At 51.9% G+C, this 66,658-nt stretch overlaps 17 protein-coding genes and 1 non-coding gene across 18 annotated transcripts in view; 16 read left to right on the plus strand and 2 right to left on the minus strand.

Moving 5' to 3' along the window:
• Positions 1 to 211: 211 nt before the first annotated feature.
• On the plus strand, positions 212 to 2,654 carry BX661DRAFT_172792 (uncharacterized protein; the record flags this gene model as incomplete). Its single annotated transcript, XM_051533801.1, has 4 exons — positions 212 to 244; positions 373 to 1,130; positions 1,450 to 2,013; positions 2,042 to 2,654. The coding sequence occupies 4 exons, from the start codon at positions 212 to 214 to the stop codon at positions 2,652 to 2,654; spliced, it is 1,968 nt and encodes a 655-aa protein (XP_051389674.1).
• Positions 2,655 to 4,433: 1,779 nt separating this feature from the next.
• On the plus strand, positions 4,434 to 4,914 carry BX661DRAFT_226204 (uncharacterized protein; the record flags this gene model as incomplete). The annotated part of the gene is made up of 1 exon (XM_051538963.1): positions 4,434 to 4,914. The coding sequence occupies exon 1, from the start codon at positions 4,606 to 4,608 to the stop codon at positions 4,912 to 4,914; it is 309 nt and encodes a 102-aa protein (XP_051389675.1). The 5' UTR covers positions 4,434 to 4,605.
• A 558-nt stretch (positions 4,915 to 5,472) lies between these two features.
• BX661DRAFT_186671 (WD40-repeat-containing domain protein) lies at positions 5,473 to 7,075 on the plus strand. The gene has a single exon (XM_051537072.1). The coding sequence runs from the start codon at positions 5,524 to 5,526 to the stop codon at positions 7,015 to 7,017; it is 1,494 nt and encodes a 497-aa protein (XP_051389676.1). The 5' UTR covers positions 5,473 to 5,523; the 3' UTR covers positions 7,018 to 7,075.
• Positions 7,076 to 7,151: 76 nt separating this feature from the next.
• BX661DRAFT_172794 (regulator of chromosome condensation 1/beta-lactamase-inhibitor protein II) lies at positions 7,152 to 8,969 on the minus strand (the record flags this gene model as incomplete). The annotated part of the gene is made up of 1 exon (XM_051533802.1): positions 7,152 to 8,969. The coding sequence occupies one exon, from the start codon at positions 8,967 to 8,969 to the stop codon at positions 7,152 to 7,154; it is 1,818 nt and encodes a 605-aa protein (XP_051389677.1).
• Positions 8,970 to 11,489: 2,520 nt separating this feature from the next.
• On the plus strand, positions 11,490 to 14,731 carry BX661DRAFT_186673 (CPSF A subunit region-domain-containing protein). The gene has a single exon (XM_051537073.1). It carries the CDS (start codon positions 11,631 to 11,633, stop codon positions 14,454 to 14,456), a length of 2,826 nt encoding a protein of 941 aa, XP_051389678.1. The 5' UTR covers positions 11,490 to 11,630; the 3' UTR covers positions 14,457 to 14,731.
• A 180-nt stretch (positions 14,732 to 14,911) lies between these two features.
• On the plus strand, positions 14,912 to 16,165 carry BX661DRAFT_194458 (phosphatidyl serine synthase-domain-containing protein; the record flags this gene model as incomplete). The annotated part of the gene is made up of 2 exons (XM_051537882.1): positions 14,912 to 16,029; positions 16,087 to 16,165. The coding sequence occupies 2 exons, from the start codon at positions 14,912 to 14,914 to the stop codon at positions 16,163 to 16,165; spliced, it is 1,197 nt and encodes a 398-aa protein (XP_051389679.1).
• A 289-nt stretch (positions 16,166 to 16,454) lies between these two features.
• Positions 16,455 to 18,520, plus strand: BX661DRAFT_186678 (uncharacterized protein). Its single transcript, XM_051537074.1, is given in 8 exon segments — positions 16,455 to 16,532; positions 16,593 to 16,700; positions 16,724 to 16,975; positions 17,063 to 17,159; positions 17,192 to 17,361; positions 17,373 to 17,558; positions 17,627 to 17,804; positions 17,855 to 18,520. 8 exon segments carry the CDS (start codon positions 16,461 to 16,463, stop codon positions 18,220 to 18,222), a joined length of 1,431 nt encoding a protein of 476 aa, XP_051389680.1. The 5' UTR covers positions 16,455 to 16,460; the 3' UTR covers positions 18,223 to 18,520.
• A 4,958-nt stretch (positions 18,521 to 23,478) lies between these two features.
• BX661DRAFT_186681 (uncharacterized protein) lies at positions 23,479 to 24,691 on the plus strand. The gene is made up of 4 exons (XM_051537075.1): positions 23,479 to 23,732; positions 23,907 to 24,050; positions 24,098 to 24,348; positions 24,398 to 24,691. The coding sequence occupies exons 1-4, from the start codon at positions 23,571 to 23,573 to the stop codon at positions 24,618 to 24,620; spliced, it is 780 nt and encodes a 259-aa protein (XP_051389681.1). The 5' UTR covers positions 23,479 to 23,570; the 3' UTR covers positions 24,621 to 24,691.
• Positions 24,692 to 28,544: 3,853 nt separating this feature from the next.
• On the plus strand, positions 28,545 to 29,769 carry BX661DRAFT_56121 (uncharacterized protein). Its single transcript, XM_051539268.1, has one exon. The coding sequence runs from the start codon at positions 28,686 to 28,688 to the stop codon at positions 29,499 to 29,501; it is 816 nt and encodes a 271-aa protein (XP_051389682.1). The 5' UTR covers positions 28,545 to 28,685; the 3' UTR covers positions 29,502 to 29,769.
• Positions 29,770 to 30,050: 281 nt separating this feature from the next.
• BX661DRAFT_172802 (uncharacterized protein) lies at positions 30,051 to 31,384 on the plus strand (the record flags this gene model as incomplete). Its single annotated transcript, XM_051533803.1, is given in 4 exon segments — positions 30,051 to 30,356; positions 30,443 to 30,667; positions 30,678 to 31,144; positions 31,162 to 31,384. The coding sequence occupies 4 exon segments, from the start codon at positions 30,051 to 30,053 to the stop codon at positions 31,382 to 31,384; spliced, it is 1,221 nt and encodes a 406-aa protein (XP_051389683.1).
• Positions 31,385 to 31,639: 255 nt separating this feature from the next.
• BX661DRAFT_186685 (AP-2 complex subunit sigma) lies at positions 31,640 to 32,389 on the plus strand. Its single transcript, XM_051537076.1, has one exon. It carries the CDS (start codon positions 31,854 to 31,856, stop codon positions 32,283 to 32,285), a length of 432 nt encoding a protein of 143 aa, XP_051389684.1. The 5' UTR covers positions 31,640 to 31,853; the 3' UTR covers positions 32,286 to 32,389.
• An 8,843-nt stretch (positions 32,390 to 41,232) lies between these two features.
• On the minus strand, positions 41,233 to 43,926 carry BX661DRAFT_200159 (uncharacterized protein; the record flags this gene model as incomplete). Its single annotated transcript, XM_051538381.1, has 6 exons — positions 41,233 to 41,778; positions 41,820 to 41,897; positions 41,951 to 42,971; positions 43,092 to 43,477; positions 43,504 to 43,734; positions 43,843 to 43,926. 6 exons carry the CDS (start codon positions 43,924 to 43,926, stop codon positions 41,233 to 41,235), a joined length of 2,346 nt encoding a protein of 781 aa, XP_051389685.1.
• A 2,505-nt stretch (positions 43,927 to 46,431) lies between these two features.
• Positions 46,432 to 46,503, plus strand: BX661DRAFT_t97. Its single transcript has one exon. It is a non-coding gene; the product is annotated as a tRNA-Glu (tRNA).
• Positions 46,504 to 58,963: 12,460 nt separating this feature from the next.
• BX661DRAFT_186692 (uncharacterized protein) lies at positions 58,964 to 59,228 on the plus strand (the record flags this gene model as incomplete). Its single annotated transcript, XM_051537077.1, has 1 exon — positions 58,964 to 59,228. A coding segment is annotated over exon 1 (208 nt), but the record flags the coding sequence as incomplete, so codon positions are not given.
• Positions 59,229 to 61,171: 1,943 nt separating this feature from the next.
• On the plus strand, positions 61,172 to 62,216 carry BX661DRAFT_186694 (uncharacterized protein). The gene has a single exon (XM_051537078.1). The coding sequence runs from the start codon at positions 61,481 to 61,483 to the stop codon at positions 62,075 to 62,077; it is 597 nt and encodes a 198-aa protein (XP_051389687.1). The 5' UTR covers positions 61,172 to 61,480; the 3' UTR covers positions 62,078 to 62,216.
• A 131-nt stretch (positions 62,217 to 62,347) lies between these two features.
• Positions 62,348 to 63,366, plus strand: BX661DRAFT_186695 (uncharacterized protein). The gene has a single exon (XM_051537079.1). It carries the CDS (start codon positions 62,646 to 62,648, stop codon positions 63,294 to 63,296), a length of 651 nt encoding a protein of 216 aa, XP_051389688.1. The 5' UTR covers positions 62,348 to 62,645; the 3' UTR covers positions 63,297 to 63,366.
• A 2-nt stretch (positions 63,367 to 63,368) lies between these two features.
• On the plus strand, positions 63,369 to 66,041 carry BX661DRAFT_56245 (WH1 domain-containing protein). Its single transcript, XM_051539269.1, has 2 exons — positions 63,369 to 63,579; positions 63,806 to 66,041. The coding sequence occupies exons 1-2, from the start codon at positions 63,508 to 63,510 to the stop codon at positions 65,615 to 65,617; spliced, it is 1,884 nt and encodes a 627-aa protein (XP_051389689.1). The 5' UTR covers positions 63,369 to 63,507; the 3' UTR covers positions 65,618 to 66,041.
• An 83-nt stretch (positions 66,042 to 66,124) lies between these two features.
• BX661DRAFT_172807 (t-SNARE) overlaps positions 66,125 to 66,658 on the plus strand; it is a gene marked incomplete at both ends in the record, with an annotated part of 1,737 nt that continues 1,203 nt past the window's right edge. The window contains 3 exons of the mRNA XM_051533804.1: positions 66,125 to 66,265; positions 66,418 to 66,523; positions 66,625 to 66,658. The exon at positions 66,625 to 66,658 is cut by the window's right edge and continues 215 nt beyond it. Coding sequence (XP_051389690.1) covers positions 66,125 to 66,265; positions 66,418 to 66,523; positions 66,625 to 66,658 — 281 coding nt within the window. The remainder of the gene's footprint in view (positions 66,266 to 66,417; positions 66,524 to 66,624) is intronic.

The following is a 66,658-nucleotide window of genomic DNA, read 5'->3' on the forward strand; positions in this document are numbered from 1 at the left end:
TATATCATTATAGTTTATCTACACGTTCATAGAATGCTCCTATATTCCAACAGCACTCTATCGCTAAAAAATTTCCATATTTCCGATTTTCTATCTTTGCTTCTACTTTTGACAGTTGCTTTTTCATTTTCCACAGTTTGTTCTCTTTTTCTTTTTCTTTCTCTCCTTTTATTTTATTTACTTTTCAATTTCTCTCTCTACTCTCCCAACAATGTCTGAGTTAACTCCACCGGCCGAAACAGGGGTAAGTAGAAGCAGCCAATGTTTTATTTTAACCTTAATTCACTTTGCAGTTGTTCATTTGAAATTTATTAAGAATATTATAACGCTGATTACAAATGACAAATTGGCTATTTTATTATATTATATTAGAAGAGCAAAACGGACGGCACTTTCCAAACGTCCACTGAAAGTCAAACCAAGGCGGACCTGCCGCCAGGGGAATGGGAGACCGACGACGTACGTGATAAGCGCCGTCAACGGCTGCTGAAATGCCTCGGCGATAACATATTGCACAACTATCCGTTTGCTAAGTTTGTCAAATCACTAGGTGTGAAAGAGCAGTATAATCGGTTTATCAAGGATTGGCCTGATCTCTTCCTCAGAATAGCCAGGGGGTCGCCAGTGGCTAATAGCAGAGGCATCATAGCCAATACACGCCGCTTGAATGCCAGACTCAGTAATTTGCCCATTACTGACGTCTTCATATCTCATCCAAAGTTGATGGGGCTGACTAGGGAAGCTCGTTTGGTCAAATATTTTACCCTTCTCTTCAACAAGATGGTCAATGTGGTTCGTGTTGCAAATGAAGATATTCCAGCAGGCAGAACTCCAATCCCAAGCTGCAGGGTTAGCCTGAAGGACCATCAGAGTGATGTTATACAAGCCACTCCACATAAGCCAGCTATTGCATTTTACCACAACTACACAACACGGGACATTCATTCCGTCCATGCTATACTCGAGGCCAAGGCGGATCCAAACCCCAGCAGAACCCCAGAGGATATTCATGGCCAGCTTGCAGATTATGGCCATTTGCTTAATTATAGGCAGCCAACGCGCACATTTGCACCTGTCTTCTACCTCCATGGACACCTCCTGACGCTCCATGCATATTATCGTGACAAACTGTACGTCGTTGAGTTTGGTGATATATGCTTTGATACTGATTATTGGACACCTGACGGAGCTGAACGAATTCAGGTGTTACGTTAGAAATATATATTCGAACAAAATGAACTAAAAGAAAGCTAAGGGATGAACAGCCTCCACTGTTCATATTCATTAGTATTTATGTGTCCATATGAATTCCCGCATGTCCAAGTAGGGAATTAACTAGCGATTGATTAATGAATCAATCGCCAGAGACAAGCCGCAATTTCTTGTATCACATCAGGAGTGCCTCATGCAGTTATAGTTTCTGCTAACTCTTGAGTCGAAATTTTTCAGGCATTTCTGTAACGTCTCAGAGGAATCTGACTTTTTCATTTTTTCAAAGAAAGTCGATGTGGAGAGCAAGGGCGATTCGAAGATTGAGGTCTTATTCTCGGTTTCCAAGGATGTCAAGGATGGTGAGGATGTTGCTTCTTCATTTCGATTTGAGGAGACAATAGCACGTTATTCATACATGGTTGGGCGCCATGTTCATTTACTCAAGAGGACTTACAAAGACCATGCTGCTGTGCTGAAGCTTTCCTGGACCCCAGTCAATCGTTTGCCTGAGGGCGCTGCATACGCCATCCTCAACAAGAGACCAGTTGAATGTATTCCAGAGGTCTTTTTGAAGGGTCTGCTCATCAGCAACCTTAATGGATACCAACTGGAGTTTGTGCTCATGGAGTACTGTGGCCAGTCAATGGCCAAGTATCTTAAAGACAAGGCCAACGATCAAAAAGATGAGCTGGTTCCTGGCTTTGTCAAGCAGCTGACCCTGTGCCTTGCCCAGCCAAATGAAATTGGTCTCCTGCACAGGGACATCTCGGCAAGAAATGTGTGCATCAAAAACGACAAGGTGTATGTCATTGACTGGGGCTGTGCCAAGATTATTGGCTGGGGATGCTGCCAGGGACACTGACCCAACTCAGCTCAAACACATTGAGATTGCCGAGCAGTGGGAGTTCAATGCAACAACAGTGGGACGGGTGGAGGTGGCCAAAGACCCATTTATAGGGACGCTACTTTTCATGGGAATTGCCATTCTCAGCAGAAACCCCATCCAGGGAATCCTTGATGACTTGGAGAGTATTTTCTATGTCATTATGGATGCAGCGCGCCCAGCTTATACTGAGAGGGATGACGTTCAGGGGTTCAAGTTCCTGGACTCTTCATCCCTTGCCATTATAAGGTGGGGTTTGATCCAAGAGGATGCTGTCTTGCTGGAGGAGTTTGGTGTTAAAAATATTAGCCCTAGGCTCATAAAGCTCATTCGTGTGATGCGCCAGTTCCTGTTTGAATCAGAAAACAAGATTATGACCCACCAGCTCTGGTCGAGCAATAAATTTGTTCGATGGGCCAACTGGGATGCTGCTCCTGAGTTTATGCACCCCAAGGCGATTGAGCTCCTTAAAGATGATATTGGACAACTTAAGCGGCCAGCTGGGGACGAGGACAAGGACAATGCTGAGCCATCACTCAGCAAAAAGCCTATAATTTAGTTTTTTGTTTGATATTAATAATACTTTTGTGATCCTGAAAAGCTAACTGCAAATGATAAAATATTTACATCTTATTCATATTTTGTTATGTTTAATAAAGCATTTAACTCTTGTCTTCCCCTTTTCTTTATCAACCCACCAATCACCTGTTATAATAAGAGGGGGTGTGAGGAGCACTAGTTGTCTAGTGTTAAAAGTTAGGGGTGATTTTATAAAATGTTTTATTACTGATATTTCTAAAGTACTACTAGGGCCGGCCTCATCATATATATGTGCCTTGTCGCCTTTGTTGTGCACATTGTCAATTGTGCGCTCCGTTGGTGAGAACTGGATTTTTTGCGAGCAGACCGGTATCTTGGCAAGTCAATGTTGTGGTTTTCATGCGTGTACGCTCATGCGTGTGCATTGCAAAATGGGGAGCATGTTTGGGCATCAATGCAATGCCTCCCTAATTTACGTCTGCATTATCCAATTAGCGTCCTATCAATCGGCACGCAGGTGGAAACCTGTTTCGCAATTCTCGACCTCAACATCCACTTCCATACCTTCAGTCTGCACAACATTCTAATTTGTCAAATAATTGCAAATTATATATTTTATATTCTAATTTTGCAATCTATTTTTACCAATTCACCATTCATCTTTCTCTTTTAACACATGCCCAATAATGTCTTCCGCTGGCATTTAAGATAGCTAGTACTCCCTTGCAATTGCTGTTGGCACAGTACCCGGCACATATGGGGTACTTTCACATTTTTTGGACGAATTGCAGTATAAGTTAGATTTAGGTTACACACAGACAAAGGCAGCAATGGCGACATCCCTGGTACATTCGGACCAATAATTTCAAAAGGGAGTGCAGACAGTGAGGAAGCAGAGTTGGACATCCAGACACTCAAAATAGCCAATTTATTGGAGGACATTTGGTGCTGCTAACGAGTGTATTTCATAGGTATACTAAATTTATATTTTTAAAAGCCCGGAAAAGAGAAGAGCGAGAACTAATAAATGTTGTTGTTTTGCTCTTTTTATGGCTGTGTGTTACGTTATAAATATATATATATATTGAATAAAAATGAACTAAAGGAAAGCTAAGGGATGAACAGCCTCCACTGTTCATATTCATTGGTATTTTGTGTGCGTATGAATTTCTGTATATCCAAGTAGGGAATTAACTAGCGATTGATTCATTAATCAATCGCTGGAGACAAGCCGCAATTTATTGTATCACAACTAGTTTCCATCTGGATGGCAGATGTGCACTGGAATGTTTACCTAATCTGGTAATGACATGGGCATCGATATAATTGGTGATTTTGAGCTGGTTGCAAACTGCTCTGAGCCACGCAGTACTGCCATTGACTGCAAGTTCGCTGAGATGTCAAAACCTATGCCTGTTTTAGATTTGTTGATATTACATTTCAGGATCAAGTCATCATCTGCTGCTTCAATTGTTGATAATGCTGCTGCCACAGATGGGTCATTGTACATGCTGTACTACCTATTGTTCAGCATGTTTCTCAACAGTGAACCAGTATAGAACTCAAGATGGAAGTTTGAGTCTGTTGTGATCATGACTTATATTTGGGAGAATGCTGGTGGCAAGCACACCTTTCATGTACATTGTGATACAAGAAATTGTGGCTTGTCTCCGGTGATTGATTAATGAATCAATCGCTAGTTAATTCCCTACTTGGATATACAGAAATTCATACGCACACAAAATACCAATGAATATGAACAGTGGAGGCTGTTCATCCCTTAGCTTTCTTTTAGTTCATTTTGTTCAAATATATATTTTTAACATAACATGTATCTGCTCACCAGCTGGCTAATGCAGGTTAGGTGATCCTCAGATCAGTGTAGGTTTCCCCCAAAGAGTGGTGAGGGCATTGGAGATGACCTCCAAAGTGTCTCCTATGGCAGCATGTGGATATGCAGGTGACATGGTATGATGACAATGACTGCGACATCACTGGCCCTGGGCAAGTACAGCAACCAGTATGGCGAGAGGTGGGAGGCTGGGGATGTTATTGGCACAGGTATTGACTCAGACTATGGCAGTGTTGAGTTTTATCACAATAGCCAGTCAATGGATAAAAAGTATAAAAGGTGCATGAGTGAGGTTGATACTGTGGACAAATGCAGAAGGTGGCACCCTGCAGTCTCATTCACATTGGAACAAGAACTGGCGTTTTTGGGGACTGACATCAAAGATAAAATGCTGCTGTTGGCCACAGTTTTGCATTTGCTGTTCTGAGCGGGAAATGTTTGTTTATTGAGTCAACATGCCCACTGCAATCTTGTGTGTGACATCAATTATTATAATGTCACGTGACAATTGCACTTGTGAAATTGTAATTGTTTACGATCGCGATTTCTATTTTCACTGTCGATAATTTTGAATAGATAAGCGGAGCTCTTTAAGCTCCCTTATGGTGGATTTTATGAAATATATATTTAGCACGAATAAATTTTATTACACTGTCTATCACTAGAGACATTATAAGCAATGTTCAAACGCTTGCCAAAGATCATGTTGTATAGGAAGTGAACATGTGCAAAATGTGAGCTAAGTTTGTCCGACTAAATTTTTTGTTGAAAGCCTGCTGGGAAAAACAAATTTTATAAAGAAAACCAGGCATAAAAGATGCGAGTAAATTGACATGTTTGTTGGGATTGGAGTCATCAATTTAAAATATTCAAATAATAAAAAATCATTTTATAAACCCATATGTGGGTAATATTTTCCATATTGTACAAGTATTTTATTTTATACAAAGTCTTTGAGCGGCGTTACGCATATTAATGCCAATTTACAAAAGCTCGCTTTCACATATACTTACTTTCTAATTTTATCCTAATTAAAATGGACAATCTCGTCGACTCGGCAGTCAAAAGCACAAATTGTCTGTTTCCTGGAGAGTCGGCAGGAATTGTGGCTCTCGATGCAAACGCAGATAACTTAAAGGGCCAGCGGACTGGTATTGCGACAAAATACCGAGATGAGTACCTGGTTTCTCGAGAATTACCACGAGGCGTAGAGAAATTTGGGGCAAAATTAAATGACATAAATAACAACTCGGATTTATCAGCGTCGTTTGGACCTGCGCTAACAACGCAACTGTTGATTGCGAGCGGCAGCACCAACAGCAGCGTTGCTGGAGTATCTGCGAATGCATTTACGGATGTCGAGGACGAAGTACAGCGAGTGCTTGATGGGCTTGCAGGAAAGCAGTCAAAGTCCAAGGCCAAAAAGGTTAAGAAGCCGACCCGTGAGCTTGTGCTGGCAGCTGCCGAGAAGGGTGCAAGCATGGCAGCGAGCCTACCTCCGCCGCCCGGACAGCAGATTGTGCGTAAGCGGAATTACGACCCAATTAAGCCGGAATGGCATGCGCCGTGGAAGCTGATGCGGGTGATCAGCGGACATGTCGGGTGGGTGCGGTCACTGGCGGTAGAGCCAGGCAACAAGTGGTTTGCCTCTGGATCTGTCGACAGAACCATCAAGATCTGGGACTTGGCCTCAGGCACATTGAAGCTTACACTGACCGGGCACATCTCGCCTGTGCGCGGACTGGCGGTTTCGCCACGGCATCCGTACTTGTTTTCGTGCGGCGAGGATAAGCAGGTCAAGTGTTGGGATCTCGAGACGAACAAGGTCGTGCGGCAGTACCACGGGCACTTATCTGGAGTGTACGCGTTGGCGCTGCACCCAGTGCTCGACGTTCTGATTACCGGCGGGCGCGACGCCGTGGCGCGTGTCTGGGACATGCGCACTAAGCAGCAGGTGCACGTACTGTCGGGACACACATCGACGATCTCGTCGATCGAATGCCAGGAGGCCGACCCGCAGGTGATTTCGGGCTCGATGGACTCGACAGTACGCCTGTGGGACCTGGCGGCTGGAAAATCGATGGCCACGCTGACGCACCACAAAAAGTCTGTGCGCGCGCTTGCGCTGCACCCGACTGAGTTTGGGTTTGCCAGCGCCAGCTCGGACAATATCAAGCAGTGGCGGTTTCCGAAGGGAGATTTTGTGCAGAACTTTGAAGGGCACAACTCTATTGTTAACGCAATGTCCGCCAACAGTGACGGCGTGCTGTTTTCTGGCGGTGACGATGGCTCCATGCGCTTCTGGGACTGGCGCAGCGGACATTGCTTCCAGGAATCTCAGACCATGGTCCAGCCGGGATCGCTGGACAGCGAGGCTGGCATTCTTTGCTCTACTTTTGATCGCACTGGCTTCCGTCTGATCACGGGCGAGGCAGACAAGACAATCAAGATATGGAAGGAGAACGACGATGCTACCGAAGAGTCGCACCCAGTCGACTTTAGGCCAAGCCTTGGCCGCCGGCGCCACTAGCTGGGTCCTTGTCTTTATCAATACATTTTCAACTTTAAATCATCAATTTATATCAGGGAGCTAATGATAAACGATAAATGACAAATGTATGTTTTAATTTAATTCGTTTTTTGTTTTGTCAAATTTCGGTATGTTCAGCATAGCTTCAGATATGCGGCCGTGATCTCGGAGCCTGCCACAAATGCCTGCTCCACCAGGTGCTTTGCACTCGAGCGAGTTGTTTTGTTGCTGCTGCTCTCGGAATTGAGGTTTTTAAAGGCTGCTTCCGGCACCCATTGTCTCGGAGCCGCCTGCAGCCTGGGTGCCGACACGTCATCAGCACCTGTGAATGTTGACGTCGATGCCGATGCCAGATTTGATGTGCGGTAGAGCGGCGACGGGTGAGAGGGTTCGGCGAAGCGGTGGCGGCGATCAGGAATGCACTGACCCTCCTTATTACTGCCCCAAATAAGCACATCGTACCCGAAGAGCGGAGCCTTGTTCACCTCGGCGCCAGACTGGTCCAACACAACGTTGGTATGGTTGTCGCGGACAGCCACAACGTGGTCACCGGCCGCAGAGATCGAGCGCAGGCCCAGTGGCTTGCGCGATTGCGACTGCGGATCAAACTCGTGCTTGTCAGAGAGCGCGGAAATAACAGCTGGCTTGCCCTGCATGTGGACCAAAGACCCGGTACCCAGCTGGCCGTCAATGCCGCGGCCGCACGAGAGCAGGCGCAGGCTGTCGCCGCGCCTGACTTGGATGTATGACGTTGCGCTGCTGGCGGCCAGCATCTCTGCGCGCTCCAGCGCCGGGCGGAAATGCTCGTCCTTCCACAGCCTGCGCAGCGGAGTGAGTTCACGCACGGTGGAGTTCCCTTCGGTGTAGTTGCCCATGGCCAGTTGGCCAAAGTCGTTGGCGCCACAACCGAGCACGTCGCCATCGACCGTAAGCAGCAGCGTATGGCGGCCGCCGCACACGGCGGCACTGAACTTGCGGTCGGCCGGAACGCGCTTAAGCACAAATGGCTGCACGGTGGCCGCAGCGGCTGCTCCGAGGCCCAGCTGGCTGCGGTCGTTGCCGCGAGGGCCGAGAGCGCAGGTGTAGACGTGACCGCTGCTCGTGGTTGCCGCAATGTGGTCTTCGCCGGCAGACAGCGACACGACGTTCTCGCGCCAGCCCAGCCGCGGCTCAAAGGCAAGCGTGGCGGGCTCTGCGCTGGCGCTGGCAGTTGCGGGAACCAGGCGGACTCGGCTCTTGCTGTCCAGGACCGCAACGTAGTCGTTGCTGGCAACCAGCAAACGGATGCTGGAGTCGCGCAGCGTGCACAGCGGCGTGTGCGGAACAGCGGCGCCGGCAAAGCCAGTGCCCCACTGGTAAAGGCAGCCGTCAGCGTCGACGGCCGCAGCGTGCGTGGTGGCAAAGGCCGCGCTGCGCAAAAGCTTGCCCCCAAGGCCCGGGACGGCTGCCTTGAGGCCGACACCAGAGCCTGGGTGCAGGGGATCAACCAGCCCATACTTGTTGGACCCGGTCACATACAGGCCCGGGTGCGTCCAGGCCCAGTTGACCTGCTCCAGCGCCGACATTGTCGACACAGGCGCCATTCTGGCACGCAGCCGCCGCACGCGCTGCGCCTGGCTCTTGGCCTCGGCCTTGGCCTCGGCTGTGGACTGCGCGCCCGTGCTGGCTGCCCCGCTGCCCAACCACGGCAGGTGCTTGGCGATCCCTGCGCCAAACTCGCTGTATGCGTAGTACGCGACTCCGCCGATCAAGACCACGGTCGCGCCAATGGCGTAGCTCGAGACCTCGGGCGCGACACCCTCGACTTCGGCGTCGAGCCCGCTGAGCGGGGGCGTTGACGGGTGCGTGGTGTCGGGCTGTGTGCGAAGCGAGCGCAATGCGGGCTGCGCCGGGCCTCTCGGTGCTTGGCGGAAGACCGCCTTCGCTGAACGAGCTGCGGCTATGCGAAACATACTTAATAACTAACTGTAGCTGTGGCGAAATGAAAGGAATAAAAAAGGAAGGGAGAGGAATGTGGATCAGAGATAATGCAGGCTGGCCCGCAATGGCGGGGGTGTTTTTGAAGAAGAAGAATAATTGGGAATTGGAACCACGAAATGCAGTTGCATTTGCAATTACAATTGCAAATATAATAAAATCGGCTGAATGCAAACCTTGGGGCCAAATTAAGCCTTCTTTGTTCTGCCGATTGTAATTTATCTTTTTTCACCTTTAATTTTCCACACACATACCCACCAATTCTCACGCACCCACCCACAGTCATTACGGCGATGCGCGATCCGACATACACGTACTGCCGCGAGCTGCTGGCTCCGAGCACAGTGGACCGCGCGGTCAGTCTGAGCTTCACGCGTGTTGGTGTTAGTAATCTCGCGCTGGCGCGCGGCAACGTGCTGGAGCTCTACGAGGTGCAGCTGGTGGCGCGGCCCGACGGCGGCGGCGGCGGCGGCGAGGCGGCCGACGACTACACGTACCGCGCGTCGGGCGGCGAGGACTTTGGCCTTCCGATGATCCAGGACGACGCGCAGCAGCAGCGGCGGCTCGGCAACAAGTACACCAGCAACAGCACGAAGCGGCCACAGCTGCACCTGGTGAGCCGGTGGACCCTTCATGGCCGCATCATGGACATGCAGGCTGTGCGCGGCGGCTCAGGCGGTGGCTCAGGTGGCGGCCGGCAGCGCGTCGACCGGCTGCTGCTATCGTTCGCAGACGCCAAAATGTCGCTGGTGGCGTTCGACCGCGCCTCGCAGAGCATCACCACCGAGTCGATTCACTACTACGAGCACGACCAGCTGAAGCAGCGCGCCTTCAACGACGCGCAGACCTGTGACCTGCGCATGGATCCGGACGGCCGCTGCGTGGCCATGCGTATCTACGACGACCAGCTGGCGATCCTGCCGCTGGCCGCGCCCGGTGACGCTCCCGCGTCGGCATCGGCGCCCTCCGGCCAGAGCTTTGTCGTCGACCTGCGTGCCGACGGCGTCGACGTGCGCAACGTGCGCGACTTTGCGTTCCTCAACGGCTACCTGGAGCCGACGCTGGTGCTGCTGCACGAGCAAGTGCCGATGTGGCCCGGCGTCATCGAGAGCGCTCGCGACTCTAGCGTCGTCACCGTTGTGTCGCTCGACCTGTCGCGCCGCTGCGTGTCCCGGCTCAACGCTGCCGGTCGCCTGCCCTACGACTGCCAGGCGCTGGTGCCCGTGCCCGAGCCGATCGGCGGCGTCCTCGTGCTGGCGACCAACTCGGTGGCACACGTGGTCAACGGTGCCGTCTCGTGCATCTCGGTGCTCAACAGCCTGGCCATGCACGGCATGGGCATTGAACTGCGCGCCAGCATCGATACGACCAACGAGGCTTTGGGCCTGGTGCTGGACCCGCACCGCTCGGCCTGCGTGCTAGTCGGCCGCAGCACGGCTGCGCTGTGGACGCAGCACGGCTTTGTGTTCCTGCTGCGGCTGGACGGCGACGGCCGCCTGGTCAAGCGCATTGTGGCAACCCAGATCAGCGGCGCCGACCCGCGCGCCGACGCGCTGCCGCCGATCGCGCACGCATGGGACGACATCGGCGTGCTGCCCTCGTGCGCCGTCGAGGTGCGCATTGCTTCTGACGACGGCGGCGATGAAAACAGTGGCGACGGCAGCGACGGCAGCAGCAGGGACAACGCGCTTGATGGGCTGCTGCTCTTTGTCGGCGGCGCGTCGGGGCGGTCGCTGCTTTTGGGCGTCGACCAAGCAGGGCGGTCGCTGTGCCCCGAGCCCGGCAGCGCCAGCGACAGCGACAGCGGCGCGGGGATGGACATTGACGCGCCGATGGACATCGACTCGCTTCGACTCACGGTGCACGACGAGATTCTGGCCACAGGCCCGGTTGTCGACATGGAGGTCGGGTCGCTGGGCGCCGAGGACCTTGAGCTGGTAACGTGCGGCGGCAACGAGTGGCGCGGCTGCCTGCGCGTGCAGCGGCGGCACGTGCAGCCCGAAGTTGTCGCGTCATTCGACCTGCCGGGCGCGCCGGTGCGCGGCGTGTGGACGGTGCGGTGTCTCAAGGAGTATCGCATCGGCGGTGTCATGCAGGCGGCCGACGCCGGGTCGCTGGCCGACATGAGCGACAGCTTTGTGGTTCTGTCCCGCGACCATGCGACAACCGTGCTGTCCGGAGGCGACGAGCTGCAGCAGCTGGACCGCACGGGCTTCTACACCGATGGCCCCACCATTGAGGCCGGCGAGATTCTGGGCAGCACGCGCGTGGTGCAGGTGCACGCGTGCGGCCTGCGCCTAGTCAACGCACTCGGCCGAGAAACTCAGTCGCTGCTGTTCGACTCGGGTGAATCTGCCGTGGCTGCCGAGATCTCCGACCCCTACGTGCTTGTGCGCATGGCCGACGGCTCGTTTACAATGTTCGAGGCCCTTATTGATTCGGGGGAGCTGCGCGAGATCATTGTTCCCGAGGCCTTGCGCGCCGGCTGCGGCAACGTCGTGTATGCGTCGCTGTTCGACGACGCGTGCCGCGTGCTTGAGACCAACCGCGAGCACGTCGACCGCAACCGCGAGGCCATCCGTGAGCAGCTGGGCGCGGCGCTGGCCGGCGCGGCTGGCAGCGGCAGTAGCGGCAGCATGCCCGGCATGATCGGCGACTTGGACGATCTCTACGCCGAAACGGGCCACTCGCAACGCCGCAAGCCTGGGGCCGGTCGCTTTACCGCGAGGAAGCAGCGCAAACGCACCGAAAATAACCCTGGCAGCCGCGATGACAACGGCGAGGATGATGACAATGACGATGATGACTTTGACGCGCTGTATGACGAGGACGAGGGCGAGGACGCCGGCGCCGATGGCTCTGTGCCTTCCAGCAAGGCGCCTGCAGAGTCACCCGGCGACACCGCTGACAATGCTGACGGCGAGGGCGTGCGTGGTGAGAGCCCAATGTACGCGCTCGTGGCGCTGGCAAACGGAGACCTCAGCGTCTTCCGGCTACCACACTTTGACCGCGCATGGACGACGGCGCGCTTCGACAGCCTGGCGGACACCTTGGTGGACACCTTGGCGGCCAGCGCGCCGATGGCCGAGCAGGAGAGCAGGGCTGAGTCGCGGATCGACCAGTTCCGGCTGGTGCAGCTAGGCGGTGACGACATTTCCACGGCGCTCCTTGTTGTGCTGACAACGGCCGGCGAGCTGGCCGTCTACCGCGCCTTCAGCCACTGCTCGCCCGAGTACGCCAAGGCCGTGGTCGAGCAAGCAGCGCCGGCGGCAGCGGCTGGAACGGCAGCCGCTGCCGCAGCGTGTGGGGACGACACGGGGCTGGCGCTGCGGTTCACGCGCGTGGCGCACGATGTGCTGGCCTACGAGCCCGACTACGAGCGGCGCGTGCAGCGTGTGCAGGCGCGCCAGACACGCGTGTTCGACGCGTGGACGCGTCGCGATCGCGAGCGGATGGCGCGCGAGGCAAAGGCGCAGGCGCGCGCCAAGCAGCAGCAGCATCGCGATGCGGCGGTGGCAGCCACGGCTGTCGACTGGGGCGAGTCCGATGAGGACGATGAGGCCGCCGAGGGCGGTCAGGAGCAGCCCGCGGCCGACGGCGGTGCGCACGATGCAGCGGCAGCTGAGAGCGATGCCGCCAAGGATGGCGATGGCGATGGCGATGGCGACGGCAACGACACCGCCATGGGTGGCGAGGAGCAGATGCCCGACCTTGATCTGATCGACGCGCAGATCGGCGACCGCGCCGTGGCGCCCACGCGCAAGATCACGGTGCTGGGCAACCTTGGCGGCTACGCGGCGGTCTTCGTCGCGGCGCTGCAGCCGGCCATCGTGCTTGTCGGCGCCAAGCGCTACGCGCGCGTGCACCCGGTGCGCGTGCCGGCACGGCTGCCGGCCGTGCTGACCAGAATTACGAAGGACGCCGATGCCGCCGGGCTGCTGACGCCCTGGCAGCCGATCGTCGGCACTGCGCGCTTCCACAGCGCCGCCTGCCCGCACGGGCTCATCGCGCTGACGCAGGCCGGCACGCTTGTCATCGGCGCGCTGCCTGCGCCCGCGTCGGCGGCCCTGCGCGGCGGCGTCGAATTCGACGCGCCGTGGCCCGTGCGCTGCCTGCCAGTCGGCACGCGCCACGTGGGGCTTAGCGCGCTCGGCGGCGTGGTATTCCACCGGCCGTCGGGCAGCTACGCCGTGGCGGCGGCTGTGCCCGAGCCGTTCGCGCTCAAGGAGCCGAACTGCGAGGTGGCGGCGCGCCAGGCGCTGGAGGACGGCGTCGACTCCGTCGATGACACGCAGGTGATCCCCGAGCACAAGCGCCGCGACGTGCGCACGACGTCGGCGCCGCCGCTGCAGCCGCACGCGCACGTCGACCTGCTGAGCCCCGTCACGTGGGAGACCGTCGACTCATACGCGCTGGAGCGCAACGAGCACGTGGCAGCGCTGGAGTCGCTGGAGCTGGAGTCGGCGCAGAGCGTCGGCGGCCGGCGCGCAGTGGTGTGCGTCGGCACAGGCTTTGTGTTGGGCGAGGACGTGGCGTCGCGCGGCCGCGTGCTGATCTTCGACGTCATCGACGTCGTGCCGCTGCCGGGCCGGCCGCAGACGAACCGGCGGCTCAAGCTGCTGTGCCAGGAGGAGCTGCGCGGCACAGTGACGGCGCTGGGCGAGCTGCGCGGCAACCTGGCCGTGTCGGTCGGCTCGAAGGTGTTTGTGCGGTCGCTGCAGCGCAACGAGCAGCTGGTCAGCGTGGCCTTCCTCGACTGCGCGACGTGGGTGCGGTCGCTGGCCGGGCTCAACAGCCTGCTGCTGGTTGGCGACCTGACCGCCGGGCTGTGCCTCGCGGGCTTCCAGGACGAAGGCCCGACGCGCATCCAGGTGCTCGCGCGCGACGCGTCCAGCCACCTGCCGATCGAGCACGCCGAGTACGCCGTGCTGGGCCACCACATGCAGCTGCTGGCCGCAGACACGCTGGGCGCGCTGCACTTCTTCAGCTACGCGCCGCACGATGCGCAGTCGGCCGGCGGCCAGCGGCTGCTGCGCCGCGGCGAGTTCAACCTGCGCTCGCGCGTGGCGGCCGTGCGCCGGCTCGTCGGCATGCCGCGGCTCGGCGCTGAGCCGAGCCAGCCGCAGCACGTGTGCCTGGTGGCCACGGCGGCAGGCGCTGTGCACGCCGTGTCGATGGTGTCCGAGAAGACGTTCAAGCGGCTGCACCGCATCACGACGCAGATGGTGCACGCTGTGGCGCCGCTGGCTGCGCTCAACCCACGTGAGTTCCGTGCGGTGCCGCTGCATCGGCGCCAGCACCACGCGCCGCGCCGCACTGTGCTCGACGCCGACCTGCTTGCGCCGCTGTTCGCGCATGGCCCGCTTGAGCGCCAGCGCGACGCCGCCCAGCGCAACGGCACCACGCCTGACCGTGTGCTGCGCGACATTGTCGAGACGGAGCGCGCATTTGCCTTTTTTTGAGCGGCGGAACGGGCGCGAAACGCAACCACTGTCGAGAGAAAACCGATCATCGCTCGATCATCAACCGGAGCCTGGCCATTATCAAGGGAAATCAGATCTGGCGCCGGCTACGGGAGGGCCTGATCGCCACTGCTTAGGCAGACTTGTGCCACCCAAAATAGTACAGTAAAACGTGGATTGGCGCACAGCATCCGCCCGGTCTGGTCACACATTCTCCCCCCAAAATAATATATATTTTTCTCTAAATGCATTTTCTCCTCTTCAATTGGGCCTTCCTTTTGCTTTCCTGAATTCACGAGCATTTACTTTTTATTATCTATTTTTCTCACAATCCACATTTAATGAATCGCAGCTCCGCTCCCGACGCAGCCTGCGCGGCGGCGGGCCAGTCGCTGCAGCAGCGCCGCGTGCAGGCCGCCGTGTCGCACGGCCTCCGCGCGCGACAGGAGTCGCCGATGTTCCACGAGTCCACGGACCCGACGCTCGAGTTTGTCTACCACCCGCGCACGCTGTCGGTCCTGGTCGCGCTGCTGGCTGGCTTCCTGTACGTCGCGCTGTACGTCGACCCGTCGAACGACATGCTGAACACAAAGTGGGGCCTGGTTGCGCTGTGCTCGGTGTTTGTCGTCGTGTCTGTCATTTTGTTCCGCGACGGCCCGTTTGTGCGGCCGCACCCGGCGTTCTGGCGCGGCGTGTTGGCGCTCAACGTGCTGTACGAGATGTTCCTGGTGTTTTTGCTGTTCCAGAGCAAGCAGACCGGCCGCCAGATCATGACGTTCTTCGACCCGGAGCTGGGCACGCTGCTGCCCGAGCGGTCGTACGGCGACGACTGCGCGCTGACGGCCGCCAACTTGTGGAACGGCATTGACATCTTTGTGCTGGCGCATTCGCTCGGGTGGTTTGGCAAGGCGCTGATCATCCGCAACCACACAATGTGTTGGATCATGTCCATTGTCTTTGAGCTGCTCGAGTACTCGCTGGCGCACCAGCTGCCCAACTTTAACGAATGCTGGTGGGACCACTGGATTCTCGACGTCTTCACGTGCAACTGGCTGGGCATCTACATCGGCATGAAGTGGTGCGAGTACTTCAAGATGAAGACGTACACGTGGCACGGCATCCGCGACATCCCCTCGCTCACCGGCAAGCTGAGCCGCGCTGGCGCACAATTTACGCCGCACAGCTGGACCGCCTACGAGTGGGCGCCGACGCGTCGCTTCAAGAACTTTGCCGGCTTCATCCTTTTTGCCGTGCTGATCATGCTGGCCGAGCTCAACGTTTTCTATCTCAAATCGCTGCTGTGGGTGCCGCCAGAGCACCCGTTGGTCACCGCTCGCCTGGCGCTGCTGTTCCTGTTTGCGCTGCCCAGCGTGCGCGAGTACTACGAGTACTACTCTAACCCGCGGTGCAAGCGCATGGGCGCGCATGGATGGATGGTCATTGTGACGCTGCTGACTGAGCTGCTGATCATTGTCAAGTTTGGCCGTGGCGAGTTTACCGAGCCCTTCCCACGCCTTGTGATTATCTTCTGGTCATCTGTGGTTGGCCTGATCGTTGCCTTTTCGCTGTGGCAGTTCGCCATCAAGCCGCGCCTGTGGCCTGATTCCCCCGATTCACTTGATTCTGATAGATCTTCGGATGGCCAGCAGCAGCAGCAGCAGCAGCAGCACCAGAGCTTGCATGCCATGGACAGGACAAAGATAGATTAGCCTCAACTGATCTTGATCAGAACATATATTTTCCGCCAATAAAAAAAAATTATTTACCTCCTGGGCTTGTCAATCGATAAACTTCTGATGATCCCAGATCGAGATCGAATTGCAAATCAAATGCTCAATCAAGCGGCGCCGTTGCTAATGCGGGTTGGCCAAACCAATGCCTGCCTGCCTGCCTGCCTGCCTTGATATGTTCTGTTTTGTTCAATACTCCAGCGTGGGAAAAATAAAGAAAGAAAAAAATTATCAGTGCCGGGATAATATCATGCACAATTATGCGAGAAAGAAAATGTACAGTCCGCTCGTGCCCTTATCCTGCACCCGCCTCCATCCTCTTCTTTTCTTTCTCCTCGACTTTACTGTTGTTTCGTCATTATTTCCTCCTATTTGAAATGGCTGCCTCTACTCTCCCTGAAATCAGAACATTCTTGAGCCCAGCGCCCTGCCAGCCGCCAGCAGCGACGCTCTGGTCGCTATATACACTGACCTCGCCGCCTTGACAGCGCTCACTGCACTTACCACCGACTCTGTATCCTCGATTCGCTTGCCCAGTCGGTCGACAAGGACTTTGGCCAGTCCGTCACCCTGGTCCCATCGGCATCGATCAGCGGCGGCCGCCTGGTTTTGTCTCCCACAGGCTCGCTGAACGACGACGCCGACGACGTGCGCAAATTCTCCGACGCAGTCAAGGCGGGAATTGCTAGGGCCGTGCAAGCTGGATCCACCCGCCCAGCCCTGCTCCTCGTCCAGCCGCCTCCCTCTACAAACCAGGTTTTGGACGCCGACTACTCGCGGTGGGTCGAGGTGTGGTGCTAGCCGCACTGACGCCTCCTACGTGACCCTGGTTGTTCGCGAGCATCGCCAGACCCTGTGCCCGCTGGTGTTTTGGAGAAGCTACAGTCGATTGACCTGATCTTTGGCCAGCCCATTGACGACTCTGAGGTGCAGGCAGCTGTTGTGCGCGCCAAGGCCATTGAGACAGGCAGGCGTCTTCTGTTGATGTTGGATATGGCGACCCAGAGCGCATGACTCCGTATAACTGCGCACAGACTATCGAGGAGGCCTTGAAGAACGTGCCTGGCGTTAAGTACACGGAGATCAAGGACCTGGAGGTCATCAAGCGGGAGTACCCCCTGCTGTACAACTCGGCACGCGCCTCGTTCTCTGAGAAGCGCACCTGGCCGTGCGTGGTCAAGCTGAGTACCGGTCCCCGGAGCCAGCAAAGGTCAAGGAGCACCTGTATTTGGTCGGCAAGGGCGTTACCTACGACACGGGAGGTATCTCGCTGAAGATCGGCGGCTCGATGCGCGGCATGTCGCGCGACAAGCTTGGCGCCTGTGGAGTAGCAGGCTTCGTGCTCGCGACAGGCATTATTCAGGAGCCATCTGTGAACCTTAGCTGCATTCTTGCCTTTGAGTGCAACTCGATCGGCCCCAACGCATGCTTCCCGACGAGATCATTGTGTCCCGTGCTGGTGTGCGCGTTCTGATAAACGACACCGACGCTGAGGGTCGTCTAGTGATGACTGACCCCGTTGCCGAGTGCCGTGAGCGCATCATGGCCGCGCGTGCGGCGGGCGACAAGACCCCTGCGGCCATTTACACGGCAGCGACGCTGACTGGACACGTTATTCGTGCCTACGGATGGTACGGCGCAACTGTGCCAACGGCCCTGCGCGCAAAGACAAATACGACCGGCGCTTGGCCGTGTCTGGACTGGCGTACGGTGATCCGTTCGAGAATAGCATCATGCGTCGGGAGGACTACCAGTTTGTCGAATCAAAGACTGACAGAGAAGATGTGTACCAGAGCAACGCCAGTCCAAGCACACTGACTGATCGCGGCCACCAGTACCCTGCTGCGTTTATCATCAAGGCATCGGGCTTGGACAAGCATAGCTTGAAGGCTGGCGAGCAGGACGCTATTCCCTTTGTGCATGTCGACATTGCCGGTAGTGCTGAGGATGGAGTTGAGCTTGGCCAGGGTCTGTGCGCCATCACTGGAAGCCCCGTGGCTACCTTTGCGGGTGCCTTTTGGACAAGCGCACTGTAAGTATTGGTGCCACTTATTTTCCAATGGAGAACTGGAATAAGAATGGCCAATGATATTCTTGACGCTGATTTTGAAAACTACAATTGTTGAAGGCGAGCTGCATTCTGGTCAGGCCGGCGTATGACAGACATAACCGTTCTTTTATTTATTCATTTTATTTGACAAATTTTGGTTTCCAATTTCAGCCCTTCTGTTTCTAATTTCCTGGTTTCCTGGTTTGTGTACTTTGCCATTTTTGCACAACTGCTTGATGTTTGAGGCTTAAAAAAATAAAAAATAAAAAATAAAAAAGAACAATGCCAAATTTATCCGGGTGAATCTAAATTATTATTTTTTTTGAAAAAAAAACCTGATTTCTCATATGTAATAATATTCCCAATGTCTGCTTACAGCCGTCAACTCAAATAAAAATGGGGGAGTGCGCCAGTTTGTGTATTTGCTGATTGGCTCACAAACATTAACAATAAAATTTGTGGACAAGTGGAAAAGGGGGACAGCGCACGAAAATATGTAATTAATTTAAAGGATAACCCTCGCCGTTACATGAGTTTAATTGTAGTAATAATATACGAATAAGAAATTAACGGGTCTCGCAAATTAAAAACAATTGTAAATATTATCGCACCTGCTGCTTCAGCTTTAAACCCAAAAATAGAAATAATCTGAAATCAATAGAGAGTGGGCGATGAGTCAAATGTCAAATGTCAAATGCCAAATGTCAAATGTCAAACAACTAAACAAGTGTGAATACATTATACTGCATTTGGAGAACAATAAAACAATAGGTGTTCTAATCTTGGACATCTGGCTAATCATAACACAGTGTAATAAAAAATTCGACGAAATAAAAAAACGACCAGTTTTCAGCTAGCCAGTTGTTGGCTGTAATGGATTGCATAAATTGAATTGTGTGTGGATAATCAAAAACAATGCTTTATTTTATTGTTGTTATTGCTGTTGTCACTGTTGTCCATTTTTGGAACATGCTCTGTTCCTGTTTACTTTTTAATTATATGATTACTGCTTGCAAGTCTATGTGCATTCCACATTCCTGATAACCGCGAGTACTTTAATAAAATAAGACTTCGCCGCCCAATTTGTTCCTCCCCGCCTTTTTTTCTACTAGTTTTTCTACTAACTTTTTTGAGTCATCGTCCTCGTCACTCGCTTGCGCCTCTTTTAGGCCTTTACTGTTGTTTGTCATCCATGTAAGCACAATCCGCTAACTGTAGCTGGCAGAATAGCTTATTGTTTTTGAAGACACGCTGGGGACTTTCTGCAACCCTGGTGGCTATTTTTGGATTTGCAACACTGGCTTTTAAAAAGAAAAGAAAATGAAGACCCTTGATGTCGCTAATAGCAGAGTGTGAGATTGATTGGAATGGATTCGTGGGCAGAAAGAAACAAATAAATAAATAAAGAACGTAAACAATTGTTTGTGTTGGTTCGTACGGAGAGGTATACAGATACTTCAGCCCATTTCCAGAAGTCCCCTTTGGGGTAAATCCATGTTGACAGCTCCAAACTGGCTCACAAATCATTATCCGCCACATTGTTAGCACACCTTATTTTGTTATTTTTGGCCGTGCTAATCTGTTTATCAAATGAGCATTAGACGTGGTGTTTGTTGTCACTGACAAATGCTCCCAGCATTGGTCTGAACGGATATTTGCTGTACCATTTGCCACCTTATGAAAGTTCTAACTACTCCCTAAATCCAATACAAACTATCCAGCGTGCATGAATTGAAAGCAGCGGCAAGTCGATCCTTTTAACGTCAATCTAGATATTTTACCTTGTAGCAGCCATTTACTGCCACCAACCCATCGTCCAACACCCCCTCCTCACTTTTCCCTTTTTTTATCTCGCATACATTCTGTGTTGCATATGCCAGGATTTCTTTTGTAAAACGATGCTTTTGCAGTTGCATATTCTACTGGCGCTCAGGAACTGTTTGTGAAACCTCTTTGTTTAGTCTTGTTTTGAAAAAAAAAAACTTATTTCCACCCGCCGCCCTGGATGGGATGGATAGATGCGGTCGTGCATCCACCCGCCCTGTAACAATAAAGTTGGTGATATCTACAAGAACACACATATTAACCATCCTACCCCAGGCCACTAGTTCCTGTTTTTTCTTTATCTTCATTTTATTTTGTCATTATTTTACAAATCAAACCGTAGTTCCCCTCCGTCTTGTATATCTATACCACGCCCGCTTATATTTAATCTCCTGGCGGCCTCCTCTGCATTCATTTTGATATTTGTGTCAGATTCACTTGGCTTTTTTATTTTTATTGGTTCTTTTCTTTATTTATTTTTAACTTGTGCACACGCATTTTTTGTCTACTCATTTTATTCATATTCGCTTAATTTTAATTATATTGATCTTCCTTTAAAGGAGGCAGTTACACTGTTTTGTTCATACATTTATTATTATCCTCTTGAATAGTCCCATTTTCTCACATACATACACACATACGCACATACCTACATATAAATATTTACTTACTATATCTTTTTTCTCTTACACATAAAGTTCTCAGTACGCTTGATAAATAACAACAGTACTTGTAAGCAGCAATTGCTTGATATATTTAAAATTGTACTGTTTGCCATCTTGCCTCCAAGCCGGCTGCTTTTATTCCGCATTATCATTATTTTTTACTTTTCTATTATTTTCGGTCATTGCTGGCTCTTGGAATCACATTTTATCCAGCAGAAACCAAAAAATTTAAAGTTTCGTTACAACTCTTCTTCTCTTTTTTAGATTTACAACATATAAACCTTTTTAACATATAGCTGCACTTACGATGACTGCAAACCAGTTTAGCGACCCAATTAAATACGCCCATCCCTCCAAGATGCCTGTCCCCTCTAGATCCGTCGAGCAAATTCCAGTGCCGTCGGCCGCAACGGCTACCCACGCGCAAATTCCACAAAACCAGTCGGGCCATTCTGATTTGTACGCATCCAATTATTCTTACTACGACATCCAGCAGCACCAAAATCGCACTCCGCTTAACCGTGCACTCCATCTGCAGGGTCTTCGCCAGTTTTAACAGCGGCAGCGGCAACAGTAGCAGAATTGGGAGGAGCGGCGCACACAAAGGAAGCGCACTCCGCAGCACTGCCGCCATCAATGCAATCAGCGGCAGACATCTCATCCTCACAGGTTGCATCATCAGCGGCAACCACAACTGCATCAGCGTCTGTAGCCAGTGCAGCTCAACATTTGCAGCTGAGATATCAACCGCCACTTTTGCAGCCTGAGAGGCAGCAGCAGCAAGCAAGGATACACAAAGATAGCACACACAATCATTGGGTAATGATTTGGCACGCAAGTATCCTCAGCAGCCACAACAGCCGCCATCCTCAGCACTACGCTTGCACCAGCATTCTTATTCCTATCCACTTTCAAATTCTCACTTGCATTTACAACCTTTATCTTTACCCTCAGTGCATCAGCACCAGCACCAACACCAGCAACAACAACAACAACAACAACAGCTCCAACCCCACAGTCACAATATTCATCCAGCCATGCCGCCACCCCGCTCATGCTGCCTGCAAATTTGCCGCAAACTATGCACAGCAGTCAACGCACTCTCAAATTGCTAAACAGGAACTGCTGCCACCGCCACAGCAACAACAGCAGAGCCAGCGCTACCAGAATATGCACCAAGCCGACCATCTTTGCATCAGCAGCAGCAGCATTATTTGGCACCTCGTACTACTTACCAGGACCAGCACCAGCCAGCACCAGCACCAGCAACAACAGCAACAGCCAGCAACAACAACAACAGCAACAACAACAGCGGCATCATCGTTCCAATTACAGACAACCCTTGCCAACGTCCGCGCCAGCCATAGCCTCGCAGCAGCAGCATAATACTTTTTGCGCAGCTCCAGCCATGTCAAACATGGACCCAGCTTCCTTAGCAAATAGCAGCAGCGGTACATCACGCCATCCAGCACCAACCCACATTACCTCACCTCATCATCATCAGCATCAGCATCGGCCGTACGATCTGCATTCCCCTGCACCGGCATCGCGGACATTCTGGAACCAATACGAGACCGGGCTGCTAGTAAAGCTCTGGCTTGAGTTTGAGCCGCAGTTTACCGCCAACAAGCGCAACGCAGCCGTGTGGGCGCAGCTAGCAGAGCGGCTGACCAAGATATCGGGTCGCCAACGCGTTGTCCGCGAGTGCCGCATAAAATGGAAGAATATGTGGGCCAAACACAGAGTAAGTATACGGTTGTCGACACATCTGTCAATATTTATTGTTTTATTATGCTGGCGCCACATCTCTTGCTTTCGGGAACACCGCTGCACTTGCTTGCATTCCTTACAGAACAATTGTTGTATGTTTGTGTTTTTGGAATAAGTCTCCGGCGTTTTTTACAGCATATCCAACGGTGATTGTGTCGCTCAAGCTGCCCAATTGTATACCTTAACTCGCTTATATATTTTTGCTCGGTCAAATGCGAGTAGCACGTAACTATAATACTCGCTAACCAAACTACGGCTGTGCACGCACATTTTGCCAATTAATTTATTTCTGTAGGATCTGGTCAACGCGTCGCACATGGGCATTGATGCCAAGCTGCGCGAGTTCCCTCATTTTGTAGAGTTTACGGCCATTAGGCAGCGCAGTACGAATCAGTCGGCAGGCACAAACGAGTAAGTCATACATAAAGCAAAACTAGGACGGTGACTGTAGTTCAGTTGGCCCAATGCCTACATGTGGCAGCAGAAGAAATCTGGTTTGCAAATCAACCGATCGATGCGCACAATGCACGCAATGTGCAGGATGCAAGTGAATCCAAAGTATAAATAAGGACTTCACATTTGTGCTTGCCTCTGCTGTGTATAAAGCATTTTGACCAGCCAGTCAATTTGTCCCAACACGCTGTGCGCTCTTTGTCATCGTTTGTAACATAAACTTTTTTGTCCACAAGGAAAAACAAAAAACAAAACAAAACTCGTCATTGGTGTTTTGTTTTGTCGCGTGCAATGCCTGCAAAGTGTTTAATTGACAACACAAAGTGTGCATATGGATAGCCACCACCTTTAATAACAGCACGAATTGCTTTGTGGCAACAGCAAAGTGCAAAATATTTACATTTCTGAATTATTTCAACTGCCGCTCGGTAAATCCCTTGTTGCCACAGTTGCTAAGTGAGAACCAGTTTGCCAACATATTTATCTCAGCCGGGCCGATAATCCCTCAACCAGTGTTATGCTTTTCTATTCCCTGTTTGTGTGCAAATGTTATTTATCTGCTAATTTTGAGTGACAATTGCTCTTTCATTATAGAGGCTCTGAAGGCGATATTACTCCCTCGATGGAAGACCGCCCCACAGTGCCCCCAAGGGCTCCTCCCGTTATCCCCTTTGCACCAGGCTCAGATGAAGGCGAGCATGCACAGCTGCGTGAAAGTCATCTCGGATCAACATCCCCAACGGCAGCTCACGCCGGCAGATGGAGGCCAAATAGCCAGCCTTGCGTCGATCTGGCGGCTCCATGGACATATGCGCCGACAGCAGCGCCCACTGTGAGCAGCGTTCCATGCACATCCATTCGTATGACCTTGCGGAAGTTAAGGCCCCGGAGCACAGGCGGCAGACGTCGCTCGCTTCAATTTTAATTGACGCTGTACCTCGGCGCCCGTGCTGCCAAGAACAAGCGTCTCGTCGTCGGCGCTGCAGGATCTCTTGGCGCCAAGGACGGATACCCTGCTGGCAGGGTTTATCAGAGCAGTGCCGCGGTCCCCAAAGCAGCACAGCCAATGGCAACTGTGGGGTGCTCGTCTCGCGGGAGCAGCGTCTCTGCTCGCTCCTACCAGCAGACCCACATGTTGGAATTGACGAGCTCCCCGAGCTGCTGCATCGGCTCGACCGCTTGTCTGGCGCGGAAGAGAGCTTTGAAGAAGATGGTGCATTTAGAAACAACAGCGAGCAATGCGACAAGGTAGTTACAGAGGAGGGCATGCTGGAGCGCATGCGCACCCTGGCGGGCACATCGTCGGCTACAGATATTTCGAATGCGGTGAATCAGATTGTGGGATATGTTGAGCGCGAGAGCCAACGCAGACAGCTGCAGAGCGAGCGGCACCACCGGTGGTCACCGCGCTGGCAGACATTCTGGGCAGACATGCTCTCCGCTGGGCAGCCGCCAAGTATCAGGCTCAGCGTATGGACTGTTGGGATCTACACAACAGGCCAGTGCACACAGCGATACTGGGCGGAACGGAGCTATTGCAAGCCACGAGACAACGCCAACCATATCTCCTGCAGTATCCACGCCCACCTCTGCGCCCGCTGCTGTCTCGGATTCGGTTTCTGCCACAAAGGCCGGCTCGCCATTGATGTTGCAGAAGCAGCAGCCAAAATAAAACAATTTACCATATCACAACTCGAGGAGTGACTCAAAATGACGCTCTGGCTTTTGACCTTTCAAATTAAATAAAAATTTATTCATTTCAATTGTAGAATCCAAAGCCCACATAATGATGACGCGCCATTGGTTGAACAAAGACCAGTTTTATCTTGCGATCTGACCACCGATGGCAAATGGCCGAATCAAATCACCATGATCGAACTCTGGCCTTTCAAGGTGCAAAAGGCCAAAGTCTCAAGCTTGTTAGGTTTGGCAATTGACTGCGTTTGCGTTTGGTTAATTTCTTTTCTTTTTTCTTTTTTCTTTTTTTTTTGTTTTACGCACAGAATTCTTCCAGAGGCAATTTATTTTCTTATTACTAAATTTTAAATTCGGATCTTGTGCCACCGACCAGCAGCATCAGCAACAGCAACATAAACAAATGGCATCAGTAGAGGCAACCCAATTTGCGTTCCGCGCAGCAAAAGAAATGGGTGTGTGCAATGCGCCGCCCAGCACCTCAGTAGTCAGCATAGAAAACAAGCCCACTGAGGAAGTTCGTGCACTCAAGTACAGCCCAAACGGCAAGTACTTGGCATGGGCAATCGCCAGCGAGGTGCGCATTGTCGACGCACAGACGCTTGAAACCCTGGCGGTCATTGCGCACATGAACGTTGCTGACGTCCGGTTCTCGCCCAACGGCACGTATCTGATGACGTGGGAGCGGTACTCAAAGAAGGACAGCCCCGATGCTGACAATAGCAACCTCAAAGTTTGGGACGCAACCACTGGAACGCTTCTGGGCGGATTTGTGCAGAATTCGTTCAGCGTGACGGCGCTGCAGTGGACCGACGACGAAAAGTACTGCGCCAAGCTGTTCCGGGCGAGGTGCGTTTCTTTTTGCCGACTGCGCTGAATAAGGCAGCTCTGACGCTCAAGCTGGACGGTATTACAGAGTTTTCTGTGTCGCCGGGCCTCTCGCCGTCGGTGGTGGTGTTTGTTCCCGAGCGCGGGTCGAAGCCTGGTCTGGTGCGCATGTATGGCATTGGTAACTTTCTAGGCCGTGGCCAACAAGACTTTCTTCAAGGCTGACAAGGTTGAGTTCTACTGGCACCGGCTGGGCACCAACCTTCTGGTGCTGACACAGACCGAGGTCGACAAGACTGGACGCAGCTACTACGGTGAATCGGGGCTGTACTTCATGGCCGCAGCCGGCAACTTTGACTGCCGCGTCGTTCTGGACCGCGATGGGCCTATCCATGATGTCGTGTGGAGCCCTGACGAGAAGGAGTTTGTCGTTTCTTACGGCTTCATGCCGGCCAAGACGGCGATGTTCAATCACCGCGCTGAGCTCGTCTTCGATTTTGGCATTGCGCCGCGCAACTTTGTGCGCTACAACCCGCACGGCCGCGTGCTGGCCATTGCCGGACTGGGCAACCTGTCTGGCCAGGTTGACTTGTGGGACCGCAAGAAGCTTAAGAAAATTGCGTCTGTCGATGCCCATGGCGCGTCGTTCTGCGAGTGGAGCCCCGACGGCCGCTACTTGCTGGCCGCCACGCTGTCGCCGCGCCTGCGAGTCGACAATGGCATTCGCATCTGGCACTACTCGGGCACGCTGGTCTACAAACAAGACACGCCCGAGCTGTACCAGGTCGACTGGCGCCCGGCGCCTGTGGCCCGCTTCCCACAGCGCTCGGCCCTTAGCCCAGTGCCGGCAGGCATTGCGCTGGTCTCTTCTGCCGCTGACGCTGCTACCACCGCCGCTGCCAAGCCCGCTGGTGCCTACCGCCCACCGCACGCGCGCACGCGTGAGGTGAGCAGCTCCTCAAGCGCGCCGCGCTCGATCTCGGACATGGCCGAGCGCAAGATTTTTGGTGCCACTGCCCCCTCGCCGCGCGCGTCGTACCAGGCGCCGCGCCCAAAACGCCCAAGCTGCCGGTGGGCGCTAGCCCCGACATGCTTGCCAAGGCAGGTGCCGACAAGAAGCGCCGCACTCGCAACCGCTCCAAGAAGACCACTGGCGAAGGCGCAGCAGCGGACAGCGCCGCTGAGCAGCCTAGCGCTGTGGAGGCTGCCCCCACCACCGAGATTGACATCCTCAAGAAGGTGCGCGCCCTCAAGAAGAAGGTCGGCCAGATCGACTCGCTGGCCAAGAAGCGCGACGCCGGCGAAGTCCTTGAGGCCAACCAGCTGCCAAGATCGCTGCCCGTGGCCAGATTGACGCTGAGATTGCCGAGCTCAACGCCAAGATAGCCAGTCTCGCGGTCTGATCTCGCGGTACCGGGCAGGTCTCGGTAGTAGCACCTCGCTTTGTCGCCTTACGTCGCAGCTCTCCGGCAACGACCGCGTACCCCCTCGCCAGTTTTTGCGCGCCCCATGTGCAAACCCGGTGCAAATGGAGGTACACTCTAGATTTATTCGTTAGTTTTATTAATATTACTTTAAAGCAAATGGTCCATTCATAAATGGCCATTTGCTTTAAACACTAAAGAAATAAGACTACTACGTGGCGTGGCAGGGTAGACAATCAGCCTTATTCATCAACTTTAGTTTTTGTCTTTTACTTGTTTTATATCCACTGAATGGATCTATTTTCTCTTTTTTTCTTACCTCTGGCGAAAGGTGTTAGCTTGCTGTTGACTTGCCACCTTTAACAAATCCTTAACCTGCAGGGTAACCTTCGGAGATTGTGTTTACGCACTTTCCTTTACATTTCGTTACAGTGTATGATCAAAGATCACGCAATCTCTTTTTTTTACCTTGCGCTGATTTTGGCGCGTTTTTTCCGTCAGCATTTCGGGCTTTTATGCGCGTAATTTTTTCTTGCTTAAAATTGTTGCCCTCCGCAATTTGCAACCTTTCTGTTTCTTCGTTCTCTTCCAAATCGAAACAATCGAGAATTTCTATAGCAAAATAAAAACAGAAGCGTCTGCTTAGGCTTTTGGCTCAATCGAAATCGAAATCTTGCACTTAACACTTTCCAACCAATTACCAGTGCTCCACTTTTCTTTAAAATGTCGACAAAGATGAACTTCGGCCCCGAATGGTACATGCTCCTCAAGCTCAAATCTTGTCAATTAGCTGTCTGTTGTCTCGAAAATCGCGTAGCGCACAAATGCTCCCGAATGGCCCACCTGCTAATACACCTAATTTTGCCTTCATTCGACTTCCCTGCGTCTGATACTTGTGTTTATAGGATGCGTAGCGCGCCCGCAGCGAACAAGCCTACTGCCAACGGAAGCGGCAGCAGCAACGGTAGCAATGGAGGCAGTGGCAGCCCCACTAATGCTGGCAGTTTTGCAGCGGGAATCCTAGCGATAGGGCCCCTGATCTTTCCAGCAACGGCTCACTTGCCGGTGCACCCATGCCTGAGGGCGCTGAATCACGTAGATACACTCACGATATGATGATGCGGCTTTTCAAGTCTCAGGAGCTTTCAGATGGCTTTGTCGCTAGCGAGCATGTGTTTTCTGCAGACTCACTCGACCCCGTCTCACTGTCCGAGCTATCTAACAAGGAACAAGAGATCCTCGCGGGTTCGGTAAACAGCGGCACGTCGAAGCGCTACAACGGAAATCAGCAGCAGCAGCAGCAGCAACAGCAAGCTCAGCAGCAGCAAGCCAATCGCCAGCAGCAGCAGCTACAGGCTCAACAGCAGCAGTCCTCCAATTTTTACTCGCGCAGTGGCCCTGGCATGCAAAGATCTGGTAGCCAGAGCATGCTTCCTGGCGCCAGAGCGAAATCCAAGGACGATCAGCCGCGTGGTAGCGACAGGCAGACCACGGCACCTCGAATGTAATGGCGGGGCGGACCACCCTTACGGGATACCCGGAGGCGTCACTGCCGACGAGGACGACGACGGTAGCAGTAGCCTGTGGGCTCGCCAATCGATCGTGCGCGACACTGTCGGGACCTTTGGTGCTGACGGCGTGTTCCGAATGGGGGCTGCTGAGGACAGCGACCTCCTTGAAGGGCCGCCGTCGCGAGGCACCGCTCGTGGTGATCCACTGCGAGACATTGGTGATTATGCGTCACGCGCCGCATCGCCTGCGGTCGGCGTCTCGCGAATGGCGGAGCTGGAATGCTACTGCAGTCCCAGTCTCAAGGAAAACTGGCTGCGGCTCGATCCCCGACGGTCAACCGGACCCACTCTGGGGTGAACCATGGCGGCTCGTCGTGGGACGATCTGGGGTCCAAGCAGTCGACTACCATGCAGCAACAGATGCTTGTCGAGCGAGCGGAGCAAATGAAGTGGTGGTATCGCGACCCGCAAGGGAGCATCCAGGGCCCATTTTCGGCAACTAATATGCAGGACTGGTTCTCTGCTGACTACTTCCCCGCTGACCTGCAGGTGTGCCACGAGGGCAGTGCTGGCTTTGAGGCGCTGAGCAGCTTGGTCGCGCGCATCGGCAACCCCCAAAGCGTCTTTATATTTGCAGCGTTGGTCTTTATAACCCAGAGCATCCAGCAACGCAGCGGCATCAACACCCCGGCAACCCCTGCAGCCATGTCCCGTGCGCCAAGCGCCATTCAGCTAACCATGTTGGACGCCGATGTAAATGTGTCGGCGGCGGCGACAGCGGCGGGAACTTCCTCAGCGGGAGCGCTAGACAACCTGCAGCAAGATGTGCGCAACATGTCCAACGGTGTCAATGCGCCCTTTTCTGCGTCTGCCAGTATGTTTGGAGGCGGCGCACCATCTGGTGACATCAACACCGCTCGATCCAGTGCTTCCGGAACCCCTTCCGCGGGCGCAGGCACGAGCGCCGCCGCAACCCAGGCAGCCCAGCTCTCGCTTCTGCTCAATGAGCAGTTTCTGCTGGTGTCGGCCATTAACGACCGCCAGCACACATTGTCACGGTTCAAGAGCAGCTGCAGCAGAGCTTGGCCAAGCTGATGCAGGATCTGACGCAGGAAAGCAACGCTATTCATTTCAGGGCGCAGATCGACCGCGTGCCCGTTCAGACTGATCTCTTATTTGCGCTTCAGCAGCGCTTCCAGTCGGCCGAAGAGAGACTTCGCTACGAGTCTGCACAGTTCACCCAGATTCAGGGTGCCATATTGCGCAGTTAGAGGCCAAGATTGACCCGGTCATCAGAGATATCGTGCTGCGCAGCGGCCCCGCGTTTGCGCTGAACTTTATAAGCCAGCAACTTCAGGACCTTAGCAAGCAGATCGCGGAGATGCCAACTCTCAGCAAGTTGGCTCACCGGTGAGCGCCCAAGCAACGCAAGAACCAGCCAGCACTTTGGCCTCTGCCTCTCGTGACGTTGCTCGTGCCACTCCGCTATCCTGGCTACTGACGAAACCGCTAGCGAGTCTGCCGTTGCCAAGCCAACTAGCAATGCACTCTCGAGCAGCGCTGCTACCGTTGAGCTGGCCCGCCAGTCATCTGAGGCTCTGCAGGCGCTGACTCCGTTTCTGAGGCGCAAGTTAAGATGAGCGCATGGGAATTTCCGGCAACACAAACGCTAACGCTGACAGCAGCACCGTCACCAGAACAACAGCGCCAAGAACGCAGGCGCGTCGAAGCAGTCGCAGACAAACCGTCGGCCACCAAGGCTGCAGCTGCACCGAGCGCGAAGGCCAGCGCTGCCAAAGCAAAGCCACAGCCCAGACTGCCAGCAGCAAGGGCGCTGCCATTGCGACTGCCACTGCCGCTGCTTCCGTCACTGCCACTGCGACCACGACTCCGCCGACTGCTGCTAAGCCTAGCAAGGGCGAACCCAAGGCGAGCTCCACCTTGCCCAGCGTCACTCTCACCGCCCAGCTACTCCTGCCCCCTGGTCGACTAGCGCCAGCACCAAGGCCAAGCAGCCAAAGAAGTCGCTTCTGCAGATCCAGCAGGAGGAAGAGGAGGCAATGAAGAAGCGCCAGCTGGCGGATGAGCAAAACCGCGCGCAGAACGTCATTTCACGCGGTTTTGCCGGCAGCTACGCCGACCGTCTCGGCGGAAGCAGTGGAGGAGCAGTCGCCCCGCCACGCTCCTTGGCATCGATCATGGAGGAGCAGTCGAAGGAGACTGCCAAGGCCAACACAGCGAGCACCTTCACTGCCAGCGTTGTGCGAACAGCCGCACCGATACCCCGCGCACCCTGAGCCTGGCGATGCCGTCCCCCCTGTGTCCGCGTCACAGCCGCTGCGCTCTGCTGTGCCGTCCCTGTCGCCACAGACATCGGCCTGGGGCACCACCACTGGCAGCACTAGCAACAGCGCAGCCGCTGCCTTCGCATCATCTGTCGCCGCCGCCACCGCCGCCTCCAACGCTGCAAGCAAGCAGCAGGCTCCCAAACCCGCTGCAAAGGAACCGGTCAGCGTTAGCATCACCAGCACAACCAACATCGCGGTCATGCCGTCGATGGAGTTCCTTGAGTGGTGCTACTCTCGCTTGGGCAGCCTGCAGGGCATTGACATCAACAAGTTTATCGAGGTGCTGCTGACTTTCCCGACGCAGCCGGCCGAGACCACGCTGGAAATTATTGCCGAGCAGATTTACGCGTACTCCTCGATCCTCAACGGGCGCGCCTTTGCTGAGACTTTGTCAAGCGCCGCCGCAGAGACTTTGGTGCCGTGCGCAACGGGTCGCTCAAGAGTGCGCCAGTCAACTGGATGCAGGTGCTGGGATCCTCGGCAGCAAAGTCGACGACGTCGGACGCTAGCACCGCCGCATCGGGAATTGGCTCTGGATTTGCTAGGATCGCTAACACTGGCTCGTCTGGGTCCCGTGGCTCCAGTACTGACTCGTCGTTCCAGGTTGTCAGCAAGAAGGGCAGAAAGTGATGTATTTAGGTGTTTTTACTCTTAGAGCTCTGTTTAGCTTTTTATCTCACGTGGATCCTGTCCACTGAAGAAAAGAATGACCAAACATCTAAAAAAAATTCAGAGTAATATGCTGCCAAATGCTTAAAAGTATAACGTGTGTGCTACCTTTTTGTCCTACCTCTTTACCTTTGGCGGAAGGTTGTTACCTCTGCGATTGTGTTCACCCACTTAACACACTAACGAAATGTAAAGGTTATACCCCCCACAGGTTGGGGGTTTGTTACAGTGTTGGTTTTCCATGAGCAAAACAGGCCACGAATTGCGCTGGCTGTTAATCAACCCATTTCCTTTTCTGCTTGTATTTTATTTTGTATTCTTTCTTTTCCTTTTCTTTTTTGTTATTCTTCTCGTTTTACTATTTATTTGCACACACATACACATACACATATACGCACGCACGCACTCACTCACGCACACAGAGGTTCCGATGATTCGCTTCATCTTCGTGCAGAACCGGCAGGGCAAGACGCGGCTAGAAAAGTGGTATGGCAGCTACAGCGACCAGGAAAAGCAAAAGCTCAAGGCGGAGGTCCACCGCACAGTAGCATCCCGCGACCAAAAACACCAGTCAAACTTTGTCGAGTTCCACAATCACCGCATCGTGTACCGTCGCTACGCCGGTCTGTTTTTTTGCTTCTGCATTGACACTAACGACAATGAGCTGGCGTACCTCGAGGCCATCCACCTATTTGTCGAGGTGCTTGACTCGTATCATGGCAATGTGTGTGAGCTGGACTTGGTGTTCAACTTTTACCTGGTATACGCTGTCCTTGACGAAATGATTCTAGCCGGTGAGATCCAAGAGACCAGTCGTAGCGTTATTCTTGGGCGGTTGGACCAGCTCAACAACCTCGAGTGACGGGTGTCCCCTGCTTATTTCTCTTGTAGCAGAGCCTATAAATATTTTTAACGTCAGCTTTTTTTGTTTATTTCTCATCATGCATGTATTATCTTGATAAACGGCACACTGAAAGTGCAGATGGTGGAAGGGTGAGGAAATGGTGATATTAAACTGAATCTAAATGAATGGGATAGGCTGGCAGCTCGCACCCGCGCGTGTGGCATTGTGTGGATATGTTTTCTTTGCATTTCACTCTGTACTCGTCTTTGGCAATTCCGACGCAGCGGAAAGTCGGTACAGCGGATTAAGGTACACCTGATTTTCTTGGTCAGCGGTATATGGCGGTTGCTCTTTGACCTGGACAAAGGCGTGGGTGCCTGCCAGCGCGTTGTGCCAGTGGCGATAGGCATTTGCCTCGCGTCGAGCAAGCTTTTCCCTGTACTTGTCGAGCTGGTCGCGAGCGAGCGTGGCCAAAGGTAGTCTGGATGGACAACCAGGCACTCGGCGCCGACCTGGCCGAATCCAAACGACTTGAGCAGCCCAGCCTTGATTCCGGGCGTCTGAATCGAGCGCGACGAGTACACAATGTGCTCACACTCCTTGAGCTCGGCTGCAATGTTATCGGCATTGCGGTTGCCCGGCACTATCCCCGTGCGCAGCGACTGCAGGACCCCGTTGAGCATCCATATTGCGGCCGGGCCCTTCGGGTGGCCGTGAGATACTTTTGACAGACGGACAGTATTATGTTTCCTGGCGTGCGGCCTAAATGCCTGAGCTGCTGCTCTATAATCTCGGACTCATTCTTATCATTGGCCTTGGTTGATGTCCCGTGGAATGAAGCAACGCCAATATCGTCTACTGTCAGGCCCCAGACGGCGAGTGAACCGCGTAGTGGTGATATGTAAGGGTTGCGCTTCCAGAAAGAGTTGCCCCAGGTATCGAGGGCCTCGGCGTGCTGGCGATTGGCCTCCGAATCTACAAAATCGAGCTGCTGCTTGTTGGCGACTGGCGGCAACTTGAGGGCGGCCGCCTGGGCGTGCTCTTCCTTGACCCATTCTTTGATTTGCGTTTGGCGGCGCTCGAGCTGGCGGCGACGGTACACAATGTCCAGAAGCTGGCTTGCTGGGCTGGATCCCGAGAATGGAACCTCTCTAGCTGAGGTCAGCACACCCTTCCCAGGCGCAGGCACAGAACGGCCCTCCTTGTCAGTCGCAGTGCCGGTCATTGCGATGATGCCGTAGATCGGCACGCCCATGGCTATGGCAGTTGACGCAGCCATGAGCGTGACTATGCCAGCACCCTCGCCCTCAACAAAGCCATTGCGAGTTGACGTGCACGGGCGGGACATTTCAGCAGGACTGCGTCCTTGGGCAAACTCTCCGGTTGTGCTACAGGTTGCATTCATCTGGGCAAACTCGTAGCTTGTCTCTTCACTGATGGCGTCGACACCGCCTGCCAGCATGACTTTGGCCTTGCCGGACTGTATGGCTTCAACGGCAGCATCGATTGAGGTTATCCCGGTAGCACACGCGCCAATGGTCGTCTTGATTGGCCCGGAAGCAGACATGAGTAGCATGTTGATCCAGGCGGGCGGGGTGCTCAAGAACGTCTCTTGGTATACGTCGGTCTGCTGGTCCTTGTCGCAGAGGCGTTCAGCAAAAACGCTCTTCGTCGATTTGAGGCCGCCGAGGGCGGTGCTCGTGGAGCTGCCAACCTCGCTCACGTGCACATAGCGGTAGATCTCATAAGGATCGGTGATCCCTGAGCGCAGCAGCGCCTCGACAGTGGCGACCAGTGCGTAACAAGTGATGGGGTCGACCTGCTCTGCAATGTTTTTTGGAATCCCAAAGCGCACCGGATCCCAGCCAGTCGGCAGCTGGGCAGCGACAAGGCGGTCAAAGCGCAGCGCCTTGGGCATCATCAGCGTCGCGCCTCTGAGGAAGCGTACATGCCAGGTGCTAGAGTCAGGGCCACCTGGCCAGATGCGCACGTGATCGGGACTGCGAAGCTTAAACTGGCGGGCCTCGTCCTCGGTGGTCTCAAAGGGCTCCATATCATGCTCAATCTGTAGCTCGCGCAGCATGGGCTTTTTCTGTGGGTCATATCCGGCAAAGGACTCTGGCTCAATCAAGCGGATTCCTGTGTGCTCGAGGATGTACTTTTCGTAGCGCGATTTGATCAGCTTGTCTGGGACCGGCTCCTCGGTCTTAGCGTCGACCCAGCCGGTGTACATCTTGCCGGTGTGTTTGCTCTTGCCATTTGTGTGCTTTATGAGGCCCATGATCCACGCCAGCTCAATGCAGCCCTCAAGGGAAAACTCGCCAAAGGCCTCCATCTGCCAGCGGGTCTCGGCGTTGCCGTGAGGGCCAACCTCGCCATACCCGGTGATGACGACAACCCTGTCCAGGTTGATCATGCCCTGCAGGTGGTGCAGATGCTTGAGCTGGGCGTACTCTTTGACGCAAGGGAGCTTGAATTGGTGGTTAGCCAGCGTTTCGGTGGTGCGCATGCGATAAACGCGCTCTATGTCGCCGCTCTCGCCAGCAAAGACACTGGCGTCCTTGAAGTCGGCGAGGCTGTCTGCGGATACAGCGCTGACAATGGCTGACATTTCGGCGAGCGCAGCACGCAGCTCGTTGGTGGCACGGATGGCGTGCGGATGGTGCTGGAAGCGGCCAGCGAGATCGGCCCACACAGGGCGCATCGCGGCAAGTGCGTACATCCTGGGGTGCAACAGCCCAAGGATGACAAAGGACATTTCGGCTGGCGAAAAGGTGCGCACGCCAATGCGCTCGACGCGCTCTGCAAGGACGTTGTTGGACGTCATGAGGCCCGTGCTGCGCGTCCAGCCAATAACGGCGGCGGCGATGGAGATCTGGGGCTGCCAGGCGGGCTCCGAGTGCCAGCGCTCAAGGAGCGTCTCTAGGCCAGCCTTCGACTCGGAGTACAGGCCGTCGCGGCCAAACGCGCCGTGGTTTGGGGAGAGCGGCAGCACGGCGAGAGTAGGGTGCATGTCGATGTGCAGGCGCTGCTTTTGGGCGGCAATGACGCCGAGCAGGCGGATGGTGTTTGTGAGCATGGCGCGATGTGCAAGCTCGGAGCGCGAGTCTATATCGGTAATGTCGCGCCCTGCCTCCGGAATGGCAGCAAAGGGCAGGACAAAGTCGAGGTCCCAGCCGAGGCCGCGCGACTTGGCGCCAGGGTCTGCGTAGATGTAGTCGACGAGGCTGGCAACGTCCTGGCGCGAGGCCTGGTTGAACGGGACGATGACGAGGGAGGAGCCGCGCGCGCCGTGCCGCTGGTATATCTGCTCGAAGCGGCTGGTGACCTTGCGCGAGTAGCTGGATGTTGTGACAACAACGCTGGCGCCGGCCTCGAGAAGAGCCTTGAGCACCTCTGCGCCGATTGACCCCTACCACAGCCAGTTATGAGAGCGTGCTTACCGACAAGGGACAGGCCGTTTGTGCACATGTCGCGCAAAGTGTCCGAGTAAATGGCGGACAGTGCGGGTCGAATCTCCAGGCAGTAGGATCATCGGCAGGCTTGCTGCACAGGTGCACCATTGGCGGCAGCAATCTGCTGCTTGGGCTGGCCTGTGGCTGGTCGGAGGAGACAGCCGGCCGACGCAGACCAAGCTTGCCGAGCACTGTTCCAGAGCGTCACTGGGAGCATGGATCCGCTGGCCATCCGTGCTCGGCTTTGATGCGACTGTATTTGTGGCTGACAAAGTGGAAGTGACAGCGTCGACAAAGTCGGCAATCGACTTTTCGCTGGGCCGCGGAATCTCTGTGTACTCGATGGAACCAAATGTGCCGCCAGGGCTGCCGATGCACAAACGGGGAGCCATGAGCATGGCAGTGAACTGTAGGCGGGCGGGGCAAAGGCAGAATCGTCGGCGCACATATCGGCAACCACTCTGATCAGGCTGGAACCATACTTGTGCGCCAGCTTGTGGCCGGGAGACGATCCCTGCTGGGCGCAGTGGACAATGTAGCGCAGCGAGTCCATCAGCAATGGGCTCAGGCGGTTGGCCAGGCGCAGGCAGCGCGGAGCGCTGTGGATGTCGCTGCGCGACACCTTGCCACAGAGTATGTCAAAAAAGAGCTCAACGAGATCCTGGCGCGCCCAGTTCCACCAAGAGTCATAGTGGCGAGCCATGGCAGCAGAAAAGACCGGACGGATGCCCTCGCAAAACGCTGCGCCCAGCTCGGAGGAATACGTGTCAAGGTCAGCGAGCAACTCTGCCTGCAACCTGCTGCTGTCATTGTTGCCGCCCACGTCGCGATCGGTGGTGATGCCGAGGAACGTGGCCATGGCGCTGATGGAGCGCTTGACAAGTTGCGACTGCGCGTGCTGTGCTGCAGCAAACTCTTCGCTGTTTATCACAGCGGCAGGACCGCTGCCTCCGCCTGCACGGCCTTCGGCTGCTGCCTCGGGCACTGGGTACGAGATCTCGGCGACACGCGCATACTCGGCCGCGACAGAGTCAAGCCATGCACGGGCGGCAGACTCGGAGTCGAGTCGACTGGTCGGCTCCATGGCTAGGGCAACAAGCAGCAGCGCCTGCTGGCGCAGCGGGCCGAGGCTGTAGGTGCGCGCGAGATGGTCGGCAATCCAGCGCGGGTGATGGCGCCGGGCATCTTGCTGGCCAGCATGCGGGCGACCAGGTGAGCGAACTCTTGCCGAGTAAGCTGGTCAGCGGCGGCAGGGCACTGGCAAGCTCGGCGAGCGGAATCTCTTCGGGCCTGTCTGGGACATCGTCTCCATAGTCTTTTTGCAGGTCGCCGATGATCTCGTTTTGCAGAGTCGACTTGCCGGCGACAAAGTCCCTGATCGGCCTTGCGGGGCTAACGGAGGCAAAGGGGCACTTGAGCCTGTGGGCAATGAGGCAGCGGATAACGATGATGGGCGGTACCGGGCAGTCGTCGACCGGTTTCGAGGGCGATGGCAGTGCTGGCACTACCGAGATGGCCGATGACAAAGGTGTGGGCTTGTGTGTTGCCGTTGTCGTTGCCGTTGCCGTTGCCGTTGCCGTTGCCGTTGCCGCCGCTGCCGCTGCCGCTGGCTGCTGCCGGCGTAGTAGGCGCCGGTATAGCAGGGATGGACCGGCTATTATGCGGCTGCTCGGCATTCTTGCCGGCACCATTGGCTTTGCTCTCGCCCGGCTCCTCAACCCCCGCCTGGTGCAGTATCTCATCCATGTCGCTAGACGTTGACAGGATGGCCGGACGCCGTGACACCGGCTTGGCTGCAAGCGTGTGGCGCAGCATGTTCGATAGGACAGGCGCCGGACTGATTTCAATGAAGCGCTCGATAGCGGCCTGATTCAGCAGATAGTCCTGTATCTCGATCCACCGCACAGGTGCTGCCAGCTGGTGAGCCAGCACCTCGACAAGCAGCGTGTGTGCTAGGCGCTGCTCGTGAGAGTGGTCTGCAAGCAACTTGTCGTTCCACGTGTCAAGGGCGCGGCCAATGGCGCCCGACCCCGTCAGCGTATGCACGCTCTCGAAATAGCGCCTGGTGATGTCGAAGGGCGCGGCGGTGAGGTTTGGCACGTAGCGGCCGCGCAGGCGCGCGACGTGGACGTGGCTGACAGGCAGGTGCTCAAGCAGAAGGCTGCGGAAAACGGCAACGCTGGGGCGCAGCAGCGACGAATGGAATGGCATGTCTACGCCGGGGACGGGCACTGTGGCACGGGAGGTAAGCAGCTCGGCAAGCTCGTCCGAGTCTGCACAGGCGTCGACACGGCCAAGCGCCTTCGCAGCGGCGGCTTTGGTCACCTCGTGCTGAGCACTGGATATTTGGCCCAGCGCGACCGCCAGCGCCGCAAGCAGCCTCGTCTCGCCGGCAACAACGTACTGTGCGCCGTGCACGTTGTGGTTGACGACCTCGAGAAGCCCGCCTCCGGCGGCGGCAGCAAGGCACTTTACAGCGGCACCGAGGTCAGCGGCGCCAAAGCATGGCGCGACCCGTGCGGGGCTGACGGCCAGCAACGCGTAGGGCGAGCGGCCCGATGCTGGGTCCCGCCTCACGGCGCGCTGCATGGTCAGCCCGCGCACAAAGCCGACGGTGGCGGCGGCCTCGGCGCTGAAAAGGCGCGCGACAGCGGCCAGCGCGGCGAACTCGCCCAGTGAGTGGCCGGCGAAGGCGGCGTCGGCAGGAAAGGCGCCCCTGGCGCGCAAGTGCTCGGCCTCGGCCACGGCGGCAACGAGCAGCGCCGCCTGCGAAAACTGCGTTGCGTGCAGCAGCCCGCGCGGCGACGTGAAGGCGTGCGACGCTGCGTCGGGCGCAATCTCGGCCGGCAGCAGCGCGCGCAGGGCCTCGCGCACGCGAGCGCCGCGTGGCCCGGCAAAGTGGACAGTTGCCGAGCGCGGGTTGTTGCGGACGACGTGCAGAAGCGACACGCCGTACGCGTCGCGCAGGGCTGCGTCGGCCGCGTCCCACGCGTGCCTCGCGGCGGGCGACGCGGCATACAGAGCCATGCCCATGCCAGCCGCCTGCGTGCCCTGGCCGCCAAACAGCAGCGCGGTGCGCGGCGCGTCGATCTCAGCCGACGCGTCCAGCACGCGGCCGGTGCCAGAGTCGGCGGAGGCCCCCACAAGCAGCCGCCCGCCGCGCAGCCCAACGACGCGCACGCGCACAGCCAGGCTCTCGCCTGGCAGCACAACGCCGACAAAGCGCGCGCTGTAAGACGCCATGCGCGAGCCGTCGCCGCCACAGGCAGCGGCCTCCACCGCGCCGCGCACTGCAGCCGATGTCCACATGCCGTGCGTGATCGGCCCCGGCAGCCCGGCTGCGGCCGCAAAGGCCGCGTGCGTGTGGATCGGGTTGAGGTCGCCCGACGCCTTCGCGTAGCCCGACGCGTCGCGTGGCACCTGTACGTCGTACGACCCGAGCACCCGGCCGCCAAAGGCGTGCGTCTTCTCGGCCGGCTCGCCGTGGCGCGCAAGGAACCCCAGCGCCGCGCTGCCCTCACAGTCGACGTCGGCTACGTGTGTCCACTCCGCGCTGCTACTGAGCCGCGCCAGCACGGGCCCCGAGGTCGTGGTGGCCAGCGGCCTGCCAAGTGCGCCAAGCTGGTGCCGCGACTCGAGCCGGAACTGCAGCGTCGCGCCAACCCGCACAAGGCCGCCTGCACCAGCCCCAGCCGCCACGTGCGCCGGCACAAACCACTCCTTTGCCTGCACGCGCGCCAGAGCTGCCCGGTCGCGGATGCGCAGCTCGGTGAGCGGCTCGTCGACGAGCCGGAACCCGGGAGCGGCGCTGCCGCTGCTGCCGCGGAACAGAAAGGCCGAGTGCACGGCCACCGCCGGCCTTCCGTCCACAAGCACGTGCCCGCGGATGCTGACTGTGCGTCCTGCGGGGCCGTCGACGACCTCGGCCAGCCGCGCCTCGCTGCGCAGGTGCGCGCCCACGCGCATCGCCGCGCCGCTGACACGCGTGAAGGCGTTGGACACGTGCACCAGCCGCCCAAGGTCGCCGGCGCACTCGGCCGAAAGCAGGCACGCGCCCAGCGCTGGGAATATGACGCGCATCGCATAGTCCAGCGGCACGGCCTGGCTGTCTGCGCGCCTGGCCGCGCCGATGGCCGCGCAAAACACAGCCACGTCGTCCTGCGTGGCCACGATGTCGGGCCCGCAGTGCAGGCGTGCTGCCGGGCCAAGCAGCCGCGCTGCCGCTGCCACGTCGTCGAACCACAGCTGCGTGTAGAACCGCCGGATGCGGTCGGTACGCCCGGCCATCACCTCATGCACGACCGCCGCGCCCGTCTGCGGTGCGTACAGGAACCGCAGCTCCAGCACGCACTGCCGCCCGCGCGCCTGGGCGAACATGCGGAACGCGATCAGGCTGCCGCCCAGCGCGCTGATCTCGGCCTCCTTGCCGCCGCTCGCCCCGGCGATTACCACGGCGATCGGCTGGCCGTTGCGCAGCGCCACTCGCGCCACCTGGCCTGCCGCCGGGCGCAGCGCCTGCCGCACAAAGTTGCTCGCCACGCGCTGGCCCTGCACAACGCTGGCCGTTGTTAGCAGCGCCCGCAGCCAGCCCGGCTCGCTTCCGCCCAGCGCCTCGAGCCATGCGTCGGCCTCGGGCAGCTGCCGCGCGTCTGCGGCTATGCTGAACACGTGCGCTGTGTCTTTCAGCGTGGCCGCGACGCCCTGCGGGACTCCGGTGCGAGCCGGCGCGCTGGCTGCAAGATACTCGACCGTGGGCACGGCGGACGCGTCGCCGCCGTAGTAGCGCTCGAGCAGCGCCGCGATCTGGCCGTGGTAGATGCCGTCGAGGATGCTCTTGACGGGCTCGTTGGCCTTGGTCGCGTAGCGCACAGCAACGGGGCCCTGCAGAATGCACACGCGGCCGACGTCCTGTCCGGGGACGGCATCGACATCCTCGGCCTGCCACAGCGAGTCCTTCTTGAACCAGACGTGGAAGTCCTTGTCCATGACCGGGATGAACGGCACGGGCTTCTGGCCGGGGCGCATGCACAGGCTGATGAAGTGTTGCACGTCCTCGGTGGCCAGCAGCTGCGTGCTGCCCTCGGGGTAGGCCTCGACGATGGCCTGCACCTGGGCGAACGGGTTGTTGAGCTGGTCGAAGGACTGCAGAAGGGCCGGCTTTTCGGTGGTAGAGAAGCGCTCCTCGAGACGCACCAGGTAGTCGCCGACGAGGTTGCGCATGGTGATGTCGATCCAGCGCGACTGGTGCGAAATGTACAGCACCTCGACCATGCGGTTGGCGACCTCGGCGTACGTCATCTCCTCGAGGTCGGCAGGCTTGCCGTCAGCCTTGCGGCCGAACCAGGGCTTCTGAAAGTCGTCGTTGAGGCGCCTGATGATGTAGTCCTTTTTTTCCATCAGCACGGCGAGGCGCTTCTCGCGCGGCAGCGAGAAGATAGTGTCGTCCATCTCCTTCCACAACATAACACCGCGAGTGGCGATCTTGTGGATGGGCTCGCCCATTTCCGACATCACAGTGACAATGCCGCCCGCGGGCCCTGGTATGTCTTCTCCCACTCGGAGTCGTCGATGCCAGGCGCGGCAACAATGGCCTCCTTGACAGCGTCCGAGGCCATACCCTCCTTGGCGACCATGACGCGCGAGCCGAACAGGCAGCCGTCGAAGGGCATGGGTGCGCAGTCGAAGCGACGGCTCCACTCACCGGTAAGGTAGGGCAGAGTGTCGTCGACACCGCCAAAGCCCGAACCGGCGACAAGCACAATGTTGCGCTGGGCGCGGATGGCGCCGTACGTCTCGAGGATAGGCTGATGGAAGTCCTCGAAAGAGTGGTGGCCACCGGCACGACCACTGGTCCACTGGAGCAAGATCGGGAAATTGGGATTGGCCTGCGCGATCTTGATGACCAGGCGGATGGTCGCCACGGATCCGGGCTTTAGCCCAATGTGGCGGAAGCCAACGGCGCTGATGCTCGAGATGATCTCGTTGCATACGTCGAACGACGGTACACCGGCACCGATGCACAGGCCCTCCATGGGGACACCCTCGCGGCGCATCTGCTGCACAGCTGGGTATGGGTGTTCCACAGCGACGGGTTCACGTAGATTGAGTTGACTGTGATGCCGAGTCCAGGGTCGACGAGTGTAAGGATCTTGTCGACCTTGGCGCGTAGCATGGCCTCGGTGAAATGCCCGCCCCGGACAGCTCGATGTGGTAACCAGCGCGCATGACAGCCGACACAAATACCTCGCTGACAGTCGACGGCGTCATACCGGCAACCATCACTGGCGGCTTGCCAAGCAGACGGCTCATGGGCGTGTCGATCTGCAGCTGGCCGTCAAACCTGGTGCGCACCAGGCGCGGCCGGAACTGCTGCCCCCAGTCCGCCGCCTTTAGCAGCAGCGACGCATCGCTGGCGTACAGATCGATCTTGCTTGCCACACTCAGCTGCTGCTGCTGCGAGGAGGAGACACCAGCACTGGGAAACGCGCCCGCACAGACAACCGCTACGCCGCGGCCTTCGAGAATCCGCTGCGTGATTGCGCCAAATCCATTGGCTCCGCCGGGGCCGAAATCCACCACGTGCGTTATGCCCTTGCACGCGACAGCCATTGGCCAATCCACCGGCAGCATGCACATGCTCTGCAGCAAGTAGTGCGCGATATTCGGCTCGCTGCGGATGTCGTGGCCGTCGTTGCTGGCACGCACCGGCCGACGCATGTCCTGCAGATCAAGCAGCCAGCCCTTGTGTGTTGCATATGCGCACGCGCCTTCCGTTGCATGCTGCAGTAATGCACAGTGGTATGGCGCGTTTATGGACAGGAACTTGATCAGCACCCCCGGCTTGCGCTGCGAAAACGCAACCCGCGATTGGTCATTCCCTCGGCTGTCAAACTCGCGCTGTAGCTCCTGCACAAATGGACCCAGCGACTCGACAACCCCCGACACTACAAACATCCTTGCCCCATTTGTCAACGACAAGTGCACCTGCTTGTCCGCCAACGCATGCATGCTGTTATGCCGGTCGATTGCTGCCTTCAGTTGCTCTCGCGTCAGCTTCACCACTGAAACCATCGGTGTGACCTGCTGCTGTCCGTCTACTGCGATGGGCGCTGCCCCTGTAACCATAGGGTAGTCCAGCTGGGGGAACGATCCGCATAAAATGAGCAACCCGAGCCCAATCTCTGATATGCGGTAAAACGACGCCTCGTCGGTGACTGCTGCCAACACTGCAGCCGTAGTAATCCCCTGGCTGTGTCCGGCAATGGCTAAATATATAAATATTGGCCGCATATTTTAGTGCATCTTAGTGTATTTTAATGCATGGTCTTGTGTAAACTGTGTGTGCGAGCAAGCTAAGCCCCATGTATACTCTGAAAACGTACCTTCGAATGAATCGGCCAGTTCTCCAGGCGTCATTCCCAGCGTCTTGTAAAGCACCATTACTTGCATCAGCTGCGTCAGTCCGACAAGCGGAATGCACACTGGAACTGACATCATGTAACGCTGATTCGGTACTTGCTCGGGATGCTCTAGCCACAGCATCAGGTCAAGACCAAATTGGTACAGCTGCCTAAACTTTGGTTCCGCTGCCTCTTGCTTTAGAAATGCCGCCATCCGCATCACAAAATCTCTCACCAGCGGCCGATACGTGGTGTATACTGACCGGGTTTCCTCCATGTAGTGGTCCATTCCGCCCTGTCCTCCAAAAATGGCCAGCCGGCCGAACCCGGGCGTAGTGAACAGCGCTGACTTTGCCTTTGGGCCGTGACGTGCTGCCTCACTGTTTGGGTGTGCTGATCCTGTCGATAACCAATCCTAGCGTCCTGAACGGCCAAAATATCAACGATGTGGTAGTAAGCGCGCACTACTTCCTGAATTTTCTTAGCACCAAGGCCATGCTTACTGGCGCACACATGAATATCTTCGCCTGAATTACAGTACTTTTCAACAAATGCCTCAAATATTGCCGTACTCACTGGCAATCTGCCCTTGTTTGCTGCGTACTCCATAAACTGAGCCGACAGACAATCTCGCCTGCGTCTGTGCTATTATACAACGCATTTGCTGAACTACTTTTCTCGCCATAAACTGTTTGAATAACGACTGAACATCGCAGCAACCGCGTATGGCACCTGTAAGTCTATGCCGCCGGTCTCGCTGGCTGCCGATGAAGCTGAAGTTGGTTCTAATTTGATTTGGTCCATGGTAGTGAATACGCGTAATGACATAAAAACGACTACAAGTTCAAAGTGTACAACAGCGGATTTGTTAGTTGGTCTGAAAAGTGATAGTACGCTTTTATGTGTTCGGCGGATAGACCATGTATGTGTTTGCCATTTCTCTCCCTCTCGCGCGCACATACCAACCACGTTTTGTACAGCTACTGCAGTTGCATTGATTACAAATAAAAATGGCATTTACCTTATATGCTGGCACAAATTGGTGCAATATTTTCAGCAATAATATTATCAAATATAGTGGTAAACAAAATGTGAGATACTGTCTTGACCTGCACCGATTATAATATGAGAAGTAATAGGAAAAAGTCGGCAGAAAAATAAAAATGATAACCCTGGGTTTTGCCACTTCTGTTCATAAACTTAGCGCTGACAACTAAAAAAATTGTTTTATTACATTATTTCCATGTTGCGCCCAACAATAACAGTGAGCTTTTTCTAAAAACAAGATGTAAGTGCATGAACAAAATAAACTGAAACGAATAATAATAATATGTATATGGTGATTTCTGAAAATAAAAATACATTGTATCGCATTATTTACAAGCCACATGAGCGCCACCACTCCCAGGTGTACGCAAATAACATGTTTTTAGATGGCAATGCAGAACATATTTGTGTTTTTTGTTGTTTGTTGAATAGACATGGATTTAGAATATAGTTTTATTATTGAATGGAATTAATAAATTTGAATAGCAATAAGCATCATCCAAATATATTTAACTGCAAATGTCGACAAAAACGACAAATAAAAATTATAAATCAATTAAATATAATTATGAATATATTTTTATTGCTTTGTCTATTGAGTCTCAGCTCTGCTACCAAAAGTTTTTCGGCCATCATTATTGATCAAAATAATTGGGAATTAAAACCTTTTAAATAGTATTGTTAAGCCTGTGTGGGAGCGTACGGAATAAATTTAACTAAATAAATAAAACATATGTCTGATACCAACTAAAAAATGCGGCGCCGTGTGGGCGGCGCTGTAAAGGTCTTGTTGACATTTAATGTGGGCCGATAATATCGGAAATGGGCATTGCGGCCGCAACAATGTTATTGACGATGTTGGTGCTTGAAAATGGAAAGAGGGGTTTGAAATATGGCTCTAGAGCCACATGTATTGACTTATTCTGTTATAAAGTTTGTGTGGGTATGCAGAAGATTTAACGAGTTGGTGGATTTTGCTGTTCCTAACAACCAGTCAATCAGAAACAAACGCCGTAGTTACAGTGATAGTGACTCATAACATGTAATTAAATATGTCGTCGCTACCAGCCTATTATATTGTTGGCCTGCTGCTAAACTATTGTATTGCAACTTTTTGGCATAATTTTATTTTTCAAGTTACCTTTCATGGCTATGTGGCAGTTTTTTTATGCAAGGCCCCCGTTATATGTTTGCCTGTTGAGTCTCACCCTCACCTTATAACCAGACCCACTGCTGTACAGCATTAAACCCCATTAAACCCTCTAAATTTACACTGCCTTCTTTATCAATTATATTTTTTGGTGCTTATTCATTTTTCTTGTTATTGTTTCATCTATATATTTTTGAACGTCAAATGTGATTAGATTACCTAATACTTTGATTAATTTTCCAACTAACCTTTATAATGGATAATACCTTTATCACTGAACTTTTGACCTTTTTTCTTATTCAAAAACTAATTTCCAAGAGGCATCCCTCACCCCTTTTCAATCATCTAAATCTGATCTTCGAATTTGTTTTATACTTTAAAATGTAGTTATTTTACAAAATCTATTTTGTTAACGACAAAATCAACACTGGCTTCCAATGCATCAATGACCTCGCCTACATTGTCCGCCAGCTTGCCCGGAGCAGGCTTAAAGTTAATTCCCAAGTAGAAAGTGACACTCATACCAGTGCTTCTGTGATACAATAAATTGCGGCTTGTCTCCGGTGATTGATTAATGAACCAATCGCTAGTTAATTCCCTACTTGGATATGCGGGAATTCATACGCACACATAAATACTAATGAATATGAACAGTCTCCACTGTTCATCCCTTAGCTTTATTTTAGTTTATTTTTGTTCAATATATATATTTTTTAACGTAACAGCTTCTCCCACAATGTGTGGAGAATGACCAAGTGCACCCCATGTTAACAGGTAAATTGAATAACTAGAATCAATTTACCCTATATCAATAACACAACAAAATGTATTTCTCTGCTCTTCTCTTTTCTTTGTTTTGGACAGGAGAGAAATATATTCTAGCTATTCAATTCACTTATTAATAGTATGTGCTGGTATCATCATGCATGTTTGTTGGTTAATATGTCTTGATAACAGTGGCGACACATGTGTTTGGTGGGCCTCAGAATTTAGGAGGTTTAGTAAAGGTTAAACTTGCAATGACATTAGTATTCTACTGTTCATAGCTTTTTTGTATATAATGTTAATTTACTATACACAAGTAGTTTTTAGTTTAGCACTTTAAAAGTTAATCCGCAATGGTCTAGTGGCTAGGATCCGACGCTCTCACCGTCGTGGCCGGGGTTCAATTCCCCGTTGCGGAATTTTTTGGTGTATATAAAAATTAATTTGAGAGTAAGCTTAATAATAAAGCATATTTGCAAGTGTATCAGTACTAAAGCTATACTTTCTATTTTTTATTTATTAACCCACCCAAGCTAATGACCCTTTAACTGCCATACCTTTAAAAAAACCCAAAACACCATATTTTCTTGTTTTCATAATCCTGTTTTCCAACTTCTATGAGAGAAAATGGATATTGTAATAAAACTTATTCATACTAACTAATTTATTAAAAATCCACTATAAGGAGCTTAAAGAGCTCGCTTATCTATTCGAAACTATCACCGTGAAAATAGAAATCGTGATCGTAAACAATCACAATTCAAACAATCGCAAATCCAATTGCAATTGTCACGTGACATTGCAATAATTGATGTCACAGATATGTTGTGCAAACATAGTGTTAACGGGTGATTTCAATACATGTACTTAAAACTGTATTCTAAAAACTAGGAAAAGAGAATAGCACAAACTAATAAATGTTGTTGTTTTGCCCTTTTTATGGCTGTGAGTCTTTGTACTCAAGGTCAACTGATGGGCATTGCCTATTAAGGAAATCTGTGCCCAACACTCCTCCATCCTAAGACGTTACCAACTGGTCTAAATAACGTCTAAGTCATCATCGACATTGTATTCTTTGATCCAAGCTGACTCAGCTTCTGAGTAACCAGTCCATTGGATGAGATATTGCCTGCAGCCTTGATGGTCATGATGCTCCAAAATGGCATTGACTTCAAAGTGGTCTGAAGTATTGTCAACTGGTCCTGGGTGTAGTGGTTTGGTTGGTCTTGAAATGTATGCCTTGAGTGATGATATGTGGAAAACGTTGTGTGCACGGACATTGGGAGGCAGCTTAATGCAGTATGTGACAGATGAAAGTGCCTCTAGGACCTTGTATGGCCTAAGTCAGCAGTCGCTTGGTTTAGCAGATGTGCAGTAGTTGTGTTTATAGTCAGAGTTGATCATGTTGGCACTGATCATGATAAGATCTCTAGCCTTGAACTGGATGTTGTGGCAGTTATGGTTTACTTGGGCTGCCATTGCATCCTGAGCAGCTGCCAGTGTGTCACATGCTTGACTGTGACATCAGAAATGGGGGTCGAGTCACGTGACAGCACAGACGTGTAAAATATGTTTATGATATTTTACGCGTACAGCGAATTTTGAATAGTGAGCTCTTCAGCTCTTTCCGTAGTCTCATTTTCATTAATATATATTATAGCTAGTCCGAATCTCATTACATTGACGGATGACTTGCTGGTGACGGTTTATGAAATCAGATAGGGTCAAGTTGGCCTGGTTGGTCTGTGGGTTGAGTAGGACATTGGGTGTGACCAGTTCATGGCCATGTAAAATATGCATTAATGTGAGCTCAGTGACAGCTTGCTTGGAAGTGTTAATTGCATACTTGGCAAATGGCAGCATGTTGTTCCAGTTCTTTTGGTTGTAGTCAGTGAATGCATGCAAAACTTGTTCAACTGTCCAATTTCTCCTCTCCATTTCCCCATCTTCTTCTGTGTGTCTTGCTGTCGTCATATTTGTCTTGACACCACACAATTTCATCAACTCCTTCCAAAAATCAGATGTAAAATGTGGGTTGTGGTCAGAGACAATGACACAAGGCATGCCATAGTGTCAGAACACTGTCTCCAGGTAAAGTCGAGCAATCACAGGCACAGACGTCTGCTTCTCCTTCAGCGGAATTAAATATGAGAACTTGGATAGTTTGCACACAATAACAAAAATTGCATCATAACTGCATGGTGTCTTTGGCAGAGACATCACCAAGTCCATCGATATTGTGTGGAAGGGGAAAGGTGGGACAGCATGTGGCTGTAGTAAACCATTCCTATTGACAGTGTGGTCCTTGATGTGCTGACAGTGGTCACAGGAGCCAATGTAATACTCAACAATCCTGTTTATGCATGGCCAGTAGAAATCATGCAAACATACAAATGTTGGCTTCACTGCTAAATGTCCAGCTGTAGTGTGTCATGGTTTTTCTTGACGATGTCTGACTGCAGCTCATCAGTGTGTGGAATGCAGAGTCGTAGCCATGTATCAGCAATGTTGTAAAGCAAGCCGTCGAAATCCTCATAGCACTTAATTTTTGTTGCCAGTCCTTTATCAATCGGGTCATTTGGGTGCAACAAAGTGCAGTAGACCTTTTTGAATGTGCTATCCTTCATGTATCCCTGTCGAATCTGCTCATACAGCTTTTCATTGCCTGAGAGCACTGCAACTGCTGATATCTCAAGGTGTGGGTGACACGAAAGCCCGTCAGCCAGCTAGTTGTCCTTGCCAGGCTTGAAAAAAATGACTAGATCATGTTCATTGATGGCATAAAGCCAGTGCAATGGTATGGGCGACAAACGACTCGGCATTTTAATGTACTTGAATGGGTGGTGATCAGTCTTGATGATGACATGTCGCCCTGCCAAGTAGTGGTGCCATTGCTCTAGGCTCTGGATGATAGCAAACAATTCCTTGTTTTGCACCTTATGCTTGCATTATGCATCATTTAATTTCTTGGAATGGTACTCGACAGGGTGACGGCCATCTGGGTGCATCTGCTTAAGCACTGCACCAACATTAAAATCGTTTGTATCAGTGACCAAATATATCTGCAGGCCCTTGCAGAATGGCTTCAAGCTTGGGGCTGCACACAGTTGATGTTTCAGCTCAGTGGCAGCAGCCTCACAGACAGGTGTCCATCTGTATTCAGTGTCCTTGACAAGCAGCTTATTGAGCAGCACAGTAATGTCAGCATAATTCTTGACAAATCGGCGATAGTATCCAAAGGTGCCTAGCAGTTGGCGCACCTGTTTTGGATTTGTTGGCAATGGCCATGAGGCAATTGCTGAAACCTTGCATGGATCCATGTGTACATTATCAGCATCGACTACATGTCTGAGATACTTGACCTGGTGCTGGAACAGCTTTGTTTTTGAGCGACTTGCATACAGACTGTTCATGTGCAGTGCCTCAAACACCTGCTACAGATGTCGCTCATGTTCCTCCTCAGTCTGTGAGCACACAAGGAGATTGTCCAAGTACATGCAGACAAATGGCATATCCTTATACACTGAGTTTATAAGTCTGCATAAAGCCAACGGCAAAACCTTGCATCCCTGTGGCAGCATCTGCCATGCAAAAACGCCTAATGGACATCAGAATGCTGTCAGCAGATCTGATTCTGGATGTACATGCATCTGCTGGTATCCACTGACCATGTTGAAAACCAAAAATAATTTGCATCCATTGCAGCAATCCAGTAAAACACTGATATTAGGCAGCAGCCATGAATAATCCTCAATTGCTGCATTCATCTGCCTCATTTTGACAAGTAGTCTGTAGCCTCTGAGTTTTATTTTAATGACAAATGCAGGCAATGCAAAGGCTGTGTCACACCCATAAATTTGGCTGCACTCAAGCAGTTTATCAAGAATTTCATGTAGGCCCTTGAGTTCAGGCACCAACATCCTGTACACAGCACAGTTCTGCAGCTCAGCATTCTGATTCAGCTCAAGTGTTGGATCCTGTGGGCAACGTGGTGGCAGGTTCTCTAGTAGTTTGTCACATAGTCTTTGTGAATTATGTTAAGCTGTGTTGCTTTCAGGTGTGCTGTTACTGTATTTTTATTGCTGCTGTCTGCTGCTGTTCCAATGGTGTTAATTTCCACTGCCTGCTGTATGGCATGTAGCATCTCAGCGATGGCCCAGAGGTTGTCCTACAGGCTAATGTTAAAGTAAGCAAGTGCAGTGACCTCAGACCCCATCCCCTTGTGAAATATGAGCAAAGCTTTTCTTTGCTCAGCTTTGCAAGTTATATTTAATGAAAGAAAGTAAAAAGACTGAGCAAATCCATATCTTATATAGGACAGCGAGTGAAGATAAGAAAGGTAAATAAAAGAGAAGGATACTTTAGAAACTTCTGGTCTTTCAATCATCTTACAGTATGCAAGACGGAGCTCCACTAATAACAGAATTTCAACACCCCCTCCCCCTGCAGCAGCACTGGTACATACTCAGGAATGGGACTATAATGCATCTGAATAATGTGCTGGTCTCAGTCAACATGTGCATTGTTGTGGGTCACCCATGGTACACTGACAATGCATGCATATTTAATTGGGTGACAATACAACTAAATAAATCGGCTGTCGGGCCGAAATCAATGTGCAATTGGGACACAACATGAGCGATAAATATTTTGTGTTTATCAGTGAGTGACACAGTAACTGGGGAAATTGGGGGAGAAAATTTAGTGTGCGACAGTGAGTCGGCAAACTGCTCACTCAGCACCATGCCAGTACAACCACTGTCAAATAATGCAACACAGTGCATACCAGCAACATTAATTACAAATAAAAAGGTGGGGGAAAATTCACCCAATAAAGACTAAATATAAACATGAGAAAGTCTGTGAAAAATAGTATCTAATTTATTGGCAGAGTAAAAATAGGGAAGGAGGAAAGAGGATATACTATTTTTGCCAGTAGAAGTGACCTGGCAGTTTACTAGCTGGTGTAAAAATCCTGAGAATTGGAAGAAGCAGGGGGTTGTTGCTGTGGCTGTTGATGACCATGCAGGTGCATGAATGACATTTGTACATAGTACATGGTCTGAGCAGCAGGGAAATCAGGAGTCTAGCCGGCAAGGTAACTAGAGAATTGGGCTGCAGGAAGCACAAACATTTCAAAATTATTTACCTAGTACCCATGGCTGGGTGCAAAATGCTGTTGCTGAGGAGCACAACCTTACAGGCAAAAACGTGAGATGTAGCCAGGTTGGTGGCATTTAAAACAGCTGCCTGTTGGAATTTTGTTCTTGGAGGAATTATGTCTTGCATACTGTAAGATGATTGAAAGACCAGAAGTTTCTAAAGTATCCTTCTCTTTTATTTACCTTTCTTATCTTCACTCGCTGTCCTATATAAGATATGGATTTGCTCAGTCTTTTTACTTTCTTTCATTAAATATAACTTGCAAAGCTGAGCAAAGAAAAGCTTTGCTCGTTTCTTACACAAATGGGGCTGGACAGGTAAACAGAGCAACAGATGTTGGGCACAGTGTAGCTGTGGATACCTGTCCATTTGCAGGGGTAAAAGTTGTCGTACGAAAAACCTCCTGCTGGGTAGCCATTGGGTTGTTCATTGCATCAAAAATGGCAATGGGGAAGTGGTGTGAAAAGGTGCCATGTCTGAGTCAGAGTCAGACACACTAAAGTCAGGGCCAAAATGGGCCAGTGCAGCATGAAAAACAAAAAAACAAGAAATGGAATTGGTCAATAGCAATCAAAAACTGTGAAAAAATGATTGGGAAAATTATAAGTGAACAATAAAACAAGGGTAACTGGGTGACTAGAGGGAATTTGACACTAAGAACAAACTTTGAACACCACTAGTGTTAACAGGTAATTTCGGTACATGTACTTAAAACTTTATTCTAAAAACTAAGAAAAGAGAAAAATGAGAACTAACAAATGTTGGTGTTTTTCCTATTTTATGGTTGTGAGTCTATGTACTCACAAAGAAAAGGGCAACTGATGGGCATTGCCTACTAAGGAAATCTGTGCCCAAAATCTTCACTCCTGCTAATGCCATCAAGAATGAGAGGGCTGCAAGCATTATCATGGATGCAATTTCTGACTTTCTGGCTGCCTGCTTTACTGAAAGCACAGCCTTTGAGATGTGGGCCACACTTAACACCACATTTGACATCAAAACTACAAATGTTCTTATCAGTGAGCTGTGTGAGCTTCTGAACACTGCCATGGCATCTGGTGACAACCCTGTGGAGTACTGGGTTGAGTCAGAGAGCAAGTGAAACCTGTTCCCCCACCTGGACCTTGATCTCAAGACCATTAGTCCACTTGTGCGCCTTGCTAGCCTCTCTGAGGAGTACAGTTCTGTCAGGGACAAATTCTCCAATGTCTCACCTACCAAGCTCAAGACTGCTGATATTTTTGCAGCTATTAAGGATGCTTTTACACTGCACCAAGCTGCTGCATCTACTCACACTAAGGCCAGTGGCTACACTATCTCAGCTTCTTCCTCACTGCTCTGTCAGCTCTGTGACAAGCCTGGTCACATTGCCAAGCACTGCCCCTCAGTTGGACATGATACTACTGACTCAGCATCAGGCAGCAAGGGCTCTTCCAGGTCTGTTTTCATAGGCGGACTTTCTCACCTGGTTGCTGGCTCAAGCATATCTGCTCAGCCTTTGCTCAGCAACCCATTTGCCTGGATGCTAGACTCTGGTGCTATGGCCAACACAACACCACACAGAGAGGATTTTGTCAGCTACTCACCCTGCTCAGGAGATATCATGGGCATGTCTGGTGCAGTTACCAAGATCTGTGGTATTGGCCAAGTCAGTGTTGGTGACAGTGACAGCAACTTTGTAATATGCAATGTTCGCCATGTGCCCAAGTCAGTGATGAACATGTTCTCAGTCAGCAACATTTTGCAGCATGAGCTGGATGTGCTTTTTTCCAAAAATCGTGGATTTGTGTACAAGGATGGTGAAGCAATCATGGCAGCAGACTTTGAAGATGGTCTTTACTACATAGTCCCTGACACCTGTTATGACAAGCATCGACTGGCCAGAGCCCCAAAGCTGGTCTCAGCTGCAAGCATCCCATCTGCTGGCACTGTGCTGCCAACAAGCAAGCTGTCAAGAAAGTCTATCTCTGCCCTGGATGCTCATGTGCGGTTTGGGCATGCATCTGCACCCTACATCAAGCATGCAGCCAATACTCTTGGCCTGGAACTGGTGGGATCTGTAGACAACCACTGTGAAGTGTGCTCTGTTGCCAAGCCAGCTGAGAAGCCACACAATGGCCACTTGCCACAAGCCAAGGCACCTCTTGAAGTGGTTTACTCTGATGTTGGTGTTGTGACTCATCCATCTGCTGAGCACAGCAAGTACTTTGTCACCTTCATAGATGACTACTCCTGCAGTATGCTCGTGTATCCCATGAAGCGCAAATCAGAAGTCACTGACAGATTCAAGCTGTATGTGGCCAAGATGGAGCGCCAGCTGAATGCCAAGGTCAAGACATTGCATTCTGACAATGGTGGTGAATACATCAATGGAGATATAAAGGCATTCTGTGAGGCCAATGGCATCTGCCAGATTACCAGCTCCCCCCACACACCCCAGCAAAATGGTGTAGCTGAACGATACAATCACATCCTGGTAGAGATGGCCAATGCCATGCTGCTGCAGTCTGGCGTCCCTCTTTGTCTATGGGCTTTTGCCATTGTGCATGCTAACTGGGTCCTCAACTGTCTGCCCAAGTGTGCTTTTGGCATGATTACACCTTTTGAGAAGCTGGACAGTGCCAGCAACATTGCCAACATCCATCCATTTGGCTGTCTGGTCTGGAGTGAGTACCCTCCTGAGCTGCATTCCAAGTTTGGCGAGCATGCCCAGAAGTGTGTATACCTGGGAACCAAAGATGGCAAGGCACTGCTGTATTGCATAGACACTGGCCGTGTTCTACACACCTCAAGAGCCAAGTTTGTGGATGCAGAATTTCCATTCTACAATGAAAGTGCACCCTCTGTACCATTCTACTTCCATGAGTCAGACATGACTGACATGCCCACACAGCGTGGTCCCATACACATAGCAGATCAGTTTGATGAAGATGACAACCTGCATCTGGCACAGCTGCCAGAGGAAGACAAGTGGAGGCATGTTTAGGAGAGGTGCCAGAGAAACAGCAGAATAATCCAGTCTATCCTATGTGGCAGCAACAACAGCAACAGTGAGTCTGAGTTTACTGATGCCTCATTTGTCACTGCCCATGAGGAGCACAGTCCTAGCTCAACACCCAAGCACACTCCAGTTTGCCATTCTTCAGCCACAGCCACAAGTACCAGCAACAGGAACAGCAACAGCAGAAACAGTACATCAACCACTGAGCCATTAGGCAGAGAGCCCTTTTCTGGGCATCCATTATCTCAGTCAACCTGCAGTGCTCAAGATACTACCAGCACCAGTGTCAACATCCACAGATACCAGCCAACCAACCCATCTCCCTTGAGGCTATTGTTTACTGCTGCCAGAGCTACTGACCCAGTAACACCCATGCTCAGCCGTCGCTCAGCAGCCTCAGCACAAATCACTGACATTGCTGCTCATGAGCAAGGCACTCTCACCACTAGAAACAGCCAGCCTACAACAGACTGGTGGCGAGTGAATAACAGAGTGCAGGCCGACAGCACCAGCATGCTCAATCATGATGTCGACTATGACTATAACAGCAACAGCTATGATGACGACCAAGATGCTCTGGTACAGAACAATGGTGCCCTGTTCTGTGGTGTGGCTGTATCAGGCCCACATCTTACATCCAGGCCATGTGCTCAGAGGAGGCACCCTTGTGGAAGGCTGCAATCAAAAGCGAGTTGTCATCTATTGCTGAGAATGAGGTGTTTGAGCTTGTCCCATGCTCATCCTCAATCCACCCTCTGAGCACACGCTGGGTATTTGTTGTCAAACAAGGCTCAGATGACAAGCCACCATTGTACAAGGGCCACCTGGTAGTCAGATGCTTTGAGCAGCGCCCTGGGATTGATTACAATGATGTATTTGCACCTGCAGTGACCTACAAGTCTATTTGTATAGTCATAGCACTTGCAGCCTATCATGGCTGGCTGATACACTCCATAGACGTCAAGACTGCCTTCCTGCATGGTGACCTGGAAGAAGACATATATGTCGAGATTCCTGATGGCATGACTGGTGACTGGACCAAGAGTGTTCTCAAGCTATGCTGCTCCCTATATGGTTTGAAGCAGGCACCACACACTTGGAATCGTTGCCTGAATACTTTCCTTTGTGGCAGCCTTGGATTCCAGTGCAGCAATGCTGACCCAGGTGTCTACTGGCTTAAAAGTGGCTCTGCAACATGCATTTTGACAACCTATGTTGATGAATTGCTGCTGGCTGCATCTGATGACAACATCCTGGCCAAGGTCAAAACTGCCCTGTCTGCTGAGTTCTCAATGAAGGATTTGAGTCTGTGCAGCACAATCCTGAGCATCAATGTGCATCACATCTCTGATGGCATCAAGATCAACCAGGTTACTGCCATCCAGAACCTGGGCAGCAAGTATGGCCTTGAGGAAGCCAATGACGTTGATCTGCCCATTGCTGCTTCTGCCAAGCTTGGAGAGACTGCCCCACACCTTGCCAAGTGCAATGCCACTGAATACCACTCAATTGTTGGCTCCCTGCAGTACCTGGCCATGGTCACTCGGCCTGACATTGCTCTGGTCACCTCTGTGCTTGCATCATTCAACCAAGAGCCACTGATGAAACACATGGGTGCTGCCAAGCGAGTACTCAAGTATCTGAAGACCACCTGCAACATGGCCATTCACTATCATCAGTCTGAACACCTCAACCTAGTTGGGGATAGTGATGCTTCATTTGGACTGCGTACTGTGGAAGCCATGGTAATTGGCTATGTATTCACTCTGGCAGGGGGAGCAGTTGCTTGAAAGTCAAAGAAACATGCTCTTGGCTTGCCACCTCAATCCACAGTTGAAGCTGAGACCATTGCCCTGACCTCTGCTGTCCGTGAGCTCATGTGGCTACAAGACCTGCTGTGTAACACCCATGTACATGTTGACCCTGCCACCATCTTCTGTGACAATGAGGGCACTATCAACAATACACGGACTGGTGCTGTGACTGATGCCAACAAACACTACAAGTCTACTCTACAACTTCCTCATGCTGCACTATCTCAGCAAGTATATCATCTCAAGTATATTTTGACCATTGACCGAGCTGTTGACTATCTAACCAAGCAATTGCCCCTAGATGCCTTTGTCAGACATCGCTCATCCTCTGGTATAATGTGAGCACCTTGTCAGGGGGAGTGTTGGAATTTTGTTCTTAGTGGAACTCCGTCATGACGGAATTCCGTCTTGCATACTGTAAGATGATTGCAAGACCAGAGCTTTCTAAAGTATCCTTCTGGTTTATTTATAACTTTCTTATCTTCACTTGCTGTCTCCTATATAAGAGACAGCTTTCCTCAGTTTCTTCACTTTCTTTCTTTAGCTTAGAACTTTATCTTTTTCTTCCTTTTAAATATAACTTGCAAACCTTCTCTTTGCTCAGCTTTGCTCGTTTTTCACAATTTCCTCCTGGCTGCTGCTGACAAATTCAAAACAGATGCACCAATTGCTGGCCACCTTTGGCTACTATTACTAATTTGTTAAAAACTACACTGACCTTACTGCGCCACTCAACAGGCTGCTTGTCAAGAATACCAAATACATATGGACATCTGCTTGCAAGGCTGTTATCACATAACTAAAACGTTGACTGTGTGCAGGCCCAATCCTGAAGCTGTTTTGCAATGACTTGCAGACATACTTGATCACTAATGCAATATATTTTGGCGTTGGTGCAGTGCTTGGGCAGATGCACTCAGATAGCTGGCACCCTGCTAACTGCTTCACCAAGCAATTGAACAGTGCACAGTGCAAATATGAAATGCAGAACAAGAAGCAATTTTATCATTGTCCAGGGCCTGGAGTAATGGCACCACTACTTGGTAGGTTAGTATGTCATTGTCAAGACTGACTGCTACCCACCCAAGTACATTATAATGCAATGTGAATTGTCACCCACACAGCTGTGCTGGCTCATTGTCATCAATAAACATGCTCTTGATATTGTTTACAGGCCTGGCAAGAACAACCAGCTGGCCCATGGGCTGTCATGCCACCCACACCTTGAGATATTAACAGTTGTGGTGCTCTCAGGCAATGAAAAGATGCATAAGTAGATTTGCTAAGGATGCATAGAGGATTACAAATTCAAGAAGGTCTATCATGCTTTGCAGCACCCAAAAAATCTGATCAATAAAGAACTGGCAACCGAAATCAAGTGCTGAGGAAGTCAACAGCTTGCTTTACTACATCTGATACATGACCATGACATACCAACAGAAGAACATTTAACAGTGAAACCAATAATTGCATGCTTGCATACCTTCTACTGCCCATGCATGAGTATGACTGTCAATAGGAATGGTCTACTGCAGCCATACACTGTCCTACCTTCCCATTCCACATAATATTGATGGACATAGTGATCTCTGCTAAAGATACCATGCAGTCATGATGCAATTCTCATTATTGTGTGTGAACTGTCCAAGTTCTTATATTTAATCCTGCTGAAGGAGAAACATCAATCTGCACCTGTGATTACTCGACTTTACCCAGAGACTGTGTTCTGACACCAATGCATGTTGTACATGGTCATGAAGCAGTCACGCCCAATGTTCTACTCAAGCCACAGACCAACTATGTGACATCAAAAATAGGGGCCGAGTCACGTGATAGCGCAGATGTGTGAAATATGTTTATGATATTTCACGTGTACAGCGAATTCCGAATAATGAGCTTTTAACTCTTTTTGTAGTCTCATTTTAATTAGTATATATTATAACTAGCCGAATTCGCATTACAAACTAGACCAACTTGGCTCTGTCCAATTTCATGAACCGTCACCAGCAAGTCATCTGTCAAGCACATGACACACTGGCAGCTACCCAGGATGCAATGACAACCCAAGTAAACTGCAGCTGTTGTGTCATCCTGTTCAAGGCTGGAGAGCTTGTCATGATCAGTACCAGCATGATCAACTCCAACTATGAATGCAACCACCCATCTGCATGTGAAAAACAAGCAAAGTACAGTGAAGCAGAGCTATGCAAGTTATATTAAAAGAAAGAAAAATATAAAGTTTTAAGCTAAAGAATGAAAGTGAAGAGACTGAGGAAAGCTGTCTATTATACAGGAGACAGCGAGTGAAGATAAGAAAGTTATAAATAAACCAGAAGGATACTTTAGAGTATTCTAGAATGTCGATCATCCGACAGCAGGTAAGACATAATTCCAACACTACTAAACTGAGTGCCCACTGGCTTGGGTCATACAAGATCCTAGAGGCACTTTCATCTGTCACATACCATATTGAACTGCCTCCCAATATCTGTGCACACAATGTTTTCCACATATCGTCACTCAAGGCATACATTTCAAGACCAACTGAGTTGCTGCACCCAAAACCAAATCACAATAATTCAGACCACTTTGAAGTCGACGAAATTTTGGATCAGCATGCCCATCAAGACTGTAGACAACATCTCATACAATGGACTGGTTACTTAGAGGCCAAGTCGGATTGAATCAATGAATATAATGTCGATGATGATATAGTTAGACGTTACATAGACCAGTTGGTAGTATCTTAGGATGGAAGAGTATTGGGCACACATTTCCTTTGTAGCCAATGCCCATCAGTTGCCCTTTTCTTTGTAAGCACTAATACTTACAAGCATAAAAAGGGCAAAACAACATTCACTAGTTTTGACTTCTTTTTCCTGTATTTTTGATAGAATATACTTTAGAATATTTATTTAATACACTTGTTAACAACATGTGTATTGGCAGTGCAGCCAGATGATCATTGTAGAACATATTGAGAAATACCACTGGTCACAACATTTCAAACATGAGTTACATCACCCACCACCAGATGATGTTGATGGGAGGGCAGAATGGGAAGTTGAGCAAATTTTAGATGTGCACCATGTTGATAATAAAGGTGGGTTCCTGGGCAAATGGGTTGGCTATAATGAAGATGACAGCACCTGGGAGCCTGGAGAGTACCCGAACCCACAAAAGAGCCTATTAGTGGGTTTTCCAGGAAACACCCAGCCAAAATGGAGTGCATAGTAAGTGGCTGCTGAGGAAGACCACATAAGCAGGTAAGGCAAATGGCATAACCCAGTGTGACACATAAATTCATTACTAGGAATTGGGTAGGGTCATGATCAAATCAGCAATCATTATCATTCTGCTTTGCAATAGTTTTTTAGGATTCCATTTCCATATCAGGTGTATTTAAAACACCATTTTGACTCTTCATGTATATTCTAAGCTGATAGAAAATTGGGTTCAAGGTATATTATTTACTGAGTACTAAAACCCAAGGCAACGAAGAAGAAGGCATCACAACAATAATTGTTGTGATTGTATGCCTTTATAGCTATTTATAAATGCACTGATTGTCGTTGGTTTAACCAGCCAACATATATAGTCCTTCTCTTTTATTTGGACCTAAATTATAGTGTAATAAAGCCACCCCTTTTATGCAGGATATTGCCAAAAAATTTGATTTAATTTTCTCTTGATTATTTTTGACTTGAATGAGAAAAGGTGGAATCATCAGCAGAGGCGAGCATTGGGCCTAATGGATAATACTCCTTCAGTAATATGAAGTAGCGGATGTGCGAGTTTCAACCAGCAGTGCATATTAAAGCGCAAGCCATTAAACATCAGAATAGGCCCTACTTTTTTGTTTGTTTCTCACGATTATTTCATTATCGGGTGGTTCAATTATATGCTTAAAAGCACATTGTTTTTTGTAGTGGCGATATTGTGTTCCATTAGGATGTGTCATGTTGTGTCATGTCATGTCAATCTACTAGTTTTTCTCTCTTACTTTAGTCATTGAGTGATCTGTGTGCTATTTTCAACACGCACACCAAAGTAAAATATTAATTTCTTTGTATTTGCCTTGGATGTATTATCAGTATCCGCATGAAGTTTAACATACAATATAGCTCAGGTTTAATGTGCGCGTATTTGCTGCTGGCTAAAAATGGCAACACAAATAAATAGTACAGCAGCAACTACCAAAGTTTTGATAGCAGCACAAAGTGTATTCTTGAAGTCGTGGATCCAAAGAAACATGATTATCAGCATTTCTTTGCCATTTTTCATTCGCAGCTGCACAAAGCTGGGCAATCCCTCTTTGCGCGATCAAAAGCAGTGAGGCAAAATACATGGTTGTGAAAAGACTTAGTTGAAAATCCACTCCCCAAAAAAGTCAAACTCAGATGAACTAATCTAAACAAGTTTCATCGCTCAAAACAATGTGATTTTAAGCGGTGGTAATGATTTAGCTTGTAAAATGAGGTGTCGCTTTTTGGCGCTGGCCATTGTCTTTTGCTTGGGAGCTTCGTTGTGCAGCTTTATTCAAAGCATTGTGAAAAAGGAAAGGCAAAAGCAAAACAAACACGTTACGAAGACAATATATACGCATTGTGCTTTGTTTAAATTAATTATGTTTTGTTTGTGCTAGTTGAGTTGAAAAAACAAAACTACAATAGGCGAGCTTGTATAGTCAGCAGCCATGTATAGAATGCAAATTATTTTCAAGCCAATTAAAATCAGAGCCATATACGTCTCTTGACGACTGCATGGGGAATAAGCGCTCTTTTTTTGGCTCCCGGCTGCGGAGGGGCACAGGTCGCTTGAAATGGAAGGTAATGGATTCCAGGTGACAGAAACCATGCTGATTCGCTGTCGCATGAGCTCAGTCCGCAAGTAATCGAATCGCCTTGGCTCATCGCATTTTTTGCCCACTATTCTGCAACGTACGATGTAAAAATAGAAGGCGGAAAAAACCGGTCTTGACAATAATCGAGAGGATTTTCGCAAACAAACAATTCAGATTCAGTGCCTGCATTTTAAAGAATAAAATACAAAGGCAACAGTGCTCCGTCATTTATTTTTTCATTTCATGTGCCTTTCTGTCACTGCTGTCGCTGCTGTCACTGTTGGCTCGCTCTCCCCGCTCGCTACCACAGAGGGATGATTGTCTTAGCCACTCTCTCGGGCAAGCAGCCCTTAAAGGAGATGTACCCCTTATTTTTCTCAACATAAATTTTCTTTGCGCCCGTTTTTGTTGATTCATTTATAAACACGCTCTTTCTGCCTCCCACTTTGTGCTGCTCAGTCGCTCCCAAGTATCTTTTCTTCCCGCAAGCCTTTTCCGTTTCTTTTCTTTTGCTTTAATTCCCACTCCCACCTCACAGTTTTCGCTACCTACCCCTCCCCAAACCTACATTAATCATGAAGTTCTTTGCTGCCACCATCGTTCTCGGCATGGCCGCCGTCGCCGTCGCCCAGAATAGCTCGTCGTCGCTGAGCGCCTACGAGAAGTGCCTCGAGAACAAGTGCCCCAACAGCAAGGAAGATGTCAGCTGCCAGGCCGCGTGCATGGGCAACCCGAACCCCAACGCCTCGATGATCGCTGATACCAACGAGTGCTACAAGGGTTGCATTGGTCTCGACTACCAGGGCGCCATCGACTGCCAGGCAAAGTGCAACATCATCTACAACCCGGCCAACACCGTTGTCACCGACCACCTTGTTCCCGCAGGTGTGACCAGTGGTAGCGGCTCGGCTGTTTCCGCCACCACCAGCTCTACCGCCGCCAACACCGCCGCTGAGACTTCGGCCGATGTCAAGTCTAGCTCCAAGGCTGCTTCCGATGCCAAGTCCGAGCTTGATGACGAGTCTGCCAGCAGCGAGGACGAGGAGAGCAGCGGCTCATCCAACAAGAGCAGCAGCTTGTCCAGCAAGAGCAAGAGCAGCTCGAGCTCTGCCTCGACCCTGAAGGCTGCCTTGTCTGGTGTCGCTCTGGTTGCTGCCGCCGCCCTGTTCTAAGCAATAGACGCGGTTTATTAAAACAACCAACCGTTTGGCTGATTGCTCTATCTGCGTTTAAATTTTTTTATTTTATTTTCATGTTTTTGTTTGCCTTTCTCAACTTGGCTGCTTAATAAACGACTCGGGTTTTTAATTATTCGCTCACTAGGGCTGTGTGTATGTTTTGTTTTAACGCAGGATTAATGTGCCATTTAATAATCCCCTTTTCGCTTCCATTTCCAACACCCTCTTTTTTGTTTGTTGGGGATTTAATTTATTATTTTCTAAACTCGCTCTGCTCTGCTCTGCACTTCATCTACGTTGCATCCACGGTCTAACCAGCCCATCAGCCATATCCTTGCAATATTGCTGTCATGGCGCAGATGACGCAGATGACGCAAATGCCGCTTGTGCTTGTGCTTGTGCTTGTGCGTATGTTCATACGGCCAGAGCAAGCTTTTCGCTTTTTTATTACGCTTTATGATCATTTCCTTTATGGTGATCGCCCTCTTTTGTTCTAAAATTAGAATCAAGCGAGCTGAGCAAAACAAACATTCTGTGATTGGGGTGATCTTGATTTGGGTACATGGAGAAAATATGTGGGGAAAAGGAAAGGCTGACACAGAAAACACCTGCACGTGATATGCAGCTCAATTCTCGGCTTGTCCAATTTGAGCTTGGTGTTTCGAATTCGAAATGTAAAGGCCAGCAAGCCATCATCACCATCATCGCCTGCCCGCCCGCTCACTTCACTCGCTGGTCACTCAGACAGCTTGTCGAGAATGTATTCAAGCCTGTGAGAATAAGTAAGGCGTTAACACCACTGGCATATCGAAAATATGCGGGGAAAAAGGAATTGGCTTCTGAGATGCATCCCCGGTTCTGCACCGTTTGGGCTCTTGCTCGTTTGATTAGAGGCAATAGACAGGCCAAATTCCGAGCATATTTGTCCCAATCGTCTTTTGTCCTTTTTTGCGTGAACCGGGCAGGAATCCCCAATCCATCGCCGAAGCAGTTGAAGACGATGCGCATGTTTAGGCTTGCTGCAATTATCTCTGTCCCAAAGGCACCTCTTGCCCACGGGCTCTGTTTCTTCCGCTGGGTGGGCTGCATCATTCACAAAGAGGTCACGCCAGTTGCAGCTTGTGCCATGCTATCAAGAATGGGGGCAGCATTAATAGACGTTGATTTGCGCGCATGGTCAGGCAGCGAAGAGGGGACAAGGAGAGATAAATGAAAGAAGAGCGAATGGAAGAAATAGTGGTTCCGCCTAGTTATTAAATGTAATAGGAAAAAAGACAGCTTGGGTTTCCTTTTCTTTATTATTCTCGGCTTTTTGTCTATTTTATTAATTCCCAATCGACAGAGGATTCATCTTATTTCCCTTCCGCATTCCACAAATAGTCGCTTGTAATTTACTTTTCTGTCAGACAGCCCACTAAAGCAGAATGCCCGCCCCATCGCTGCTGTCGCACGACGACAGGAGCACCATTTTAAAAGCCCAGCCAAAACCCAAGCACGTAAGTAAGCGCACAGACATATATTGAATACGCTCCGGCCGCAAAAAGTGCAAAATACGGTCAATTTGCAATGTGTTAGCACCCCGGTTGTTTCTGAGTTTCAATTCCATTTTTTGCAACCTCTTTTTACTTTGAGGCACACCAGTGGCATACATTTGCGCCGATTCACTAAACCCTCAAGCTTGTTGAATTAAATTGCAACCTTTGTGTTCTTACTTGCATTTAGAGTGTCGTTGGAGCAGCAATCGCGCGGCTGTTTGTCGCGTACCCCGACCGGAGAAGGTGGTCGTACACGCACCGCTTTGGAGGCCTGGTGCTGGTGAAGGACACGCACAATAATGACGCATCCTTTCTGCGGATTGTCAATCTGAGCCCAGGTGGGGAGCAAGTCATATGGGAGCAGGAGCTCTACCGCGGATTTGAGTTTACCAAGCAGACGCCCTTTTTCTTTACAGTTGTCGGCGATGAGCACGTCTTTGGACTGGACTTTGCAGACCCAGACGAGGCGGCCAGGTTTGAAGACAAGGTGAAAAAGCGCGCGCGCAAAATAATGAAGCAGGTTGCGGTGGCGCCGTCCTCTGGGCCGAGCGCCACGCAAAGGTCACTTAACCTTGACGACGACAAGTACAGAAAGTTGGTCAAGGCGCTGGCGGCCTACAACATCACCGAGAATATGCTCGATGATCCAAGCACCGCAAACCTCATCAAGGACTTTGTCAAGCAAAACGGCAGTGTTGACAACATGATTCGCTCTGCACACCCGGCAGCCCCGTTGCAGACCCCTCCCCCACCGCCTCCACCTCCGCAGTCTCAGCCGCCGCCGCCACCGCCATCGCAGCACGTCGCAACTTCGGCGTATAGCTCAGGTCCAGGACGACGGGCAGCTTTGCCTCATCAGGCCCCGCCGCCTCCGCCGCCCAGACGAAATGCACCACCACCCCCGCCGCCGCGGCAAAGAACCCGGCCCTTATCGCCAGTGCAGATTCGGTCTGCTCCAACCCAACCGCAGCAGCAGCATCAGATGCCACCGCCGCCGCCTCCTCCGCCAAGACATGCGCGCCGGTCTCCGCAGCCACAGTCTGCAGCTCCGCCACCACCGCCACGTCTTTCGCTTAACGGGTCGTCTCCAGTTTATAAATCGCAGCCTGAACATTATACAACCTCGGCACCGTTGCTGCCACCGCCTCAGAGCCGGCCAGCACTACCTCCACAGGCGCCACCAATGGCACCTCCGATGGCACCTAATCCACCTACATCCCGGCCTCCAATGGCACCGCCGATGGCTCCACCGATGGCGCCTCCAATGGCACCTAATCTACCTACGTCTCGGCCTCCGATGGCGCCTCCAATGGCTCCTCCAATGGCGCCTCCGATGGCACCTAATCTACCTACGTCTCGGCCTCCAATGGCTCCTCCAATGGCTCCACCGATGGCTCCTCCAATGGCTCCACCGATGGCTCCTCCAATGGCTCCACCGATGGCGCCTCCAATGGCACCTAATCTACCTACGTCTCGGCCTCCAATGGCTCCTCCAATGACTCCACCGATGGCGCCTCCAATGGCACCTAATCTACCTACGTCTCGGCCTCCGATGGCGCCTCCAATGGCTCCACCGATGGCGCCTCCGATGGCACCTAATCTACCTACGTCTCGGCCTCCAATGGCTCCTCCAATGGCTCCACCGATGCTACCTCCAGGCCCGCCAACCCAGGCACCCCCTCCTCCGCCCCCAACATCCACGCAGGAAAATGATGGCCCTTTGCCTATATCATCTGTGGGCGGTGATTCCAGGAACATGCTACTCGCTTCGATCCGTGGCACTGGAGGCATCGGCGGCTTGCGCAAAACCAAAGCCAGCTCACCGAACTGCGAAACTGACAGCTCGGCTGCTCCGCAGGCAAAGTCTCCTAGAAGTGCCTCTCCCGTAGCTAAGCCCGGGGCCAACCTCACCAATGCACTTGCAAATGCATTGGCACAGCGCAACAAGGCCATTGCCGGAGATTCTGACTCTGAAGAGGATGATGACGACGAATGGTAGGCTTCCATCCCCTTTCTGCATGCAGGAACAAGGGCGCATTTATGCGCAGCGTTCTGGCCGCGCGCCCCCTACGCCAAATTTTCAATCAAATAAAATACCAGCTTAAATAGTTATACTTATGTGCCTTGTTAAATCGGAGGCTGGTGGGCCTAGGCTGCTCAGGCCAGGTTGCCGTCACACATGTCACCCATGCGCATATATTTGAGGCACATCAAAGGTGGCTATTAAACATATCACACATGAAAACGCCACTTTTTTTACTCGAGTTCTCTCAATGCTCCAAAGATACACAGGGTTTTCAGCCGTCGCTGATGTCCTTAAATAAACAGGCGAGGGATCACGGCACCCAGCTGCTGGTTTCTTTTTTGGTAATGTTCTTTAATATCAGTTTGCACCCTTGCTAAATATCCAAGTAATTTCACCAAAAAACCACTTTGCCAACACTTTAAAACCCTTGCCTTGACGCCGGCTTACTTAAACTTGCCATCCGTTTCATAAACCCAAAAAATGAATCGCAATCGGTTCTCAGAGTTTATTGCGCGCCGGGGAGAGGATGCGTCTGACGGCAGCGACGGCGGCTCCCCAGGAAGCCTGTCCTCCATCGGCGACTCTAGCGTCAATGTGGAGATGGAGAAATATTTTTCAACAGTAAGTGCGACATTTTGCGAATAGCCAGAATTATGTATATTCCGTCCAACGCGCGAATACCAATCTAATCGTGTGTCACACGGATGTGGGTAATAACTATAATGTGTTCAATTTCATCGTATTATGATGATTTTATTGTTTTAATATTATAGTTGAACGGCATCGAAAGAGACATTAACTCCGTTAGCAGCAATGTTGACGAGCTGGGGGTTCTTCACGGGCGGCTTCTCTCTACAGCCGATGGGGACAAGTCTGAAGGTAATTTGAACTTGTACATTCTGTGCAAAATATTGCAGTAGCTGTTATTGTATGTTCATCTAAATCCATATCCTTCTGTTTTATGTACCTATTATCATTAGCCATTGCCGAACTGCGGGACCAAAAAACATTACA

Source organism: Kickxella alabastrina, assembly GCF_025024165.1.
Source record: "Kickxella alabastrina strain RSA 675 chromosome Unknown BX661scaffold_22, whole genome shotgun sequence".
Taxonomy (NCBI): Eukaryota; Fungi; Kickxellomycota; class Kickxellomycetes; order Kickxellales; family Kickxellaceae; genus Kickxella; species Kickxella alabastrina.

Bases quoted from the DNA above. Each gene is read 5' to 3' on its own strand.
- BX661DRAFT_186671 (XM_051537072.1), top strand. From the start codon at position 5,524: ATGGACAATCTCGTCGACTCGGCAGTCAAAAGCACAAATTGTCTGTTT.
- BX661DRAFT_186673 (XM_051537073.1), top strand. From the start codon at position 11,631: ATGCCCGGCATGATCGGCGACTTGGACGATCTCTACGCCGAAACGGGC.
- BX661DRAFT_186678 (XM_051537074.1), top strand. From the start codon at position 16,461: ATGTACAGTCCGCTCGTGCCCTTATCCTGCACCCGCCTCCATCCTCTT. The intron at 16,976-17,062 runs GTGTGGTGCTAG...GGTGTTTTGGAG, and splicing joins ACTACTCGCGGTGGGTCGAG to AAGCTACAGTCGATTGACCT. The intron at 17,559-17,626 runs GTGAACCTTAGC...CTTCCCGACGAG, and splicing joins GCATTATTCAGGAGCCATCT to ATCATTGTGTCCCGTGCTGG.
- BX661DRAFT_186681 (XM_051537075.1), top strand. From the start codon at position 23,571: ATGGAAGACCGCCCCACAGTGCCCCCAAGGGCTCCTCCCGTTATCCCC. The intron at 24,051-24,097 runs GTCTCTGCTCGC...GGAATTGACGAG, and splicing joins GCTCGTCTCGCGGGAGCAGC to CTCCCCGAGCTGCTGCATCG. The intron at 24,349-24,397 runs GTCACCGCGCTG...TCCGCTGGGCAG, and splicing joins AGCGAGCGGCACCACCGGTG to CCGCCAAGTATCAGGCTCAG.
- BX661DRAFT_56121 (XM_051539268.1), top strand. From the start codon at position 28,686: ATGCTACTGCAGTCCCAGTCTCAAGGAAAACTGGCTGCGGCTCGATCC.
- BX661DRAFT_186685 (XM_051537076.1), top strand. From the start codon at position 31,854: ATGATTCGCTTCATCTTCGTGCAGAACCGGCAGGGCAAGACGCGGCTA.
- BX661DRAFT_186694 (XM_051537078.1), top strand. From the start codon at position 61,481: ATGAAGTTCTTTGCTGCCACCATCGTTCTCGGCATGGCCGCCGTCGCC.
- BX661DRAFT_186695 (XM_051537079.1), top strand. From the start codon at position 62,646: ATGGAGAAAATATGTGGGGAAAAGGAAAGGCTGACACAGAAAACACCT.
- BX661DRAFT_56245 (XM_051539269.1), top strand. From the start codon at position 63,508: ATGCCCGCCCCATCGCTGCTGTCGCACGACGACAGGAGCACCATTTTA. The intron at 63,580-63,805 runs GTAAGTAAGCGC...ACTTGCATTTAG, and splicing joins CCCAGCCAAAACCCAAGCAC to AGTGTCGTTGGAGCAGCAAT.